The 72,089-nt window shown below is 42.7% G+C and overlaps 1 protein-coding gene and 1 long non-coding RNA gene across 2 annotated transcripts in view; both read left to right on the top strand.

Moving 5' to 3' along the window:
• The first annotated feature begins 13,420 nt into the window (after positions 1-13,420).
• On the top strand, positions 13,421-26,093 carry LOC112620805. Its single transcript, XR_003118596.1, has 4 exons — positions 13,421-13,643; positions 14,867-15,022; positions 21,880-21,952; positions 25,497-26,093. It is a non-coding gene; the product is annotated as an uncharacterized LOC112620805 (long non-coding RNA).
• A 37,474-nt stretch (positions 26,094-63,567) lies between these two features.
• Positions 63,568-72,089, top strand: part of CDHR3 (cadherin related family member 3) — a 68,692-nt gene continuing 60,170 nt past the window's right edge. The window contains 1 exon segment of the mRNA XM_025381076.1: positions 63,568-63,720. Coding sequence (XP_025236861.1) covers positions 63,675-63,720 — 46 coding nt within the window. The 5' untranslated portion in view covers positions 63,568-63,674.

Here is a 72,089-nt window from a genome sequence, read left to right on the forward strand (position 1 = left end):
TAGTTTTTTGTATTTTTTAGTAGAGACGGGGTTTCACCATGTTAGCCAGGATGGTCTCGATCTCCTGACCTCGTGATCCGCCCGTCTCGGCCTCCCAAAGTGCTGGGATTACAGGCTTGAGCCACCGCGCCCGGCCTTTTTTTCAAGTCTTTTAGCTGACAGTAGTTGTGTAGCATCTTTCTGACCAGCAAGGAAATGCCTTTCTAATCTCTAGAAGAGAAATTGTTTGCATAAGGTGTTCTCCCACATTTATGTCTTTAATTTCAGACGGGAGGCACTGATCTTTTCTTTTTTTTTTTTTTTGAGACAGAGTCTCGCTCTGTCGCCCAGGCTGGAGCGCAGTGGCCGGATCTCAGCTCACTGCAAGCTCCGCCTCCTGGGTTAACGCCATTCTCCTGCCTCAGCCTCCGGAGTAGCTGGGACTACAGGCGCCCTCCACCTCGCCCGGCTAGTTTTTTGTATTTTTAGTAGAGACGGGGTTTCACTGTGTTAGCCAGGATGGTCTCGATCTCCTGACCTCGTGATCCGCCCGTCTCGGCCTCCCAAAGTGCTGGGATTACAGGCTTGAGCCACCGCGCCCGGCCTGATCTTTTCATAAGGACTTTCCTGCCACACCTCCCACAAATGTTGTGTGTCTTGTGAACTCTATAGGTGTGGCATTGATAATGGTGTTTGATAGTGTTTGGGCTATTTAGAATCTGCCCTTTATACTGAAATGATATATCTAGCTTTGTTTCCAGGATTACAGAAACTTCCTTGGTCTATTTCCATGACTGCATTCAGTGGAGACACATTACTTTCTGCTTTTCAGAGCCTCTGAGACCACCTTCCAGGACAATGGAGGCATAAGGTGGCATTTCTAGTTGAAGTTGGCGCTAACTGAGCCTTTGCCATTACTTGGCAAAATTAATTTGGTTGTGGTTGATTATTTGACCCTGAGGTAGCACTTTTCCATGGGCAGAATATTAGAGCTGAGTTGCATATAGTTGTTTTTAAGGTCTTTGGATAATAATCATTTTAACCAAATGTGTAGAGGCTTTGAAATCGCCATATGTGTGACTTAAGTTATCATTTCACATACAAGTAGTTCATTAAATATATTAATTGAGTTTATTGAACATATGCTTTTAAAAATAGACTTTATATTTTAGAGCAGATTTAGGTTCACAGCAAAATTAAGCAGATAGTACAGAGATTTCTCATATACCCACCCACTTGCCTAGCCTCCCAGCTAACAATATCCCCCACCAGAGGTGGTACATTTGTTAGAGGTGATGAAGCAACACTGACACCTCATTATCCCCCAAAGTCCACCATTTATATTAGGGTTCACTCTTGGTGGTGTATATCCGGTGGGTTTGGACACATTTATAATGACATGTATCCACCATTATAGTATCATACAGAGTAGTTTACTGCCCTGCAAATAGTCTGTGTTCCACCTAGGCATTCCTCCCACCCTTCTAATCCCTGGCAACCTTTTGTTGTGTTTTGTTTTACCTTCTGGCGGTTTTTTCTTTTCCAAAATGTTGCAAAGTTGAAATTAACAGTATGTAGTCTTTTCCAATTGGCTTTTTCACTTAGCAATACACACTTAAGTTTCCTCCGTGTCTTTCTGTAGCTTGACAGCTCATTTCTTTTTAGAGCTGAATAATATTCCATTGTCTGGATGTACAGCAATTTACTTATCTGTTCACCTACTGAAGGACATCTTGGTTGCTTCCAAGTTTTGGCAGTTATGATTAAAGCTGCTATAAACATCCACGTGCAGGTTTTTGTATGGACAGAAGTTTCAACTCTTTTGGGTAAACCAAGGAGCATGCTTGCTGGATCATATGGTAAGAATCTATTTATTTTTGTGACAGATCGCCAATCTGTCTTCCAAAGTGACAGTGCCATTTTGCATCTGTACAGCAATCATTGAGAGTTCCTGTTGCTCCACATCCTTGCCAGCATTTGCCATTGTTGGTGTTTCGGATTTTGGCCATTCTAATAGGTGAGTAGGGGTATCTCATTGTTTTAATTTGCATTTCCCTAATGTCATGTGCTATGGAGCATTTTTATATGCTTTTTTGCTAGCTATATATCTTTATATTTTTTTTTATTTCAATAGTTTTTGGGGTTCAATTGGTTTTTGGTTAAATGGATGAATTGTATAGTGGTGAAATCTGAGATTTTAGTGTACCTGTCACCCAAGTAGTGTACCCAGTATGTAGTTTTTCATTGCTCTCCCGCCTCCCCCTTACCTCCTTCTGAGTCTCCAGAGTTCATTACACCACTGTGTATACATTTGCATAGCCATAGCTTAGCCCCTAATTATAAGTGAGAACATATGGTATTTGGCTTTCCATTTCTGAGTTACTTCACTTAGAATAAATGGCCTCCAGCTCTATCCAAGTTGCTGCAAAAGACATTATTTTATTCTTTTTTATGGCTGAGTAGTGCTCCATGGGGTGCACCTGTAGATAGCCTTTCCTGAACACTTCAGCGGGGCTGCCTCTCCACAGGCAGCATGCCCTCCAGGTTCAGGCTTGCACGAGGGGTAGAGTCACAATCCATCTCAACATGGAACATCAGCCTTCCTGCAGATGAAAAGAGGTGTCCGTCTGATCTGAATAGCTGGGACACTGGGTCAGGAGTGTGACTAGGAGGTGGATCACTTTCAGAGGAGCTGAGGTGTCCCTCCCTTCCTTCTGAGAAGACCTCAGTGCATTTCACTGAGAGCTCCCTCAGCTGCCTCTGTTAGGGCTGGGACCTCTACCCACAACTGGGTATTGCATTTACCCACTTGCTTTAGCCACAATTTGTTTTTTTGTTTGTTTGTTTTTTTGTTTTTTTGGTTTTTTTTTGAGACAGGGCCTCACTTTGTCACCCAGGCTGGAGTGCAGTGGTGCAGTCTCAGCTCACTGCAACCTCTGCCTCCCAAGTAGCTGGGATTACAGGTCTGCACCACCATGCCTGGCTAATTTTTGTACTTTTGGTAGAGACAGCGTTTCACCATGTTGCCTAGGCTGGTCTCGAACTTCTGAGCTCAAGCAATCTGCCTGCCTCAGCCTCCCAAAGTGCTGGGATTACAGGCGTGAGCCATTGTGCCCGGCCACCACAATCGGTTTTTACCTATGGACACCTCCCCTTCTGGCTGGAAGCTCAACCTGTTCAACCCAGTAAATAAAGTGCTAGGGAAAAAATTAAAAAGTGCATACCACTGGAGAACAAGATAAGCTTTGAGAGACCTCTGCCATTCTAACCCCACAGGAAACAGTGCACACATTGCTGCTGCAACCAGCAGCTGAGAAAGAAAGCCACCATACAAAGACTCTCTATCACCAAGGAACTCACACAGAGTCTTCACCCCTGAAAGCACCAGGAGCCAAATTAGGCAACAATAAGCTGTCTTTTTTTAATGAGGTGTCTATTCAGATCTTTTGCCAGTTTTTCACTTGGGTTGTTCATATTCTTACTGTTGAGTTTTTAAGAGTTCTCTGTGTATGTTAGGTCACGGTTCTTCATTAGATGCCTTTTGTAAATATTTTCTCCCAGTCTGTAGCTTGTCTTCTCATTCTCTCGAATATACACTGTTCTGACAGTGCTCTGTTAGATGTTGTATGGGCATAGAAATTATATTTAGCACAGAATTTGTCCCTTTCAAGTTGCTCTCATTCTTATTGGCAAATACCTATTTCCTGGGTGCAGAAAGATCCCCATTGCTGTTTCCTATTGGCTACTTGTGAAGCTCTTAAGTGGATCGTGGGAGTAGTAAACACTCCAGATAATTTGTTTATTTGGGAAACTTGCTTGGAGATAGTGTTTTATGTCAGAATTCTATGACAAACTGTGCTTTGGTGACTTATGTATTCAGACTCTGACTTATCTGGGAAGACAAAATGTCATTAGCATTCTAAGAAATATCAATGACCACTATTTATATACCCCATCCACACCACTTTCACTGGCATCTGGCATTGATGATTGTGAAGTATTGATGACTTATCCAAATAAGATGGAATATGGCAATTTGGTAAAGAGCAAACATTTTTATTTTATTTATCTGGGGTTAATTTTTTTGTACTTTGAAATATTCAAAAATACTTAGCAGAAGGGATCATTTCTTTTTTTTTTTTTTTTTTTTTTTTTTTTTGAGATGGAGTCTCACTCTGTTGCCCAGACTGGAGTGCAGCAGTGTGATCTCAGCTCACTGCAAGCTCCGACTCCCAGGTTCACGCCATTCTCCTGCCTCAGCCTCCCGAGTAGCTGAGACTACAGGTGCCCGCCACCACACCCAGCTGAATTTTTGTATTTTTTAGTAGAGATGGGATTTCACTGTGTTAGCCAGGATGGTCTTGATCTCCTGACCTTGTGATCCGCCCGCCTCAGCCTCCCCAAGTGCTGGGATTACAGGCGTGAGCCACCACTCCAGGCCACAGAAGGGATCATTTCTAAATAGCATAGAATCACAGGGATCACGCTTCATGTGACTTCACATTTAGAGTCAACATTTGCTTATAATGAATTACATATCAGTAAATGGACATGACATGCTTCAACTTCAATAATATTAAACAAAACTCTTTCAGTGTGCTTATTCATAGATGAAAAACAGGCCCTGAAAACCCAGTGTGACCTGTGTGTCAAATATCTTCAGTTTTGATGCACTATATCAGTGCTAATCAATAAAGGCCAGGAATGATTTTTGAGTATAACGTCTAGCCTTAAATCTTAAATGAAAGTGGAATTCAACCATTTAGCCCAGCAGTAGAAGAACAAACACTAGTGAGACAGCATAATTTGTTAAGACGAACGTGGGCCGGATTCAATATCTAATATGTGTGTCCTCGACAGTGTGTACCATCTCAAAGAGGAAGAAACAGTCAAGGTACCCAAATGAGCCATTCCTCAGAGAGAGCCAAAGAGCTCTGAGAGAGAGCAGGTGTGGGCAAGAAAGAGGGGACATTTGTGTCTTTGACCATGAACATATGCTGTGTCACCCAACTGCAGGTCCATTTGTTTGGTGAGACTGATACAAATGTTCTTCCAAACTGGCCATGCTGCAAGGTTTCCAAAAGCAAAACTTAAGGCTGGACGCAGTGGCTCCCACCTGTAATCCCAGCACTTTGAGAGGCTAAAGTGGGAGGGGTTTGACACCAGCCTGGGCATTGTAGCGACACCCTATCTCTACAAAAAATGCAAAAAACAAAACAAAAAAACCCAAAACAAGCTAGGCACAGTGGCTCACACCTGTAATGCCAGCACTTTGGGAGACTGAGGCAGGTGGATCACTTGAGGTCAGGAGTTTAAGACCAGCCTGACCAACATGGTGAAACCTGTCTCTACTGAAAATACAAAAATTAGCCAGGCATGGTGGTGTGCACCTGTAATCCCAGTTACTTGGGAGGCTGAGGCATGAGAGTCACTTGAACCTGGTGGTGGAAGTTGCAGTGAGCTGAGATCATACCACTACACTCCAGCCTGGACGATAGAGCAAGACTCTGTCTAAAAAACAACCCAAAAAACAAACAAAAACCAAAACAAAAGCAGAGCTTAAAAAGCAGGACTTGCAGAACATTAGGACTAGGAGATAGCTGTGGCCAGGGTTCTGTGTAATGCAAAGATTGTGTCTGTAGGACCTCTGCAGGCATGCGTTTTACTGCTAGCTGTGTCTTTACTAGTTGTATCACCTTGGGCAACTTATGTAACCCCCCACGCCTCAGTTTCTTCATTTGTAAAATGGGAATAACAATTTCAGCCATTCAGTACTGTTGCCTAGATGAGTGATAATTTGTGTCAAATACCTGGCACATACTAGGGACTTAATGAATCTTAAGTACAGTAATGTCACTTAACAATGGAGATATGTTCTGAGAAATGTGTCATTAGGTGATTCCATCATTGAGCAAACATCATAGAGTGTACCTACACGAACCTAGGTGCCTACTACCCACCTAGGATACAAATCTGTATAGCATATTACTGTACTGAATACTGTAGCAACTGTAACATAATGTGAAATATTTATGTATCTAAACATGTAAACATAGAAATGGTACGGTAAAAATATGGTATTATAATCTTATAGGACCACTGTTGTCTACGTGGCTTATCACTGATTGAAACGTTACGTGGTGCATAATTGTAATTTTAAAAAATCATTCAGATCTTATGTATGCATTTGATGACTCCACTCTAAGGAAAGCCTAGATGCACTTAAATATACTTCTGTTTATACTGCTTTCATTAGAAATGAAATGCCATGTCAACTATGATGCTTTCAGTTGCAAGTAGCAAAACTGCCAACACAAACTAGTTTAAAAAGTAAAGTGAATCTATTGGTTCATGTAACTGGAAAGTCTCATGAAAATGTCAGCTTCAGGAGAAGCTTGACCCAGCAGTTTCATGACATATGGAAATACCTGGGTTTTTTGTTTCTGCTCTGCTACTGTGGTATCAGCTTTATTCCAAGTCTAGCTTCCTTTGTTGTTGCAAGATGGTTGTCAGCAGAAGTCTGGGTCCATCTGTTAGGATTAAGTTTACTCTGTGTGCTGTAGTAGTGGCTATGACAAGATAGAAGTGTATTTCTCCTCCATATAAAAGAAATCCAGAGATAGGCAGTCCAGGGATGGTATGTGGCTCCAATATGTCATGGACCCAAACATTTAACTTGATGCTCCATGTCCTAAGGTACGGCTCCTTTTCTCAAGGTCACCTCAAGGTCCAAAATGACTGCTAGAGTTCCAGCCATTACATCTGCATTCTAGGCAGGAGGAAGGGGCAGAAGAAAGCTTTGCCTCTTCTCTTTTAAAGAGACTCATTGGAAGTACCACATAATCCTTTGCTTACAGCTTATTGGCTGGCACACAGGGTAGTCGCCAGGGAGACTAGGGAATAAAGTCTTTTGTTACCCCTCCCATCCTCAGTTCTTTTTGCACTGTGCTAAACAATTCTAGGACTTTTAACAGAACTCTTCATAAAAGTCTTGAATTGTATTGTATTGTATTTATTGATTTTTGAAATGGAGTCTTACTCTGTCACCCAGGCTGGAGTGCAATGGTGCTATCTTGGCCCATTGCAACCTCCGCCTCTCAGGTTCAAGTGACTGTCCTGCTTCAGCCTCCTGAGTAGCTGGGACTACACGTGCGCACTACCACGCCCAGCTAATTTTTCTGTTTTTTTCATAAAGACAGGTTTCATCATTTTGGCCATGGCTGGTCTTGAACTCCTGACCTCAGTGATCTGCCTGTCTCGGCCTCCCAAAGTGCTGGAATTACCAGTGTGAGCTACCATGCCTGCCCAAAAATCTTGGGTTTTAGATCCCTTCTTTATTTTTTTGGATCTTTTCTGAATCTTCTCCAATCTTTCCTGATTCACAAGGGGCACAGTCGTAAGCCAGCAAATCCCTAAACCTCTATATACTTTAGTTTCCTCATCTATAAAAAGATAAACATCATTGTAGCTACCCCTTTTCCTCCAGAGATTAAATGGGATGCATGTATGCTTGATGCAGTGAACATTTAATGAAGGTTAAGTTATAAATGTAATACTTCGTGATTCTCAGGTCCTGTCTCCTATTTGTGTTTTTAATCTATCATATGCTTGTTTCTTTACCTGAAACCTCCAGATCTCTTCTTGCTCAACCCCAGCTTCTGCTTCTGTAATTTGTTTTTCTCCCTTTAGAAATGCTTCTTAATAAACGCCTCTGAGTCTATTTCTGACTTCATCTCGAATTTGCCAAGGTAGTTTTTTTCAGTGTCTGAAAACATGACAGTAAGATAAAATGATTCAGGAGGGCAAAGAGCAGAAAAACAGCTATAAAGAGTGGGCAGAGGGGAAGGGGAGTGTTGGCCTCTCCCTGGGAGCTCCAGGCTCCATGTGCACACACAGGCTCATCCCTGCTTCTGTCAACTTCTTGTTCCCAGGCTGTTACTTAGAAAAGGAAGAAGAATGTTTCCTATTTGTTCATGTGAATTCACTTAAGAAACATATCATCAGTGATTAGGCCTCAGAGCTAATTTGTCTACATGCAGCTTAGAGTTAAGCTTGGGAATTTATTTTATTTGAAATTTAAAGGATGAGGTTCTCTTTGTCTTAAGGAGCTGAGAAACACAGCTCAGCTGCATCTAAGATGGTTTGTACTCACTCTCTTCCTCCCTTCTTGCTTCAGCAAGGATGGAAAGGCTGGGATGATTCAGTTTCTCATGCAAAGAGCTACTCACGGAATTCCTGCCCTTTGCATATACTGGACAAGACCAACATTTCCCAGGGCGCTACTTGCAGTTGTGTTCATAACTGGTGGGGGAGGGTTGGGGATGATGGGGGCGCAGATAATAGCTAACATCAATTGATGGTCACTAGAAGCATTTTGCATGTATAATAACAGTAACAGCCAACACATAAAACGGTGCCTACTATGTGCCAGGCATAGTTTAAATTATTTTGTATACCTCAACCAATTTTATTCTTTCATACTCTTCTGAAGTAGTAATTACCATTACCTACATTTTACAGAAAGGTTAGATGTGGGCTCAGAAAGGTTAAATCACTTGCTTCGGGTTATATTCAGCTAGTGTCAGAGCCTGGATTCAAACTGTGATCATGTAGCTCTGTGCTCTTAACTGGTACCTTCAACCATCTTCCTAGGAGGGGGTTTTAGTATTAATATTCTTATAAAAAGGAGACTGAGGCAGGGAGAGAGGAAGGCGTCCTGAATTCCAGTGTAAGCAGGAGACTCCAGAGCCTGGGTCTTCTTTGCTACCTCCTCCAGGGACATGTGGAGACATCGGCACATCCAGCACTTCACGCAGGAAGTACCCTGAGGACCACATGGGATGACATAACTCATCTGGAGTAACTAGTGGCATGGTTCAGGGTGCAGAGCTGTGCTTGAGGTGCTCCCTAAACCCCAGCAGTCCTGATATTGCTTCTGGGGCCTGGAGGGGAGAAAGGGAGGCTGGTGTTTGGGGGACAGAAGAAGGCAGCCCTGTGATCAACAAAATCATGTTTCTGACACCAGGAGCAGAATTAATGTGTGCTTTTACTGCTTCCTGAGCTGTTCCTCATTTTAGCCCAGGGCCGTTGGTCATGGTGTCCTGGGACCCTCTGGGGGCTTGGAGCATCGATACCACAACCATAGTCCTTCCTGTTAAATAAGAGAACTAGCAAGGGAAGACATCATTTAAAGTGTAATTTATTTATTTATATCTTGCCTTGTTCCCCAAAGCATTTATGACAGGATACAGAAATGCTTCACGTACAGGAAGAGTGCATCAGTTAGGTGTGTGTGTGACAGTGTGGCTGCAATCCCAGCTCGCCTTCTCTCCTTCCCAGGAACCATGGACAAGTGCCAGCACCTTTCTGGCACCAGATTTTGCTGCCTCTAATCTGGGAATGATGTCTTCCCAGTAGAATTAGGGTAGACATTAATACCAGTTCACGTAAAGTTCCCAGCACTAGCCTGGACCACAGAGGTGCTCAGTGGATAATTATTATTATTACAAGGCATAGAATGATTTAACAGAAATAAATCAAGGAGTGGGGTCATAAAATAGAGCCAAGAATGAGGTCCATACAAAAATACCTACCATGAAGTCATACGCACTTTGTTAGGGCCAGTGTGATGAGAGAAACCTGATTATTAAATCACTCACAACGTTCCCGGGCTCAGGAGAGGCAACCGCTCAGAAAGAGCTCTTTAGAGGCCTTCTGAGAAGGGCACTGTGCAACATTATAAACTGTTCTCAACAACTTCTTCAGAATAAACCCAGTGATAAGTACCAACGGCTTCCCTTTAATAGAGGCCAATGGCAACAAGCCACAGCATCAGACAATAGAAACCACTGCTGAGAGCCGATAGCATCATGGAGTCCAGCACAGTGCTCGCAGGGTCTGTGACTTAACCAGGGGCAACAACAGCAAATGCTTACTGAGCGTCAGGAGGGCCAGTGACAGCTCTAAGCCCTCTGCATGGATCTCCTTGCTGAAGTCTTACAACACCCATATGAGATTGTAATATGGTCATTCCCATTTACAGATGAGTATACTGAAGCCTAGAAAAGCTAAGAAAGCTTCCCAAGGTTACTGAGCTCATGATCTCCAGGCAGGCAGGAAAGCAGGCAGGCTGGCTCTGGAGCCTGTGCCACTGCCGTCTCTGGAAAACTGGTGAGGGCCGAATATCCCTGTGGCAGTCCTTCATAAAGGCTGTCCTTGACAGCTGAGTCTTTGACAAATCTTGGGCAGCAGTGAGTTTAAGGAAATGTGTGAATCCTGATGAGTTCCTGAGGGGCCACCATTCTGGAAGGCTAGTTACTGTGGAGCCGTGTGCTTTACCTGTGGGCTGAGATGGGATAGGACCGACACACTCCCGCTCAGGATCCCAGTATGGGCTCTCACTTGAACTGAAGGTGATCCATGACCTGGGTTCAGAAAAGGCGGTGGGCAAATAGGGAAGCAAGGCCAAAGTGCACCTAGAAAGTAAGCCCCAGTCCACTCCAGTGCACAGACAAATGGATGATTGAGAATCCACAGTTCATGTATCAGGGCTGCCATAATTTTAATCGGAAAAAGTCTTTAAGGCAGTAAGTTTCTGTTCTGGCTATTTTTTAAAAAATAATGAACAGGGCCAGGCGCAGTGGTTCACACCTGTAATCCCAGCACTTTGGAAGGCCGAGGTGGGCAGATCACTTGAGGCCAGGAGTTCAAGACCAGCCTAGTCAGCATGGCAAAACCACGTCTCTACTAAAAATACAAAAATTAGCTGTGTGTGGCAGTGGGTGCCTGTAGTCCCAGCTACTCGGGAGGCTGAGGCAGGAGAATCTCTTGAACCCGGGAGGCGGAGGTTGCAGTGAGCTAAGATTGTACCACCACACTCCAGCCTGGGCGACAGAGCAAGACTCTGTCTCAAAATACATATATATATATATATAAAAAAAATACATATTATATATATGACATGATATATATAAAATATATAATATATATAATATAGAGACTCCAGAGCCTGGGTCTTCTTTGCTATCTCCTCCAGGGACATGTGGAGACATCTGCACATCCAGCACTTCACGCAGGAAGTACCCTGAGGACCACATGGGATGACATAACTCATCTGGAGTAACTAGTGGCATGGTTCAGGGTGCAGAGCTGTGCTTGAGGTGCTCCCTAAACCCCAGCAGTCCTGATATTGCTTCTGGGGCCTGGAGGGGAGAAAGGGAGGCCGGTGTATATACATATAAATGTAATATATATTTTATATATGATACCCATAGGATACTTAATGCACATCACTTTTATTGTGATTTTGCCTAATACATTGGACCCTCAAACTATCAGACAAAAAACACTTCCAAAGTCTTCACCCCATAACCACCATCCCAGCAGAATTTTCCAGAAAGGCAAATACAGTATTGTGCTATTTCTGCGTGGTAGACATTGCATACTTATAATTCTGACACAGCAGGACTTTAAGCCATCCAGTCTTCTGGGCTCCTCTTCCTGTGTACCCAGATTAACGAGCAGAGTCCCACTCCTCTTCTGTGAGAGCCGAGTCCTCCTCAGTATGTCCTGAAACTGTCTCTGAGAACTCAGTCTCCTGCTCCAGGATTGCCAGCATCCTGGCAGTGACTGCCCTTTCCCTGCCATGTCACCCTGCTGTACAGGGCCCCAGTTTCTCTATCCTTTCTGCCTTAGGCTGCATTTGGCTGAATGCCGAGGAACTGGAGCACAGCATCATAGGGGCAATCGCAGAAGGCCTAATGTCCTGCCCTTTAGCCAAACCACTCACCACGTCCCCTTAAGGCCTTGCCTTGCCATTACCTTCTTGGGCTTTGCTCTTCTCCAGGGGCAGCTGTCTACTCAACTAACGGCTTCCTGCAATCCCCAAATTCGGGTTACTTCCCACCAGAGTACAATACAGCTTGTTCTTCATTTTTGTTACTTCCTAGGCTATACCCAGAGCTTGCGTTTCTCACCTACAAGTCCCATCAAGGCTCATGGTATTATTTATTCCCTATAAGAGAATGTATGTCCTATTATGTGAAAGTGGCCACAGTCATGGCTTTAAATAGCATTCCCCCACTGCTACAATATGTGTATTGAAGCTTACAGAATAGTTGATAGTCAGGAATTAAGTCTAAAAAAGTAAGGACCAAATAACAATATAACAAAAATGACCCCAAACAAGAGATGCCCAAATAGTATGATCAAGCAAAGAATGGTGGTACCAAAAATAAGGGCAAGGAAGAGGAGATGGCTGATGGCAGGGATGGCCCCATGGGGCTCTCACGAGAGGGGTGAAGGTGGATTGAGTATGAGGGATGGAGGATGTGATGAGCGGGGAGAGAGTAGGAGGGTATCACAGGGAGGAGAAACCACTTGAGCAAAGGCAGGGAGGTGGCCTGGCACATGACCCACTGGCTTGGAGGAGTGAGTAGGAGTAATCCAGGCTGGTGGGGAACAGCAGGATCTTCACCAGGCCAGAAGGAGAAGCAGAAACCAGACAATGGAGACCCTGCCAATTGTCTTCTGGTAGCAATTCTGAAGTGAACAAGTTGATTGTGGTTCTCTGAGTGTAAGACACTCAACAATGTAAACTGCTAGGATGCAGCTCTGTAATTAAGACTATTTTCTTACAACATGCGTTTGTTTATTACAGAGAGCTGTGATCACTTGAGGGTGTCGTGTCAACCTCGTCTCATGCACCAGCTGAATTCAGTGACACTAACATCCTGGATCCTGCAGATGAGAGTATTATGACTGCACTACCAGGGAGGCTGGCCGGGGCTGGACACTGCTCTGCTCTGGAGGTGCTTGGTTTGCAGTGTGGGCGGAGTCAACCTGAGAGAAAGCCACAGAAACGCCTTGAGCTGGAGCCCCAGGCTAGTGTTGCTACGCCAGTGGTTCTTTTTTTTCTTGAGATGGAGTTTCACTCTTGTTGCCCAGGCTGGAGTGCAATGGCGTGATCTCGGCTCACCACGACCTCTGCCTCCCAGGTTCAAGCGATTCTCCTGCCTCAGCCTCCCGAGTAGCTGGGATTACAGGCATGTGCCACCACGCCCGGCTAATTTTGTATTTTTAGTAGAGACAAGGTTTTACCATGTTGGCCAGGCTGGTCTCAAACTCCTGACCTCAGGTGATCCTCCCGCCTCCACCTCCTAAAGTGCTGGGATTACAGGTGTGAGCTACTGTGCCCGGCCAACACCAGTAGTTCTCAAACTTCAGCCTGTGTCTGAGTCACCTGGAGGGCTATGAAAACACAGAGTGCTAGGCCCCATCCCCAGAGTTTGTGCCTTCAGTAGGTCTGTGGTGGGGCCTAAGGATTTGCGTTTGTAACAAGTCCCCAAGTAATGTGGGTGCTGCTGGTTGGGAGATCACACTTTCAGAATCACAGATTCACTCTACAGTCCCATTGTTAGCTTATAAAACTCTTCCTCTCTAGTTCTTTCTGTAAAGGTGTGTCCTGAGGAACCTCAGATCTGAGAGAAGAGTGAATGGAAGTCAAATGTGGAAACCACTTAAATGTCCATCAACTGATGAATGAATAAACAAATTGTGTTATATCCATACAATGGAATATTATTCACCCATAAAAAGGAATGAAGTTTTAATACACTGACAACTAGATGAACATTGAAAACATTATGCTATCTATTCTGCTTCAGGTTGGAAAAAAAAAATATCCTCACTTAAAGAAGCCATCAACAAAAGGCCACATATTGTATGATTATATCATATGACCAGAATACGCAAATTCACAGAGACAGAAAGCAGATTAGGAACTGAGGGAAGGGGAAGAATGGGGAGTGACTAGTCATTGGGTTTTTCCCATTGTGATTAAAAAAAAGTTCTGGAACTAGTTGGTAGTGATAGTTGCACAACATTGTGAATGTACTTAGTACCACTGAATTGTACACTTTAAAATGGTCAGTTTTGGCTGGGCACGGTGACTCACGCCTGTAATCCCAGCACTTTGGGAGGCTGAGGCAGGTGAATCACCTGAGGTCAGGAGTTCAAGACCAGACTGACCAACATGGTAAAACCCCATCTCTACTAAAAATACAAAAATTAGCTGGGCGTGGTGGCACATGCCTGCAGTCCCAGCTACTCAGGAGCTGAGGCAGGAGAATCACTTGAATCTGGAAGGCGGAGATTGCAGTGAGCTGAGATTGTGCCACTGTACTCCAGCCTGGGCGACAGAGTGAGACTCTGTCTCAAAAAAAAGAAAAAAAAAAGAAAAGTTAGTTTTATGTAATGCCTATTTTATCACAATCAAACAATTTTTAGAAGAGTGAATGGAGTGTTGTTTTAACTCCCATTATGGGACCAATTGAAAGGTTTATAGGATAGAGGTTGGAAATGCAAAGGGCCTAAACCAGTGGTTTTCAGCCCTGATTGAGCCATCCTATCCTTGGAGAGTTTTATATCCTATCCTTGACCAATTAAATCAAAATCTCTGCAGGTAAGGCCCAGGCATCAAAAAAATTTTCAGTACATCCCCGGATGAGTCTAACATACCATCAGGATTTCAAACAGTGGCCTGAATCTTCAAGGGCCAAATGAGTTAATGACCTTGGTACAAACTGACTTGACCCATATCATGAACAATGTGTCTTCATCTTCTCCCATACTTGCTTGGGAGGGGATGTAGAGCAGAATGAGGAGGCTTTCAGAATCAGATCTGCCCAGGATTTGAAAACTGGCTCCGTTACCAACTAGCTGTGTGTCCTTGGGCAAACCACATAACCCTTCTGGGTATGTTTTCTCCTAAGTGAAGAACACCATTTCAGAGGGTTTTTGGAAGGCACACATGAGGCAACCAATTTCCCAGCTTTACCAGTGTCAGACCCTGTTTAGTCATCATTCCATTCTTTCCATCTCATTCTAGGCCGGAAAGGAGCAATAGTCTTATTTGCATGAAAGTCCTAGTACTGCTGTGTCTCGTACTGTAAGTTCAGTTTTCTCCCTTCACCTGAGGGTAAGTTGAAGAATAACTTCATAAGCCAGGGAGAGATACGTTTGGATCAGGAGTTAGTGATAACAGGTGAGCCTAATAATAACCCTTTTTGCACTCATGTTCAGATGTTTTTTATGCACCAAGCTTTATAATGATGTAGATGTACTCTAAGACAAAAACAGATAAAACTCACCTACAATTTTGAATCATAAATAAAATAGTTTGGATTTTTCTGTGTTTCTGGTGAGTCCTTATTCTTCGGTAATATAAGGAATATATTTTTATTCAACTACAATTAAAGCGTAGATATAATTTTATACTCTGCATTTTCTTTTCACTCACTATCTTCAGCATTTGTCATGTTTCTATAGTTCATTATCGACATTTTAATGACTACAGAGTATTTCATATCATTCATTGAATAGCCTTACTATAATTTATTTTGATATTCCTCTATTAAGCCTTTTGACTTCTTCTAAGTTTTCAATATTAGAAATTGTACATAATAAAAATATTTCTGCATGTAACTTTTAATTTCCTTTGACTTCTTTTCTTTTCTTTTCTTTTTTTTTTTTTTTTGAGACAGAGTCTTGCCCTGTTGCCCAGGCTGGAGTGCAACGCCACGATCTTGTCTCACTGTGACCTCCGCCTCCCGGGTTCAAATGATTCTCTTGCCTCAGCCTCCCAAGTAGCTGGGATTACAGGCACCTGCCACCACGCCCAGCTAATTTTTGTACTTTTAGTAAAGATGGGTTTCTTCATGTTGGTCAGGCTGGTCTCGAATTCCTGACCTCGTGATCCTCCCACCTCAGCCTCCCAAAGTACTGGGATTACAGACATGAGCCCCTGCTCCCGGCCTTGACTTATTTTCTTAAAATAAATTTCCTTTAAGTTACTGGATCAAGGGGTGTGAACATTTTAAGGTTCTTGAATGCAGTATCAAATTGCTTTGGTAAAGGATTGTACCAATTTACACTGCTACCAGCAGGATGTGGGTGTACGTTTTCAACAATTTGACAGTACCGAATTTCATCATTTAAAAAAAGTTTACAAATTGTACATAATTTAATTTAATATAAACTAATAAATTACTGTGTCCAACTTTTGAGCATGCATAAAATTTTTTCCCCATTTCTTTTTTGGTGGCATCCCTACTATTTTGTAAACTGCTTGAGGGCAATGAATAATTCAGGGAATCCCTCCTCCCAGTAATTCTTCAGTTTTGATAATAGCAGTGGGTTTGGGGTTGTTTTGTTTTCAAGATAAACTAAATTACCCTTTATTTCACTGATGTTGGCAGCCCCAGAGGACTCTGTTTGCAGGAAAAAAATGTATGAAGATTTCCATAGGTGGGAAGTCGACCTCTCCCACACAACGAGAAGAGCAGCTAAATCATTGCTCCTTTCTCCCAGTCTCTCCCTGCACTCCCGTCTCGTTTCCTGTCTGCTCCTGAAGAGCCAGCTCAGTATGAATTAAGGAAAAGCTATTTGTAGTGTGCATGGGAGCAAAAAGAACCCAAATAGGCTCTTCCTAAGCTATTGAGCTTAGCTTTCACTCTTTCCAGCAGGAAAAGGTTCGTGCATGCCCAGATGATACTACTTGTACTTTGGTACCCATTGATTGGGACAGTTTGTGCCGATGAAAAGCTGCTGTGAATTCAGTAATGCTTTTTTAAATATGTATTTTAATTTCAGTGTCTACATAAATTTCAAAAACAGCAATAAAAAATATGCTTGAGACCAATTTATCCGGCCACACCTATTTGGTGCATATTTGCATTCTTAGATTCCTTAAGTGTCCTCTGCACAAAGGTTAGGAAATTGTGCCCTGACAATAAACCAGTATCTTATTAGAACTAAGAGGTTAACCAGTTAAGAGGACTACAGAAGTCATTGTTAACTCATACTTTGTAGTTTTTAATACAGTAACCTGCCTCTGCTAGAAGTAAGGACTCCTCAACTTTTAAAGATAGCTAATTTTAGAAGTCTGCTTCCTACCTGTTCACCTTTTTCTCATTGGTGACAGCAACAAACAATTAATGGCATTTCTTAAATGTCTTGCTGTCTGAAATAAGATCTTTTTCCAATTAAAAAGTAACAAAGGCTGCACCTCTCCTCTGCTTCCTTCTTTGGCTGTAACATCTTGACATCCCTCTCTCTGTCTCCTGTTTTATCTAAGACTGAGCTTGCGTGAAAACAAAATAAGTCATATGCTTCTATTGGGGGGGGATTATTTGTGACTTTGGTTTTAAAGAAAATTTATGCTGGTGGTTTGCAGAAAGTTGACATATATCCAAGTGTTCCCTTATCAGAGGGCAGCAGGGTCCCCATGGGTTCATATCGTTGCCTGGACAAGGAGTCTTTGTACCCTGGTCATGCCTGGGTTGTCGCAGGGATAGGGTAACTCACTTATTCACACTCTTTCTCCTTTCCTGTTTCCTTCAAAGACACCCTGGTCCTAGTTGACTTTACCTTACTGTTCAAAATTCAGCACAACATATGTCAAATTGTACATTCTTAAACTCAAGGAAACAGAAAGGTTATAACCTGGTGGTTTCCAAGCCTGGTTTTTCATCAGTCTCTTGGTGAACTTTTAGAAAATCTATATTCTTTTTGCCCCCACAGCCATTCTGATTCATTAGGACTGCGTGTGGCCATGGAACTTGCATTTGGAAAAGCTCTCCTTATGTTTCTGATGATCAATCCAGTTTCAGAACACCAAGCTAACCAGACTCCCAGGGTAAGACCTCCTTGAATATCATCTCTGGCAGGTGGTTGTACAACCTCCACTGTAAAACCTCCAGCCATGGGGCACTCACCACTTTTTATGAGTGGCCTGAGTTGAGACATTCTTCCTTGTGATGAGTGGAAAGGCATTTCCACCACAAGAATTTCTACCTGTTGATTTCAATTATGCCTGTTGGAGCAATACCAAAAAAAAAGTTATTTTCCTTCCCCATAATAACCTTTCAAATACTTCAACCTCTCAAGCAGTTATTGTTTCCTTCTCAGGATCTCTCTTCCCTTTTCCAGACCCTTAGTCCAGGTCCTTCTCTGATTATGGTTGGAGTGAGAGTGTTGATTATGTGCCAGGTGCTTTAGACATGTCTTTTAGATAAACTCTTGAGGGAAATTTATGGTGCCACTATCTTCCCAGTGTTTGGGATGAGAAGACCAAGGGCCGAAGAAATGATATGACCTGCCCCAGCTCCCACAGCTAAGTAGCTAAATAGAAATTTGAACACTCCATCTGACTCCAAATTCTACATCCTCAACTAACATGTTATGCTTCAGATTTTTTCTTTCTTTGTTTTTAAATGCAAAATAATAAATGCTAAATATGCATTAAGTCAAGGTATATAAAAGTAAAACCCTCCCTTTTAAAATTCTACTCTAGAGGCTGCCACTGCCAAATTTGCGAAGGCCCTCTGAAGCCCACCACCACAAGCTGGAGGTTATAGTCACAGCAGAGGGGGGTCTTCGCCTCCTTTGTTCTGGACAGCATCTGCAGTGACTGCTGCCTCCAACAGCACTGTGGGCTTGCAGCAGTGAGTAGGTTTCTTTTGACCTTGAAGCACCTAGACCCTGAGTTTTTTGTTTGTTTTAAATAAACTTGTTCAGATATCACTCATTTTGTATCCTTGCACATGTGTTTCTTGGTCTTAAAAGGACTTTATATCTATCTCCATTATTTTTCTTGTTAGTTGTGACCCATTATTTCAACTTATGTATATCTTTCAGTTCTTTCAGTTTGATCACCAATTAAATTATCTAGCTCAATGTCATTCTCAGATCTTAATACATGTGATGCCTCTCTTTGTCCAAATACTTGATAAGAGCTTTGTTAAAGGTAGGACCAACGAGAGTCTTTGAGCACTTGTAGGGGAATTAATCAATTAATACTCCTGGGCTACAGTTATTCAACCAAATATGAACACACCTGATTGTACTATCATTCAGTCTTGTCTATAATGGCATGAAAATTGGTCAAATGCCTTTCTGTTCACAGCATTTTCCTGATTAATCCACTACGCTTATTCAAAAAGGGAAGTATTCAATTTTATTCTTGGCAAACCTATGTGAGTTCCTACATACCATCGCCTTTTCTTCTTAGGGTTCAGAAAATATCTCTTTTATAGTCTGTGCAAGAACTTTGCTGTGGATTGATATCAAACTTACATTTTGGCTGAGCTTTGAGTGACTCAGACAGGGGCTGGGTTCAGGCTGGGATGTGCGGAGCCTGGAGTAGTGGCAAGGCAAAGGCCAGCAGGGATAGTGAATAGAGGCCTCAGTGATGAGGTGGGTGGGTTGGTTAAGTGCACAGGTGATTGGGCTGGCTAATTAGGGTAGGGAATTGACTAGCTGTCAGTGAGGTGAACTGAAGAATCCACCCTATGAAGGTGTCAAGGGGCAGGGAAAGAACAAGAATGGAATCAGGGTAGATGTCTCTTCAGAGAGCAGCCAGCTGGGCAGAGAAAGGCTGGAGGCTGAAGCTTGATTAATATACACTATGGTAGAAACCATGAAAGCCCAAGGATCCAGGAGGTGAAGCTGATGTAAGTCAAGGGTGAGAAATGGTCTTGGGGAACTGAGGTCTCATCAGGTCTTCTGATGAGACAGCTGTATTCCCTGTCTCAGCAAATGATGCCAACTACCCAGTTGTCCAAACCAGAAACCTGGTGTCCTCCTGGAGTCCTGCTGCTCCCTCAGTCTCCCCATAGCCACTTGAATTATCAAGCCCTATCATTCCTACCTCTAATATTTATACCTCAAATAGTTCTCAATGCCCATTTCTCTATCACCCTTGCCACTGTCATCTCTCTCCCTGCCACCCCAATTTTTTTATTGTGGTAAAATATAAATAATATATAATTTACCATCTTAAGAATTTTGTTGTTGTTGTTGTTTGTTTTTTTGTTTTTTAGACAGGGTCTCACTCTGTCACCCAGGCTGGAGTGCATGGTACTATCTCGGCTCATTGCAACCTTTGCCTCCCGGATTTAAGCAATTCTCCTGCCTCAGCTTCCTGAGTAGCTGGGATTACAGGTACGTGCCACAATGCTCAACTAATTTTTGTATTTTTAGTAGCGATGGGGTTTCACCATGGTGGCCAGGCTGGTCTTGAACTCCTGACCTCAGGTGATCTGCCCGACTCACCCTCCCAAAGAATTTTTAAGTGTACAGTTCAGTGGAATTAAATACATTTACCATGTTGTGAAACCTCACCATCATCTGTCTCTGGAACACTTTCCATCTCATAAAACTGGAACTCTGTGCCCGTTAAACAATTATTGGCCAGTTTCCTCTTCCTCAGCCTCTGGCAACCAACACTCCACTATCTCTATGATTTTGGCTAATTCTAAGTACTTCATATAAGTGCATTCATACAGTACTTTTCTTTTTGTGACTGGCTTATTTCACTTAACATGTCACTTAACATATCTTGTAACGTGTTACTTAACATTTCACTTAACATGTTCATCCATGTTGTAGCATATGTCAGAATTTCCTTCCTTTAAAAGCTAAATAATATTCTATTTTATGTATATATCACGTTTTGTTTATCCAATTATTCATTGATGGATGCTTGGGTTACTTCCATTTTTTAGCTATTGTGAATAATGCTGCTATAAATGTGGACATACAAATATCTCTTTGAAAAGTGGGATTAATGGATCATATAGCAATTCTATTTTTAATTTTTTGAGGAACCATAATACTGTTTCCACAGTAGCTGCACCATGTGACATTCCCACCAGCAGTGCACAAGGGTTTCAATTCTCCATATCGTCCTAACACTTGTTATTTTCTAATTTTTTGATACTAGCCATCCTAGCAGGTGTGAAGTGGTATCTCATTGTAGTTTTGATTTACATTTCCCTAATGATAAGTGATGTTGAGCATCTTTTCATGTGATTATTGGTTATTTGCCTATATTTTAGGAGAAATGTCTATTCAAGTCCTTTGCCCATTTTTTAATTGGGTGGTTTTGTTGTTGAGTTTTAGGGCTTTATATATTCTGCATCTGAATCCCTCTTGAGATACAGGATTTGCAAATATTTTCTCACGTTCTGTGAGTTGCCATTTTACTCTTAATAGTGTCTTTCGATGCACAGAATTTTTAAATTTTCATGATGTCTAACATGTCTATTTAAAAATTTTTGTTGCCTATGTCTTTGGTGTCATATCCAAAAAAGTCATTGCCAAATCTATGTTGTAAAGCTTTGCTGCATGTTTTCTTTGAAGAGTTTTATCATTTTTAGCTCTTGTGTTTAAGTCTTTGATGCATTTTCAGTTAATTTTTGCTTATGTTCTTAGTTAAGGATCCAACTTCATTATTTTGCATGTGGATATTCAGATTTTCTAGCACTACTTGTTTAAAAGACTGTCTTTTCCCCTATTGAATGGTCTTGCATTCTTGTCAAAAATAATTTGACTCTTGTCATCTCACTCTTGAATCACAAATCCTCTAGCCTCCAGACATGGCTTCCCACTCAGTCTGTGTATTGTGGTTACAGCCCTTATTTTGAAATAAACTTGATCATATCTCTCTCGGGCTTAAAAAGTCTTCAGTGGTTTTCCTGGCACCTTCAGAATAAAATAAAGCCCTTCAGCATGGGATATCTGCCCCTTCCTAGGGATGCTCCCCTGCTTCATCTTGCATGCCTCAGACTCTGGTGGTCTGTCTACTGGTTGATCGTAATGCTCTTTTGTGCTATTGGACATGTTACTCCTGCTGCCAGAATATCTGACTCCCACCTAACTCCCATTCACCTAACTCCCATTCACCTACTTGCTGCTCTACTCAGTATGTCTCCTCTGTCTACCACAACCTGCTCCCCATTATGAGAAACGTGCCCTTTGAATACCCTTGTCTTACTTCTTTCATAGAACATAATTGCTCTGTGTTGGAATGATAGATTTATCTGCTTTTCTCCTCTCTAGATTGTGAGATCCATGAGAGCCCAGAAAATATTTTAGGATCCCTAGTGCTTAGCACAGAGCTTGGCATATGGAGGTGAGCAAAAAGATTTATTGAATCCAGTTGTCCAGCTACTCATCCATTCAATATGAATGAGAGAACAGCCCTTTTTTTTAAGAGGGATGGCCTTTTCTTAAAAGACCTGTATCTTGAAGCATTATTTTCCCCTATTCAAGGCCCGGTTTATTAGGTCCTGATACTTAATGGTGATAAAAGGGTATTATTATTGGAAGGTTGGGTATGTCAGAGGCACAATAGTAGTTCAGACAGTGAACTGAAGCTTTTTTGCCTGGAATTCACTGGCTTCTTTGATGAGGATAGGAAGTAGCCTAGGACTATTGCTGTGACATGACATCAATCTTGGTGGCTAAGAGGAAGGGGCTGTGAAGGAGGGGGTGGACTTGGGAGATGAAGAGTTCCTGTGGCTCCAGTCCACCAGAATGGATGACCTAGGCAACAAAAGTAAGACTGGGAAGTGTTTTTCATCTACTTAGAGTTTGGGATATATGGATGAATTGAGTGAAATGAGGATTTTGGTGAGTATCTCTACTAGGTTACTGACAGGGATGGGTTCTCCAGGGATTCAACTGAATCTTGTAGGTAGATCTGATCTGGTGAAAGATAAGGTATAAATTGGCCTGTCAACAGGACATTCGTACTGGTAGTTATTACTACCTTGATGGCTTTAAGAGATTTTGGGGGCTGGGAAGAAGTAGAGTAAATGTAGCCAAACAGATGGATGTATTAGGGAAAATATAGCTGTAAGGAGCAGTGAGAGCTTAGTGATGGTGGCAGTAGAGCATAAAGACAAATTGTCTTTAACTTTGGCTTTGCAAAAATTGGGGCATAAACTGGGGCTATATTACTGAAGCAATCCGATTAGGAGGATTCATAAAAATGAAATGCATTTCATATGCACATCTGGGCAGCTGTAGCCACTGTAGGTTTCTTGTAGGTCTGATAGAAAATGAGCTCTGTTGGTGAACACCTTAGCCAATATGATGAATAGTAGTGAAAGGCTGTACCTTGGGAGGCTCAGGATTATACCGGTGTACCTATCACTCAGAGTTATTAGGCATATGACAGACTGAATGAAGAGTTGACTTAGGGACACTCCTTGAATATGTCCCCTTTTTTTGATCAGCATATCCTTCTAATCTCCTAGGAGTTCCAGTTTACAAAATGTAATGGTGGGAATAAACTAAGAAGTAAGGCATGATTACCCTATCTGGGTGTTAGGGGTACTTGGCCTCTGTGGTTGACACAGAGGCCAAGCCATGCTATAGTCTGTGCCTTTTCCTGCTGCTTTCTGCTGAGAGATGCAAAGGACGGCAAGGCTGAGTTGTAAATTCTTGTACATTCTTGTCCATTGATCCTGCTGCCTTGAGCAGGGCCAGGTCAAGCCAGTCCTATGGTCTAGAACATAAACCCTGTGGTTTTGGACACTCAGGGTGCTGTGTGTGTTGATGCTGAATGAGTAGGCTTGGTGCTTAGTTGAGCTTTCAGAACCCTGGAAATGCTTGAGTTTGCAGTGACTCATGCACAGTAGAATGGAATGCCTGATTCTGCATCCCTCTAGACAGGGTCAACAGGATCAAAACATGACCTTGATGGCCAAGCCAAGTTCTCTTTTTCCCAAAGGGTTTTAATCTGCCCTATTTAATATGGTAGCCAGTAGCCATATGTGACTATTTATATTAAATTTAAATTAATCAAAATTTAAAAATTAGTTACTTAGTCACACTAGCTACATTTTACATGCTCAGTAGCCACATAAAGCCAGTGGCTGCTGTATTGAACAGTGCTGATTATGGAACATTTCCATCACTGCAAAAGGTTCTCTTGGACAGCACTAATCCAGATCTCTTTGTAGGAGAAGAATTGGCACCTGGGGCCGCCTAATCTTCAAGGGGCACATTGCAGAGCATGGTGTTGACCCATCTGGATACCATGTTTGAAGTTGACATGGCCCAGAATTTGACTTCCACCAGTTAAAAATATACTTCGACAGTTTTGTATTTAACCTGTAAATCCAGAAGCATGGCAGGGCCTTCTGGATGGAGCACTGTGAAATTAGCGTACACTTCAATCCCTCTTCCCTAAAAGATCATGCGCTACCGTGCTCTACATGGTAGACCTGTCTCGTAGTGTAGGCTTCAGCAGATACTCTTTGACAAATAATTGGTTCTGTGCTGCTGATAAGCCTAATAAGTGAAAGATGGTCTTTCTCTTAAAAAATTGAGATATATGATACCAGTCTCATAAACTCTAATTCACAAGCCCTGGCATTATGAGAGGCACTTAAAGCATGAATGGCATTAAGATTATCCTTTAATTTTGCAGTAGGCAAATGACCTCCCAAAGATATTCACTTCCTAATCCCCAGAATTTGGGAATACGTTACCTTACATGACAAAGGGGATTTTGCAGATATGAGGAAGTGAAGGATTTTGAGACGGGGAGACTATCCTGGATAATCCCAGTGGGACCCATGTAATCACACAAGTCCTTAAAAGTGGAGAACTTTTCCCTGCTGTGGTCACAGAAAAAAATGCAACCAATGTAAGAAGGGTCAGAGAGATTAAACATTGTTGCCTTTGAAGGTAGAGGAAGTGACCACAAGCCGAAGAATGCAGACAGGCTCTAGAAGCTGGGAAAGAGAAGGAAACGTATTCTCTGCAGAGCTACCAAAATGAATATATCCCTGTCTACACCTTGATTTTAACCTGGTGAGACCTGTATTGGGCTTCTAACCTACAGAACTCTAAGATAATAACTATATGTTGTTGAACCTGCTAAGTTTGTGGGAGTTGTAACAATAGCATTAGGAAATTAATACACCTTTTATACAGTGGAGGATGACTAAATAATTTATTTTGAAAAATACAACTGTCACAAGGATGAAATATTCATGATCACAAATTAGTGCATTCTTAACTGTGGATAATTATGTATGAAGCCAAATTGTAATAAAACTGTTATTTGCCAAACATAGAAACCTTGCTTTGTGACTAGGCTGAGTCCAGAAGGTTATTCTCTCTGCTTCTACCTGTTTTGTATCTGGGCAAGTGTAAGGCCTTTGCAGGTGAATCCAGTAGAGAACATGCTAAGAATGAGCAGCAGTCATGCACGACTCTATCACTGAAAGCCTTCTAGCCATTTCATAGCTTCACTTCCCTGGTTTTATTTTTTCAGAGAGGACTGAAGGAGATGAATGGATAATAAACTATTGCTAAAAACTTGGTCTTGATGAACTCTTTGATGCGGGGCTATGGGGGGATGGTGATGGGTGGGTACCATGGGATCAATAGCCCTGCACCAGCTCAGAGGTATAATTGTGAGGCTGGTGGAAATGGTCATCAGGGAGAAGGAAATCAGGACCACAGCTTCTGAGGACTGAACATGCTCTCAACTCTCAAATATAGAATCATTATTGGCCTTGGCATTCATGGTGTTAGCCTTGACTCAGATGAGAATGCCTCAACCCTTCCCAAGTTCTCCGAGGCCCCTGAGTAGACTGTCACTAGGACTTGGGGACATGGAGCTCAGTTAATAGCCTCTTATTTTTACTATGCCATAGCACCCACCTGACTTCCGGAAGGCATTGCTTCACTTTCATAGACAGAAAATGTAACAGCTGCCATGAAGATCCCTGGAGCTCTGCCCAGCGATTCTCACTCCCAGCTGGGTAGCTGACCAGTTTTCCCTGAGAAGACATGGTTTCCTCCAGCAGCAGCGGAAGGAGTCATGGGTTTTTCTGTTTCATGGCTCAAACTGTTGTGACTCAGAATTATACTAGGATAGGGCCCTGACATTCCTCTGGGCTGGGCTGAGTGAGGCCTGGCTGAGTGCACCTGGTTACACAGGTAGGGGTGGAATCAAACACTGGAGGTACCCATAACGCTGGTTAGGAGGATAACTAGCTAGAATAAGATTGGCAAGAACTGGGTGAGCAGGGATAGGAATTAAGACTGAGGACTGGGCTGAGGGTAGGTCAGGGGTTCTGGCAGCAACACAGCTGGAATGAATGGAGAAGCACACACACACCAAAAAAACCAGGCTAAGAAGAGCCTACATCAATCTTGGCCAACCCACGGCCCGCAGGCTCCATGTGGCCCAGGATGGCTTTGAATGTGGCCCGGCACAAATTTGTAAACTTTCTTAAAACACTATGAGATTTTTTGGTGATTTTTTAAGCTCATAACTATTGTTAGTGTTAGTATGGTTTTTTTGTTTGTTTGTTTTTTGTTTTTTTGAGATGGAGTCTCGCTCTGTCACCCAAGCTGGAGTGCAGTGGTACAATCTTGGCTCACCACGACCTCCACCTCCCAGGTTCAAGTGATTCTTCTGCCCCCGCCCCCAGAGTAGCTGGGATTACCGGTGCTCGCCACCATGTCCAGCTAATTTTTGTATTTTTAGTAGAGAGAGGATTTCACCATGTTGGCCAGGCTGGTCTCAAACTCCTGACCTTAAGTGATGTGCCCGCCTTGGCCTCCCAGAGCGCTGGGATTACAGGCATGAGCTGCTAGGCCCGGCAGTGTTAGTATATTGTATGTGTGGCCCAAGATAATTCTTCTTCCAGTGTGGACCAGGGAAGCCAAAAGATTGGACACCCATGGCCGAGATGGACATGAAGCCAGGTAAGTACATGGCAGGTAAGCTGAGCTCCAAATGGGAGGCAGTGGGATATCACAGTCAAGAGCATGGGTTTTTCATTCACTTACATAGATTTGAATTTAAATCCTGTCCTCCCAATTACTAGCAGTGTGATTTGGGGCAATTTACTTCAACCCGCCCCAGTTAATTCATCTCTAAAATTGGGATAATAATATGTATCCTGCAGGTGATTGTAAGAATTAGAAATAAGGCATACAACATGCCTCACACATTGCTTCTCTGACTGGATTCACAAATGTACTCTTGGGAGTCCAAAAGTTCTCCACAAAAATTTTATCTTAAGTTCTTAACCTTTTTCACATGTATTTTAAAGAGCAGTTTTAGGTTAATATCATATTTGAGAAGACAATACAGAGAACTCTCTCTCGTGGTAGTTTATAATCTATCCCCATTGCTTCATCTGTATTATCATTCCCCACCATTGACATCCTGCACCAAAGTGGTACATTTGTTACAATTGATGAGGCAGAATTGACACATCATTGTTACCCAAAGTTCATAGTTTACATTAGATTTACTCTTGATGTTGTAGTTATAATATCCCATGGGTTTTTAACAAATGTAGCATGACATGTATCTATCATTATTGAATCATACAGAATACAGGCATGTCTCAGAGATATCATGGCTTGATTCCAGACCACCACAATAAATCAAATATTGCAATAAGGTGAGTCATATGAATTTTTTATTCCCCAGTGCATATAAAAGTTACATTAAAACTATACTATGTTATATTAGGTGTGCAATGGCATTATGTCTAAAAAAACAGCATACACACCTTAATGAACAAATAGTTTATTGTTTAAAGTGCTAATGATCGCCTAAGCCCTCAGCCAGTTGTCATCTTTTTGCTGGTCGATGTTGATGGCTGCTGACTGATCAGGGTGGTTGTTGCTGAAGGTGGTAGGTGGCTGTGGAAATTTCTTAAAATACAACAACAATGAAGTCTACCACATTGATTGACTCTTCTTTCATGAAAGAGTTTTCTGAAGTAGGCAGTGCTATTTAACAGCATCTTACCCACAGTAGAACTTCTTTCAAAATTGGAGTCAAACCTCCCAAACCCTGCCACTGTTTCATCAACTAAGTTTACATAATGTTCTAAATCCTTTGTTGTCATTTCAACAATGTTCACAGTATCTTTACCAGGAGTAGATAACATCTCAAGAAACCGCCTTCTTTGTTCATTCATAAGGAGCAACTCCTCATCTGTCAATTTCTATCATGAGATGGCAGCAATTCAGTCCCATCTTCAGGCTCCACTTCTAATTCTAGTTCCCTACCTATTTCTACCACATTTGCAGTTACTTCCTCCACTGAAGTCTTGAATCCCTCAAAATCATCCATAAGGGTTAGAATCAACTTCTTCCAAACTCCTGTTTGTGTTGATATTTTGACCTCCTCCATGAATCACGAATGTTCTTAATTACGTCTAGAAGAATCATCTCCAGAAGGTGTTCAATTTACCTTGCCTAGATCCACCAGAGGAATCACTGTCTATGACAGCTATAGCTTTATGAAATGTATTATATTTCTTAAATAGTAAAACTTGAAAGTTGAAATTATATTTTGATCCATGGGCTGCAGAATGAATGTTGTGTTAGCAAGTATGAAAACATCATTAAACTCCTTATGCATCTCCATCAGAGGTCTTACATAACTAGTGCATTGTCAATGAACAGTAATATTTTGAAAGGAATCTTTTTTTTCTGAGCAGGTCTCAACAGTGGACTTAAAATATTCAGTAAAACCATGCTGTAAAAAGATGTGCTGCCATCTAGGCTTTGTTATTCCATTTATAGAGCACAAAGCAGATTTAGCCTAATTCTGAAGATCCCTAGGATTTCTTAAATAGTAAATAAACATTGGCATCAACTTAAAGTCACCAGCTGCCTTCACCCCTAACAAGAGAATCAGTTTGTCCTTTGAAGTCTGAAGCCAGGTATTGACTTCTCCTTTCTAGCTATAGAAGTTCTAGGTGGCATCTAGATGACATCTCCCAATAGAAAGCTGTTTTGTCTATGTTGAAAATCTGTTGTTTAATGTAACCACCTTCATCAATGATCTTAGCTAGATCTTCTGGATCTTGCACTTTTATGTGCACGAAGATGTCTTTTATGTTAAGGAGATAACTTCTTTCCTTAAACCTCATGAATCCACCTCTGGTGGCTTTAAACTTTTCTTCTGCAGCTTCCTCACCTCTCTCAGTCTTCATCGTACTGAAGAGACATGCTCTGAATTAGGCTTTGGGCTTAAGAGAATGTCATGGCTTGTTTGATCTTCTATTTAGACCACTAAAACTTTCTTCATGTCAACAACAAGGCTGTTTCACTTTCTTATGATTTGTGTGGTTACTGGAGTAGCACTTTTAATTTCCTTTAAGAACTTTTCTTTTGTATTTACAACTTGGTTAACAGGAGCAAGAGGCCCTGCATTTGGCCTGTTTCAGCTCTGAGCATGCCTTCCTCACTAAGCTTAGTCATTTCCAGCTTTTGATTGAAAGTGAGAGATGTGTGATTCTTCCTTCCACTTGAAAAGCTAGAGGCCATTATAGGGTGATTAATTGGCCTAATTTCAATGTTTTTGTGTCTCAGGGCATGGGGAGGCCTGAGGAGAAGGAAAGAGATGGGAAAATGGCTGGTTTCTGGAGCAGGAAGCACAGACATACATTTATTGATTAGGTTTACCATCTTATATGGGTGCAGTTTGTGTCACCCCCAAACAATTACAATAGTGACATCAAAGACCACTGATCACAGATCACCATAATAGATATAATATTGAAATATTGCAAGAATTACAAAAATGTGAGCCAGAGCCATGAAGTGAGCACCTGCTGTTGGAAAAATCGTACTGATAGATCTTGCTCAACACAAGCTTGCCACAAACCTTTAAAAAAAACAATGCAATGTCTGTAAAGGGAAATAAAGTGAAGTGCAATAAAACAAGGTGTATCTGTAGTTGTGCTGCTGCAAAAATTATCTGTGCTGTGTCTATTCATCCTTTCCCTCTCCCAATCCCTGGCAACCACTGATCTTTTTACTGTCTCCATAGTTTTGCCTTTTCCAGAATGCCATACAGTTGGGATAATAAAGACAGTATGTAGCCTTTCCGACTGGCTTCTTTCACTTAGCAGTATGCATTTAAGCTTCTTTCATGTCTTTTCATGGCTTGGCAACTCATTTCTTTCTAGTACTGAATGGTATTTTATTGTCTGGATGTATCGCAGTTTTTAAAATTCATTTACCAACTCTTAACTTTTAATCCAGTGATTTTGAAACTGGGGCCTTTGGAGATCTGGGCTGAATGTGTATTCTTGAGGACTCAAGAGTTTTAGAATTTGAGAGATAACTAGCCAAGCATATAGTATGTGCTCAATAAGTATAATAATTAGTGACAGAATTGCAACTATTGTAAAAGAAGCTAAAAGTGTTGTGAAGCAGGGCTGGGTGGGGCCTGTGTTCACAAGCTTTCTCCCAGAGAGGAGAGGCATGTCAACGGGACTTGTAGTCAACGCAGTTTATTTGCAGCTAGAGAGAGTTTGAACTTCCTGACAGCTGCCTGGGGCTGCCCAGGCTTCAAGGGCCACATTCCTGGGGCAGATGCTGGACACTACTGTGGCCTGACAGTTTCTGACAGCCCCGTTTTTAAAACTTGGAACATTTTCTTATCTTGAGTTTTCTGGCACTGTTCACTTGCTCAGTGATTTCCAGAGATTACGGTATGATTCCTCAATTACCTCTGAAAGGTCTTCCTGTTCCCTGGGCTGTAGTTCATGGGACCTGGAGACCTGAACTCATTTGGGCTGCTCAGGGCTGCCTAAATCTCTGTCCATCCATCTTTAGCTTCTGTTCTCTCTCAACCATCTGTGTTCTGCTCCACTAATATTGAAGATTTTGCTTCCAGATGGCAAGGCTAGAGTAAAATTGCAGCTGGGCAGTGCCATCATCTGTTCCACCATCTACCCCAGACCAGCGCCTTCCTTTGTTCATCTTCTTACCTGAAACACAATTTTACAAGGTCCATGTTTTGCCATCTGAGCATTGCACAGGCCTGAGGTCAGAGCTGTGACCATGACCCGGCCTTTCCTGTGCTGTCCTTTGTCTATGCTCCTCTCTACCTGCATAGTGAAATGCTCCCTGCACTGACACACAGCTCAGGAGTTTAAGTGCCCCCTCCCTTGTGTTCATCTGGATTATGCCTTATTATATTTTCAGAATTTCATTTTTTTAGAGCTCTCTGCTTCTTAAGTCATATTTTGTTTTAGGGATGGGGTTGTCAACCCTGGCTGCACATTAAAATGATTGGAGAAATCAAACCTCTAGGGTATGGTTTTCCAGTTAATCATAAAAAATCTCTCATGTTTAGGTTCTCCACATAATGATAAAAGAAAAAAAGTATTAAAATGAGCTGCATCAAAATTAAACATTCCTGTTCACCAAAAGCTACTGTTAAGAAAAAGAAACAAATCACAGACTGGCAGAAAATATTTGCTACACATATATCTGACAAAGTACTTATAACCAGTATAGATTAGCAATTGCTACAATTCAGTAATAAAAAGAAGAAATTGATCAAACAGCTTGAACAGGCACTTCACAAAGGAAAATTTGTAAATGATCAGTAAACACACAAAAAGGCACTTAACATCATTAGTCATAAGGGAAATGTGAATTAAAACCTACTAACATGGCTAAAATTTAAAAATGACAACATCAAATGTTGACAAGGATGCAGACCCACTGGAAGTCTCATTTGTTTCTAGTAGGAGTATAAAGTGGTACAACCACTTTGGATACCAGTCTGGCAGTTTCTTATAAAGTGAAACATACACCTACCCAATGACCAAAAACACTACTTCTGGGTGTCTACCCAAGATAAATGAAAATAGGCACAAACTAGTAGACTTAAAAGCTTTATTAATAATAGCCCAAACCGGAAACCATCCAAATGTTCCTCAACTAGAAAATTAATAAACAAATTGTGGTATATCACTACCATAAAATACAGCTCAGTAATAGAGAAGGAGCAAACGACTGCTTCCCATGACAACACAGATGAACCTGGAAAACATGATGCTGCGTGGAAGAGATCACACACAAAAGGGCACCTACTACATAATTCCACTTATATAAAGTTCTAGAACAAGTAAACTAAAATACAGAGAACCAGAGCGGAGGTTGCCTCTAAGACAGGGCATCTATAAGTGTCTGGAAACTGCCAGAGAGAACTTTCTGGAATGATGTGTCTGATGTCTTGATAATGGTGGGTGTTACAAGGCATAGGCATTTATCAAAACCCATTTTCAAATGGTGTCTTAAGTGTTGTATATTTAATATCTACATATGAAATTTACAAATTATATATCAATAAGGAGAATGAAATTTTTTAAATGTTCCCTAGATGATTTTGCTACACAGTAAGTGTTGATTCAATGTTTCACTGGCTCAGTTCATAAAATGTCTCTGTCTTTTCCCTTCAGTTTGAAACCTTCATTCCTAACATCCAGGCCCTTTGTCTGCCAGCACCATATTTCAGTCTCTCGTAATTAGGAACCCAATAACACCATGAACACTCACCAACGATGTCTTTTTTCAATACACCAACCGCACCTCCCTGTTGGACAAAATGAAATCTAAAACACCAGGTCTCCTTTCTGAGCAAGGGAGTTATCAGTTGGATAAAGGGAAAAATGACTGCCATTCCAGGTGGATAACTGGAAGAATGACTTCTTGTAGGAGAATGAAATGTGTAGTAGCTGCCAAGGAGGTGATGTCCTTTGGTCCTGCCCTCTTATCTGTATGCAGAAATGGATGTGTTCATATTATGTTTTGGGAACGCATTTTTGATCCACTTCATCAGACGAGCATCTTTTTGCTCCCAGGCTTACTGATTTTGATGTAGTTGAATACGTTCTTATTTAACGTGAAATTCTGTGTTTCTTTTTGTTAGATGTACTTCTTTTGAGTAAAACATACTTTTAAAAATTACTGTTTCCATTCTAACTTCTCTCTTGCCAAGACCCAAGGATATCTGGGAGAATTTTCTTTCTTTTCTTTTTTTCTTTATTTTATTTTTTTTTTTACCATGATGTGTTTATATGTTCAGACTACTTATTACCCATCTTTGCCATATTTTCTTATCTGTGGAGATGCTGAGACCTAATTTAGCTTATTTTCTGAAAAGCCAGTGTCAAATACCTGTGAGCAATACAGAAGAAATAGATCACCTACTCAGCAGCTTTAACTGTGTAGGACTCAGCTAATAACAAAAAGTAAGCCACAAAGAGACCCTGAAGACACAAAATGGATGTCATAAAATCCACACACTTTCCTCAGAGGCCAGCCCATTGGAGTCTCACTCACAGTCAATTTCCTCTCACCTGGGACACAGGTGTAACATCTTCACAGCTTGGTTAGAAGCACCAAGTTAGAAGACAGAACAAAGATGGCCCTTACGGTCAGGTGTATTGATAGCTATAAAAAGGGACAACTGACAGGAGAGAAGAGACAATCCTTTTCATCTTCACTTTATCCTATTAAAATCAAAACGAGCCTGGGCATGGTGGGTCATGCCTGTAATGCCAGTGATTTGGGAAGCCAAGGAAGGATGACTGCTTGAGCCTAGGAGTTTGAGACCAGCCTAGACAACATGGTGAAACCCCATCTTTACAAAAAATACAAAAATTTGCCTGGTGTGGTAGCCCATGTCTATAATCCCAGCTACGAGGGAGGCTGAGGAGGGAGGATCACTTGAGCCCAGGAGTTCAAGGCTACAGTGAGCTATCATGGTGCCACTGCACCCTCAGCCTGGGCAACAGAGTGACACCCTGTCTCTAAGAAGAAAAAAAGAAAGAAAAATAAATAGAAAGATCTAGCAGCTAGCTATTTGTTTCAGGAGCACCCATGTAAAATCATTCTCAAGAAGCTCTAGAGGCATGACACATTTGAGGTCAATGTGAAACAGTCATTGATGGTAGTGCCTTTAAGCCATCAAGAAAAGGCCGAATGTTCCATGCAATACTCTTTGAAAAAGGCAGAGAAGTGTGTAATGTGGTTTAGAAAGGTCTGTATCAAATTGGGCAGAAATAAAAGTTTTGACTGTTTAAGTGAGTAAGGTGCAGGATCTCAAACCTTCACTGTCCTGGCATAGTGACCTTGAGGACAGTTCTAGGGTAATGACAGTCATGGAGGCAGAACCAGACCCTCTCTGCTATCTTCCATAAGCAGCCCATTCCCCCTTTCTGGATGGGGGAGTGCCCTCCTGTAACTGCAGCCATTGCTGCATGGGTCTCAGCTCCAGTCCGCCACTCCTTGTTCACAAAGCACCTGCTACCTTTCTTCCTTGAAGCCTCTGCCACCTGCCACCCCATCTCCTCCTTGGACCTCCAAATCCGACAGACTCTGGTTATCTCTGGGTGGACTCTTCATTCTCCAAATCCATCAGAGGCTCATCTCTTAATCCCATGAATCCGAAATAAAAAGTAACAATTCATAAAGAAGTTCTACAGATGAAATGTTAATGACACTTGGAATTTTTTAAAAACAATCCAGCAGGAGTAGGGATAGGAAAGGCGTAGGCAAAACAAGATGGCTATTGACAATTGTTGGGGCTGGGTGATGGTTTCATGGGGCACGCCGCCTCTCTTTGTGTATATTTTTAAACATGTCCATTTAAAAAGGAGGTTGGCTACAGTGGCTTATACCTGTCATTCTATTACTCTGGGAAGCCAAGGGGGGAGGATGATTTGAGGCCAGGAGTTCTTGACCAAACTGAGCAACATAATGAGATCCCATCTCTACAAAAATTTTTTTAAAAATTAGCTGAGCGTGGTGGTGGACACCTGTAGTCCCAGCTACTTGGGAGGCTGAGAAAGAAGGATTGCTTGAGCCCAGGAGGTCGAGGCTGCAGGGAGCCATGCTGTGCTACTGCACTCCAGCCTGGGTGACAGAGTGAGACTCTATCTTTAAAACAATGAAAATTAAAAATTTAAAAAATTTTAAATTTTTAAAAAAGTTACAAAGAAGATATAAGATGTCATAACGCCTAATGAAGTTCTCATATCTTCATGGGTTTCTGGACAGAGAGTGTACCTTCACTTTACCGTTAGCCTAAGATTGCTCAAAACATCTGGAAGTTATCATTTGAAAAAGAATCTCACAAGTATGCCTGCCTGTCACTGTTCAATATACGTTACGGTGCAGATTACTCAGAGCAGCATTAAGGCATCAACATAAGTGCAACTCCATGGAGTCAGGGACAGAGGTCAAGGTGAAGTGTTTCTTTACCTTTGAAGACTTCTGGCACCCAGGCCGCACCTACACTTCAGCTCAGAAATCCAGGTATCAGGGAAGTGAGGGGTGAAGTCTGAACCCATGTGAACTATACATTTTGGGACTTGAATCTTTGGGAACTTGGCTCTCTTTGATGAGAAATTACTTCCCTCCTCCACTGGCTCAGCTCTTCTTCTCTCGCCTTCCCTTTCCTCCCTCCTCTCTTCCTCTTCTTTCCCCTTCCTCTCTTCTTCCTCTTTCCCTTCCTCTCTTCCTCCTTCCTTTCTTCCTTCCTCCTTTTAAGTCACCACCACCACCAACACTACAGAAATCTACAGCAAGTTCATGTCAGAACTTCTAAAGAGTTGTTGTAAAGATTAAGATACAAATGTGGAAGAAAGAAATTCAAATTCATTAGAATAATTTTGATCATCATAATTAAAACAATTTTCCTTTATCGTGGACACTTCCAAACATGTAAATGTCTGACTAATCCAATGAACCCCTTGTACTAATCACTCACCTTCAGTAGAGTTGGCCAGTCTCTATTTCATCCTTTCATCTTTTTCCCCAATCATGCTCACCCTCCTCCTCACCCCACCTGAGATTACTTCAAAACAAATCCAAGGCATCATATTGTTTCATCTGTAAATAATTCAGCAGTATTTATAAGAGATAATCTCTTATTTTAAACATAATCACAATACCATTGCATCTAAAAAATAACAGTAATTCATTAATATTATAAAATATTCAGTCAGTTCTCAAATTTCCCTGATTATCTCCTTTTTATTCTTGGTTTGTTCAAATGCGGACCCAGATAAGACCCATGCATTGCATTCTGCTGAAAGAGCTCTTGTCGCTCATAGTCTGTAGACTTCCCTGCCCTCTTGTTTTCTTGCCATTTATTGATTGAAGAAACTGAGCTATTTGTTTTGCAGAATTTTTACCATTCTGCATTTTGCTGATTGCATCCTCATGGTATCGTTTAACATGTTCTTGTAATTCCTGTAATTACCCAGAATTCCTGTAATTACCTGTAATTCCTATCAGCTGATGCTTATACCTAGACGCTTGTCATTATTAGTAGCAATATCAAAAACTTCACTTCTGAGACTGGCAATTTCTACGTCTGACATCTTACCACAGTGAATAAGGCAGCATCCCAAACTCTTCTGAGTCAATAAGAAAAGGATAACTCTTGCAGCAATGCCAAGTTCAGTTTCTGTTCACTTTGCAAAAAATGTGTGCCCACTACTAGACCCATGACTGTCAACTAGAATGTGCTGGGCCTCCTTTCCTGTCTGTGCAAGGGAATGGGCACGGCCAGGTGGAAAGAACATGAACTTGGGAGTCAGACAGCTCTAGATGTGAATTGACTTCACCTTTTATGAAGTACATAGCTTGTCTAGTGAATTCATATCTCCACTTCTCAGATTCCTTGTATATGAGGATAATGTCTATCTTACCAGGCTGCCAAGATGCACCTGACATGTAGTATGTGTTCAATAATTGTTTCTTTTCCAGCTCAGGTTAAAAATGGGAATTTTCAAGAAACCACAAACCCACAGAGTTTGTTTAGATCCAAACACAGATATGGCATTTACCAGCTTCGTAAACAATAGAGGAGGCTTTCAGGTAAGCCCCAAAAAGTACATTCAGAAAGGGGAAAGAACGTGGGGACAGGAACTATTGCTCCCCTTCTCTCCTTGTACTCAGAAAATCCAGGAAATTCTTCCTCAAGAAAGCATGACCCATTTCAGCCTAAAAGTGTGCTTTTCTCTGGACTGTGCTGGCTTGAGAACATATTTCTTTTACCAAAAAATGAGTTCACAGTAAGTGACTCAGAAGCATATGGATGAAATTTCCTTTAAGCCACTCAAGGGATTAGAAATTAAGGGAAAGAGTGCCTGGCAAAATGCATTTGGGGTTTTGCCAAGCCCAAACCAACTGAGAAATAGTTAAGACACAAGGCAGATCTTGAATGCTGCCAAGTTTACCCATCTTAGCAGGACAGGGATTTATAATTAGAGCTGCTCAGAAAAGCACTGCCTTACGGGTGGCAAAGGACAAAAAGGCTTTGTCCCCAACATCTCCACAGGCTGTAGTTTTCCAGATGGGCTCTTAAAGGTGTACACACCCTCTCCATCGCCAGAGTCCTCAAAGCCACCGCCTCTACCCAGCAAGGTTTGACTTCTACACCACGCCCCTGACATTCTCTCCAGGCCTCTTTTGTTTCTGGCCCAGGCTGGATGCATCACACTGTGAATTCCTGGATGAGGAAGAACAAATCTTGCGGAGTGTTCTGGAATTACAGTGGAGAGCCATAATGGGAAAATGTGACAAAGCAATTCCCTTCTCTGACATACACATTTTACCCCTGTCTCTCACCTTTGTCACGTTTCCCCATTTTTTCACCTTCTGTGGGTTTCTTTTTCTGTAAAATGAAGGTATTGGATCTGCTGTTTTCAAACTTTGCTACCTGGAGCCATTCGAGGGCCTGGCGGGGCCCAGTGGAAGTGGGTGGGGAGATGGTGAGAAGGGATCTCTTCAAAAAAAGCAGGAGGGGGCTCCAACATAGCATTTCAAGGAAATCAAGGTATCCAAAGTTAAACAATTCGAAAATCACAAGTCTGGACGAAGTCTCATTGTCCCTTCCGAATGAACACTGCCGGTGTGGTGTGCCTCAGTCTCCATTCACTAACCCAAATGTCCCCAAAGACGTGCACCAACTCTTCCGTCTAACATTCATCAGAGTGCTCCTGTGTGCCAGGCCGTCTGCTAAGCACTGGGCATACAGCAGTGAACAGAACCCCCAGGGGGCTCATAGACCAGTTGGGAAGATTGGCATTAAACAAATGAATATGTAAATCCAAATCAAGAGGTATCAACACCATGAAAGACAAAATCATGGTTGAAAGTTGAGTGGGTCTGGGGTTGGAGAGATACTGCCCTAAGCATCTACCCTCCCCACCTGGCTTGCCTCTTGCCCCTTTATAGAATAACTAATCATTGTTCAGTCTTTGAAAGTTTCCATTTGAAAACATCCCTCTTCTACCCGACAGGAGGGTCAACACACCCAGAACACAAAGGAGCTGATGGGTTTAGTTAGCTGTTGCTGCAGAAAGCCAAGAGGATGAACTTGAGAGAACAGACTGAGGGCTTTAGATGGGTGAGTGTGGGAAAGTCTACAGCACTTGCTGTGCTGAGGAATAAATCCAGGTGGATCACCTGGAGGTGACCCAAAGTGCCAATGAAGTCCATGTCAATGGCCCTCTTCACATACCTCACTACTATATCTGGAGCTCTCCTGAACATCTTTCTCCCATTCCTCACTGAGTTTTGCTAGACGTGGCAAATGTTAACTCATTACCAACTCTTAATTCTATTGCTGTTTCTTTGCCCCTGTCTAGCTCTTTCTCTTTGTACATTTTGTAAAGAGAAAAGGAATTTAAAAAAAAAACAACAAAAAAACACTGAAACAACCTCTGGAGACATTTCCATGGTTTCTACTATAGGTAAGGGGCATACTCACCATTTCTGGCCTGCAGCATGCCGAGCCTCTTACCTGGGAGGGAGGTGGGGGAGCTAAGCAGAGGGAGACTGGCTTGGCTGCTTGAAGAGTGAAGACTCCTGCGGGGCACTAGATGGCAACATTTCTCCAAATCTAAACTTGGCGAGGCCCTGTGGACAGAAGGTCAACAGTGCGCAGTTGCCAATCCCAACACATTTTATGAAACCCAGGCTTGTGTGGAGGAGAAGACTGAAGCTAAATCTGGTGAACGGGAGGTCCTAACAGTCTATCTCTCAGAGCTCGGCCCATAGTAAGAGGCTAGTGGTGTTAACTATTTCTACCACTACCACCACCACCACTGCTACAACCATTGCCATCGTCACCACCACCACTATCACCACCACTACCACAACTAATTGACTTACTCATGTTGGTATTGTTTTCCTTGGTGCTGAAAATTAAACCCTCATTCAGACTAATTCTGGGAGGAGAGATCTAGTTAGCGATATACATCCTTTCAATTTTTTTCCAAATACATGCTACAACTAGATTAACAAACTGCTGCCTGGTATAGAAACTTGCGAGAATTGCTTTAATGAATAGATAAGAACGGTTTGTATCCGCACATCACTGCTTTTGGTAGATAAGTAGTTGCTTCTTATCTACTTAAGCAATATTTGAAAACAGTATTGTTCTATGTGAACTAAAAATCTACTCCGGAGTTGTGTTTGCATTGTCAATTTATTTAGCATGTGCTTTCTGCTTAGTAACCAGCCCCACTCCCAGGCCCTGTCCTTTTAATTAGTCACCTGTCATCATATTGAAGTGTTCCTCTTGAGACACCAGGGACCCATGGAGAGTCAAAACATGGCACTTGACACAGAAACAAACATTTGCTGAACTTATGTAATCGGGCTGGTCAGATGAACTGTTTCTTGGTGACCATGAATTGAACTTACAGGAAAGAACAGGAATCAAGGTGGTCAAGAGGGTGGGAATGTCAAGGGGAAGAGGGTCACCAAGCAGAGTTACAGGACCCAAATTTGACTGCTGGCCACTTGTGTAGATGCCTTAAAGCCCCAGTGCTGCATAGTTGCCACTTGACAGAGGTAGATTTTTTTGCATAGTTCCATTCATGTACTCAATCAACAGATAACAATTAACTTCTGACATGTGTCCAGTACGCTTTCAGGCTCTAGGAATACAGCACTGCACAAGGTCCCTGCCCTGCTAAGGCTTACATGCTTGCGGAGGAGAGAAACAGAAACAAATAAACAAATTACTAAATATAATTCAGGTTTGATAATACAAAAAGTAATGCAGGATTCAGACACAGTGACAAGTAATGGTGGGTGGGGTGTGTGTGTGTGTGTGTGTGTTTGTGTGTGTCCTTTGATTTAGTTAGATTCATTAGGGAAGGCTGCTTGGAAGAGATGACATTTGAACAGACAGACTCGAATGAAATGAGGGGATGAGTCATGTAAGAGTCCCTCAGCTACAACTAAATCACGTATCACCATTATGGTGAACTGACATAAGTCAACTTGGTCATGATGCACCACTCTTAAGTTCTTTTTAGTTGAAAATCATTGTTGAAAGATAAAGATAAATTAGTGCTCTGGTTTGAATGTATGTGTCCCTCCAGAATTTGTAAGTTAAAACTTACACTCCGAGGTGATGGTATTAAGAGGTGGGGCTTCGGGGAAGTGATTAAGTCCTGATGGCTCCACCCTTGTGAGTTGAATTAATGCCCTTATAAAAGAGGCTTCAGAGAGCTGCCTGACCCGTTCATGCCTTCCACCATATGAGCACAGAGGAAGAGGCAGCATCTTGGAAACAGAGAACAGCCTTCTCCAGATACTGAATCTGCTGGTGCCTTAATCTTGGACTTCCCAGCCACTTAGGTTCTCTGGAAGCAGATACTAAGACAGACATTAAGATGGAGAAAGCTCGTCTCTACTAAAAATACAAAATTAGCCAGGAGTGGTGGCGCATGCCTGTAGTCCCAGTTACTCAGGAGGCTGAGGCAGGAGAATTGCTTGAACCCAGGAGGCAGAGGTTGCGGTGAGCCGAGATCATGCCACTGGACTCCAGCCTGGGCAACAAGAGCAAAATTCCATCTCAAAAGCGAAAACAATAACAAAACAAAAAAGCATACATGGCTAGCTAGTTCTGCTTTAAAAAAAAAAAAGCTCCATATAATTAAATATCACAAAGAGTATAGACCATCTTTAAACTTCATTTATACTCATTACACTTGTTTTCTCTGGCTAGTTTACCAAAAGCACATGATTAGGAGTTTATCTATTTCCATGTTGATGGAGCTTTATAATCTACAAAGTGAAGGGAATTATTCATGGTAAATAACTGCTCTGCATTTGTTTGTTTGTTTTTACTGGTCTATTTGAATTCTTTTCTGTTAGAAGAATTTAAGTTCAATAAAGTTTAAGCTAAGTTAAAAAAAGAAAAAGGGAAGGAATCTAGATTGGGCAGAGGGAAAAGCTGAACCATAATGCACGTCCAACAAAGCCTCAACCAACCCAGTGTTGAATTTTGGAGTGAATATTGTAATGAGAAAAACCTTCTCCCAAACTGGGGGGGGAGTGGAGAGACCAAAAAATGACTCAAACAAGTCCAGCCTAGCAAATAAATGAGTTTATTAGGACTTACATACAAGGAACTCCTGGACAGCAGCAGGGCAGCTTTAGAGATCCCAACTGCCCCCCAACCCTAAGCCGCTTTTAAGCTAATTTTCTGGCTCTTTGCTCTCTGTGTGTGTGTGTGTGTGTGTGTGTGTGTGTGTGTATGTGTGTTGGGATTGTTCTCCTTGGTAGGTTTGCAGATACTCTCTGGGACATTCGGTTTCTCAGGGATACCTGCTCCTCAGCTGGATACCACGGCCTTGGCTCATGGCCTGGCCTGCAGGGTTCAGGAAGCAGACACACGTCCCTCAGCAACCTGGCGGGGGATGCCTCACACTACAAATATTAGCCATCAGGATTATCTTGCACTGGGTCAAATGGCTGGGTCTTTATCCCCCACCTGGCTCAGGCAGCAGATAAGGGCTGTGGGTGAGGAGGCTCTCTGCATCTAAAGCAAACCCTGAAGGATCAGGCAGCTGAAGCTATCTCCTGATGGTACTCTCCACAGCAGGGTAGCAAGTCCTTCCTTGAAGGAGGGCTCTGGGCCACATATTTATGTATCTACCACACCGTCAGAGGTGTTTGAATCAGAGCAACTCCATCTTGAATAAGGACTGGGTAAAATAAGGCTAAGACCTACTGGGCTGCATTCCCAGATGGTTAAGGCATTCTAAGTCATGGGATAAGATAGGAGGTCAGCACAAGATATGGGTCTTAAAGACCTTGCTGATAAAACAGGTTGCAGTAAAGGAGCCGGCCAAAACCCACCAAAACCAAGATGGTGACGAGAGTGACTTCTGGTCATCCTCACTGCTACACCAGCACCGTGACAGTTTACAAATGCCATGGCAATGTCAGGAAGTTCCCCTATATGGTCTGAAGGTCCCCTATATGTCTCATGAATAGTGCACCCCTTGTTTTCATGTAATCAAGAAATAACCATAAAAATAGGCAACTGGCAGCCCTTGGGGCTGCTCTGCCTATGGAGTAGCCATTCTTTTATTCCTTTACCTTCTTAATAAACTTCCTTTCACTTTACTATATGGATTCACCTGAAATTCTTTCTTGTGTGAGATCCAAGAACTCTCTCTTGGGGTCTTGATTGGGACCCCTTTCCAGTGACATCTTTCCTCATGTAACAGTGCAGAATGTAACACATCTAAAATATGTTGGCCAATCCACACATCTTGAATACCTTTAGTTTCACAAAGGAGAGTCCACTTCTAATATTCATTGTACTTATTAATGATGAACTAATTTAAACAATAAAAATCCATTTCTGACATTCACTGTGCTAATTAACAAAGCCTCAGGTATTCAGGGAGACATCGATCAAAGAAGCACTTAAAGTGGCTGCCTCTGGAGTGTGTCCTTTCTGATAAAATACCAGCTCACTACCCTGGAGTAGAATTTTCCATTAGAGCAACTGCCCTTAGAGTAAAAGCAGAAATGAACCAGCACACACATAATATCCCTGTCTCTACCTCACTGGAGTATTTAAAGTAAATTGGAGACATCTAAATGGCTCTCATTTAGATATGCTTGTCTTTGGGATCTTAGATGCTTACTCTCTGATCTTGTCCACTCATGCTGTCTTATGGATTATTTGGTTGAAAGGGACAGAAACGTACCTGGACTAGTTGGAGTTTAATGGGGGTTACTGTAAGGATCCAAAGATTTGACAGGCAACATCCAGATACCAAGGCTGACAATGAAGGCTCAGAATGGAACGAGGATGTTGGGATCCCAAACATTCCCTGCCTCTCTCATGAGGCCACAGTCTTCCTCTTTTCTCTGCTTGTCTGTGTGTCTGCTTCTGTCTTCCTCTTCTCTCTGCCTTTTCCATTTCCTCATTGGCACACTTCCCCACTCCTGAGTCTATATAACCATTGAGTTGGAGCACTCATCATTACTGAAACATCACCATGTCCCTTAGGTCAATGTCTTAAAAGAGAAAAAAACCCAAAAAAACAAAAAAACAAAGAGAAAGTGTGACAGGCACAGCCCTGCCCATGGCCTGGGGTCTTTTGGGTTAGAGTGTTCAGTCATCTGTGGACAGGGTGTGATAAGAGCAGGGTAAATGAGGCTGGGCATGGTGGTACACGCCTATAATCCCAGCACTTTGGGAGGCCGAGGTAGATGGATCTCTTGAGGTCAGGAGTTTGAGACCAGCCTGGCTGACATGGTGAAACCCCCTCTCTACTAAAAATACAAAAATTAGCCAGGCATGGTGGCCCATGCCTGTAGTCCCAGCTACTCCTTGGGAGGCGGAGACAGGAGAATTGCTTGAACCTGGAGGAGGAGACTGCAGTGAGCTGAGATCACGCCACTGCACTCCAGCCTGGGTGACAGAGTGAGACTGTCTCAAAAAAGAAAAAAAAAAAAAAAAAAAAAAAAAGCAGGGTAAATGAGAGTCCTCCTTGGGACTGTAGAAGGACAAATTACCCCAGAAAAAGATGAAGATAGGGAGGCTCTAATCACCACCATGCCGCAGTCCTACTTACTGGGAGTACAGCATCTTTCCAGAAAATTCCTTGATTTGCACAGGTACACACATGTATACCATGCATAGTTGATTAAACCAATCCAAGAATTACTGCCAAAGGCTATATATTTAAATTATTATATTTTTAACTTATGATATTCAAATGTACACATAAGGTGGTTTCCTAGACTCAGCTCATAAAGAAATGTCTTCTTGTTATCTCTCTCTGAGACTCCATTTACTACAAATACCACCTTCTCAGTTGTAATTCAAGGAGGTCAGAATTGACTTTCCTGGTGATGGCCACTTCCACCAACCTGGGTACCACCCAGTAGCCATGGCTAGAATGGCACAGTCCGTCCCTCATAGATATTGCTGAAGGCTGTGAGTCAAGTAACTCGTCACCAAATCTAGTCTATGGTGAATTCTCCAAGGAAACTCTGGCCTCTATCCCAACTGTAGCAACTAGACCACAGCATAGGCTATCAGCCCAGGGATTTGATTCATGAAAGCAAAGCTGTCCTCCAGCCTGAGTGCACAGAAACCTCATATTGTTCTCAGTGTTTCCTGTCACGCTTGTTTGCATCACTTAAATTTCCCAGGGACACTGGTGTATCAACTAATCTTATCAGCCAGGCATCTGTAAGCAGGCATGGCAATAAAGCAAACAGAGTCCTGTGTCCAGTTTGTAGGAGCTGGTCCCTTCTGCCTAGGGCAGCGACAGGACTCTGTCCAGGCCTAGGGGAGGCTCTCTCCGGTCCCTGGAGTCCTTTCCCTCTGGCTTCCTATCCCTTTAACAGGGGCAGAGCCTTTATCCCCAGTCAGAGGAAACACAGAAAATGGAGATACCTCAGGCAGACTGGATTTTGCCTAATGAAAAACCTCAGAAATGCTTGAAGAGAAAAGTCTTGCCGATCCTACACAGACCACCCCCTCCCCACCTTGTTAGGGGTAGGAACAAGCAACACCTGAGTGCAAACCTACATTGACCTCTACTGCCCACTCCTGCTCCTCTCAAGTTCAGATGCCTGGAAAGCTCACTGACTTCAAAGAATAATGATGACATCTGTGCTAGAATATTCTCTCCTAAAAGCCTATTGGAGAAATGTCTAAAACTCAAGGACCAAATAAACACATTCCTCTTTTCAGTTTACCTCAATCTGACTGCCTTGGGCAAGTATCCTTAGGCCAGTAGGACTGCCCCTGCCCCATGGCTGGCCCCATTGACAAATGAGTCCCAGACATTTTTGCCCTGTTCACGGCCTCCACCCAAACCCAAACTCACCTCACTCTCCATTTTCTCTCCTATTTCCAGTTGGTGCTGAGCCCGTTGCCTGTTACTTAGAGCTTTACTCTTCTCCTTCAGCTCTGTAGGTCTCTCGAGCTCTCACTCTGTTGTTTCCCCTTAATTCAGATTTATGGTCTCCCTTCGAGTCCTGTGCTTCTCGTCTTCCCCAATCCTGACCTGCTCCTGGAACCCTAACGCTAAGATGGGACTTTGTGACTGGCAAACCCCTGTAGGTTTCCCATAGATCCTCCGATCAGGAGCCTCTGAAACACAAAAAAGTAAATTGGAATGGAATCCATGCTACACCATGGTGAAGAAGAGGGAACTCTAGCAAAATCTGTAAGCAGCATATTTTCTTGTCTCCATGGAGCACCCAAAGTACAGAACCAGAATGCTCTGAAATGAGAGTTTGACAGTGGTGCTTTCTAACCTCCTCTCACTCAGGGAGACCGGATAAATGAAATGTTTCTGTACTTGTTTTTCACAGGGGGAGACAATGGGCAGCCCTGGTTTGGGGCAATATGTGTTCATGGCCCCTTGGCCGGACAGGGCTCCCTGGGGACATCAGAGGCAGCCCCCAGCTGACGGGACAAACACGGTGGGCGTGGACTGTGGGTTCCTGGTTTGGCCCTTCTACTGAGGTTGGAGAGCTGGAAAGTCTGCCATTTGCACCACGTGGGTTCCAGGTTTGAGTATCTCCATAATACTCGGACATGATAATGTCACCTAGAACTGGCTTGAGCCCATTCCTCCAAGACTGATGAGACATTTACACTCTTGCTGCTCACCCCACTTCCCCAGTCATCAGCCATTTTCCTTAGCGGTCCTCTTGCCTCAGAGGCACTGGTCAGGGCTGATTTAGGATTCTGCCTTCACGATCCCTCTTCCCAGGCCTTTCCCTAGAAATCCCCTGGGGGTTGGGGCTTTTTTATTCTCCCCAAAGCCCCCAAAAGAGACCCCTGAGCTTAAAACACCAAAGATGGTGTCCCCCATCTCTGACAGCCAAGAGCACCCAGACCCCGTTCCTTCCTGATGACCAGCCCCTCCCACCCCACCTGCTCAATGATTGACAGTGGGATTTCTTGTTATAGCAGCAAACAAATGAACCAAAGGAGGAACAAAATGGAACCAGATTGAATTCTCAGTTCTGTAGGTTCTTCTCCTCCACCTCTGCCACACATAAACACCTTTGTCCAGTTACTTTTCTTTCCAGTGAATATGGGGGAAGGAATAAGAAGCAACACTAGGTGATGGAATCACCATTCTATTTAAGAGGACAAATGTGCTGTTTTATTTATCTATTTTATTTTATTTTTTATTTATGTATTTATTTTTGAGATGGAGTCTTGCTCTGTCACTAGGCTGGAGTACAGTGGCACGATCTCAGCTCACTGCAACCTCTGCCTCCTAGGTTCAAGTGATTCTCCTGCCTCAGCCTCCCGAGTAGCTGGGACTACAGGCGCCCACCACCACGCCCAGCTAATTTTTGTATTTTTAGTAGAGACAGGGTTTTACCATGTTGGCCAGGATGGTCTCCATCTCTTGACCTTGTGATTCGCCCGTCTTGGCCTCCGAAAGTACTGGGATTACAGACGTGAGCCACCACACCCGGCCTACTTATCTATTTTAAATTAATTTTCAATTGACAAAATTTGGTATATATTTATTGTGTACAATATGGACAAATGTGCTATTTATGTATGTAAGTGCTCTGAATAGTGCAATAATTGAGGACAGAGGGGCTGCCAGAACCCAGACTGGAGCCAAATCACCTGGGATTGAATCCTGTCTCTATCATTTCCTAGATTTATAAACTTAGGCAAGTTACTTAACTTGTCTTTGCCTCAGTTTCCCCACCTATAAAATGGGGGATGTAGATATTAGTACAACTGTCTCACAGTGTTGTTGTGAGGAGTAAAGAGTTATTCTATATTAAGTACGTAGAACAGTATCTGGCAATGGAAAGCACTGTATAAATGCTTGCTCTTATTATAGATAGCTGGGATATAATATTTCTGTTTCTGTCACTATGTACTTGGTTATCATAGTTTGTATTATAAGTGGAGAGCAAGTCTAATTTATAGTTTATTTATAATGAATGCTCAGCTACTTCCAAAAGATATTTAAAGTAGTTGAACAACAACAGTCACTGGAAAATTAATCAATTAGGGTCTGTCTTGTAGTTCTTTTACAGAGGATTATAATTTTTTATCTCAAGGGAAAAGCTGCCCTTTTTTGCTTGTATGTTTACACTTATGGGATAGTGGAAAGCGTCTTAAACCATAAACAAGGAGACCTTGATTGAAATAATGAGAATGCTGGAGGTGCCCTGTAACTTTTTGTGGAATGCGAGAATGCTGTTTTGAGCACCTACCATGTGCCAGGACTCACTACTTCACCCAGATGATCCTCTTTGATTGTCACAATCTGTTCTGCAATGGAGAGGCACTCTTGCCCCCACTTTTCAGATGGCGAAGCAGGATCAGGAAGCTTAAGTAACCTGCCCAGAGTCACAAAGCAAGTGCTTGGAGGAGCGGGGCTCAAGGCCAAGTCCAATGCCAAAGTCCACATGCTTCCTGCTCTGCAACTGCCTACCCTATGATTGGACGAGACTCCGGACCACCTCCTCCAGACCACCTAAGCCTCAGGTTCTGCAGAGTAAAAATGAGAGCAAGTGGTACCTTCTGACTCTTCACATCTGGATGAGGAAAGATAAGCCCCGTTGCCCAGATAGCAAGCAATTTAACCTGGATATCAAGCCTTTTAAGCACACGGAATTCATATCCATTTTTGAGAAGCAATAGAGGCTATAAACAATGAGTCTGACCTTAATTCAAATGCTAACTGATTATGTTTGACAAAAAAAATGTAAACAGGGCTTTAATTGATTCATGTGCTTACAACTGGTGTTTCGTTTATTATTGTCTTCTCTGTAATAGCCTCCATCTGGGATTTAGGAACTGGGTTGCTAGGCAGAATCTCTGCCACCAGTTTGAGTTCAGAGCCAACATGCCTTCGTTGATTCATTCATTTATTTAACAAGTTAATGGCACGGTGGCTTGCACTGGGCTCAGTCATGCACAAAGACACATGGTCCCTGCCCTCACAGAGCTCACAATCTGAGGGGCAGTAAACAAATAACTTCTTGAAGAAATACATAGTAAAAACATGTGGTAAAAATCATGAATAGGCCTAGCCCAGTGGCTCACACCTGTTATCCCAGTGCTTTGGGAAGCCAAGGCGGGAGAATCGCTTGAGCCCAGGAGTTAGGAACCAGCCTGAGCAACACAGTGAGACCCTGTCTCTACATAAAATTGCTAAACATTTAGCTGGGCATGGTGGCATGTGCCTGTAGTCCCAGCTACTTGAGAGGCTGAGGTGGAAGGATTGCTTGAGCCCAGGAATTCGAGGTTGCAGTGAGTGAGCTATGACTGCACCAAAGCACTCCAGGTCTGGGTGACAAAGAGAGATCCTGTCTCAATAAATAAATCAATAAAATCATGAATCAAGGGAAGGAGGTACTCGGAGGGAGGATGATCAGGAGTGGGGTCAGGGGATGTCCCTCTAAAGCAGGATCTGTGAGTTGAAAAGGAGCCAGCTGGGAGAAGTTGAGGGAACGATGTTCCAGACAGAGGAAACCGTGCGGCAAAATCCCTGGGCCTGCACGGCGTGGTGTCCTTGAGGAGACAGAGGCCGCTATGGCTAGAGAGTCGGGGGTGGGGTGAGTTGCTTGGGATGGGATAATTAACAGGAAAGACAGGGAAAATAGAAACATTTTAAACAATACATGGGAACATACTTATTAAAATACAGACTGTGGGAATAGTTTCACAACACATAATTTACAAAGGAAAAAGAGTAGAGGGGAAACCTACAGATTAAGAGACTTGAGAAGCCATATCAAAACTGTGGAGCAATGTACAGAGCCCTCATGCATTGTCAGAGGGATTGTACAATGGTGCTTGTTGGTAGTGCTGGCAATCCTCGACTTTGGGGTAACCGTATTGTATCAATGGACATGTCCCCCATCCTCATGCACCTCATTCATTTGGATGCTGAATAGTGTCTGCTATACAGTGAATTGTGTCCCCCCAAAAGTTATGTTGGAGTTCTAACCCTCAGAATGTGTCTGTTTTAGGGTCCTCCAGAAAAAGAGAACCAATGGGAAGATAGATGATAGATAGATAGATAGATAGATAGATAGATAGATACATAGATAGACAGACAGACAGACAGCAGACAGACAGAGAGATTTATTTTAAGGGTTTGTTTCATGTGATTATGGAGGCTCAGCAAGTTCACAATCTGCAGGGCAGGCCAACAGGCTGGAGACCCAAGAAAGAGGCCGATGTTGCCGTTTGGGTCCAAAGGCAGTCTGCTGGCAGAATTCCTTCTTGCTCAGGGAAGGTCAATCTTTGTTTTATTGAGGCCTTCAACTGATTGAATAAGACCCATGCACATTATAGAGGCAAATCTGTTTTAAAGACTACTGGCTTAAATATTAATTTCTTGTAAAAATCGACCTCACAGAAACATCCTGAACAATGTTTGACCACATATCTGAGTACTATGGCCTAGCCAAGTTGACACACAAAATTAACCATCACGGTGACCTTATTTGCACATGGAATTAGTTAAGTCTGAATGCAGTTGTTAAGGTGGGCACTAAGCCAATATGACTGGTGTCTTTACGAAAGGGGAGATTTGGACACAGAGACAGAAACACACACAGGGAGAAGCACGCCATGACTTCACTGAAGGTTGAGACCAGGGTGAGGACAGCAAACCACCAGGAGCTAGGAGAGAGGTGTGCTCAGATTGTCCACACAGCCTTGAAAAAGAATCAACACCATCAACACCTTGATCTCAGACCTCAATCCTCAAGAACTATGGGACAATAAATTTCTGTTGTTTAAGCCATCCAGTTTGCGGCACTTTGTTATAGTCGCTCTAGTGAACAAATACAGCTTTCCATAATCCAAACAGTACAGAAACAGAGAACAAGACACCAGACTCCTAGGCTGCAGAAGGCATTAGCCGGGCATAGACAAAAGAAAAATCTGAAAGAAGATGTGAGCAGGCAGCACCCATTTCTACCTGCCTGCTCTCCATCCACATCTTCCCTGGCTTCTGGGCTAACAGATAAAGCCTTCAGGCTGAGTGGAGACAGGAGAGTTGAAGAGGGAGTAAGAGAGTTAGATGCAACATGGAAGGCATACATCCTCTCACAGCAGCCAACTCACAGAGGTGGGCGTGTCTGGGGGAACACCTTTAAATGTGAGGATAAACTCCAGGGAGTCTACATCTGATCCATTGTTGTGTCAGCAGTGGGTAGAAATGATGGCACCACACATGGGGCCAGAGGCTATCCTGAGTTTTCCATATTCCTAAAAGGGTATGTCAGCCATCAGAAAACACTCAAGTCTCCTGAGTGAGGACACACAGAAGATACCTGGGAGACAGCAAGCCTGAGGCACAGCTCACAGTCAGGACTACAGGAAGCCTGGGAGGATGCCATGGAGACCTGCAGGTCTCAGGCAGGGTGATGGTGTGCCAGAAGCAGCAGGCCAGCAGAGCACCAAGAAGGGGGTGCCCTCTCCCCACGCCCTCACCCAGCCCTCAACACTGTGTGGGCAAGTGGGAATTCAGCCGGATATCAGTGTCAACCTCAGAGATACAAGGAAAGAGGGTGAAGAAAATCTGAACTGTAACTCAGTTCTAAAACCAGATGCCTGGGAAGTTGCTGGATCTGACTGGGTTTACTTGAAAATAGCTAATTTGAGTTTTCCACAATGGTTTGAGAAGGTTCAAGATGAAAAGTAAGGCCGGAAACAGGAAAAATAAAGTTATCTTTTGCCCACATTAAGTCTGTGTTTTATGAAATTAATGCTTGTTATAAAGGCTATTACTTATTGAATGCCAACCTTATAGCAAGAACTTTATAGATATCATGTCATTTAATTGATACGATTTTATGTGTATATATTACTATTCACAATATATAAAATTAGACAGATTAAGTTACCTGCCTAAAGTCACCCTCCTAATCATCAGTGCAGCCAAGATTTGTGTCTATACCTATACAATTCTAAAACATATTCTCAGGATTGGTGGGAGCCTTTGCCTAGTACAGTATTTACCCCATTGAATTTTAAGCTACATGTCAAGAGCCTAGCACTGGGCTTCCTTGCAGAAGCTGAACTCAGGACACCTTCCTGGGTCTTTCCTTCCCCAGGTAGATGGTGTTTGCATCATTACTTTCATTACTTTGCTTTCTCACTGTCATTTCTATAGTCTTGGCTTCACCTTCTCCTTCATCAGTCTGTTCAGCTCTCTCTGGCTGGAAGACTTTTCTTGGAAGAGAAGACTGAAGCACAGTTGGTCCTCACCTGAGATGCAGCAGTCTGGCTTTTCCTTTCTAGTTTCCCTATATTGTATTGCTACTATTTCTGGGTCAAAATATCTGCTTACCTCATCCATCCATTCCCGCTTTACTCCATCAGTTATTTTTTCAAGAAAAGCAATAGGTTTGGGAAAATACTAAGCTTCAAAACAAGTATAAACTGATTTCCCACAGTCAAGATTAGCTTTCTCTGATGCCCATAGGTCAATTTTTCCTTCTGTGTTGGACAAGATTTATCTTGGACATGGGTGAAATAGAAGTTGGCCCCATTTTCTTTCCTTTTACTAGGAAGAGGCTAAGTAACACTCATACAAGCACATAGCCAGTAGTTTGTGGAGTTAGGATTCAAACTTGTGTCCACTTAACTGCGAAGTCAGTACTGCTCCTTTTCTACCATCCCACTTTTCCAAAGGGTTTCCCTACTTCCAACTATACCCACAAGCAAAAAGGCAGGTATAGGGCATCTCCTCTGTGGAAGAACAGTATTCAAAGAGATGTACACATTTAAAAACCAGCCTCATTAAATCACAATACCTTCACACATGTGTAGATCCACACACAGATATATTTGAGGGCCACGTTAAGCACTGCTGGCAGAGCTTTCACTTTCTATCCATCATCTTCCAGATCAGAGTTCCCCAAAGCAGAGGACCTCACCTCCCTATGTGTTGTGCCCTTGGGAGTTCTGTGATGACAATGATGATCATGTCCAAATAGCTAGTGGCCATCCACTCCCACTCCTCAGGCCCTTCCTCAGGACTCTGTCCAGCCATGGTGATTTGCCTGTTCAGTAGCCACTGTCCTCCACAACCAGATTTTTGTCAGATAATATCTATATTCTCACATTATCTGTTGAGGGACAGAGGTGGCAGTTTGGAAGATTGATTGGCAAGTTCTAAGAGATGGTCAATGAAGCAATTATAGCGGAAGATGTTGTCTGCATGTGAAAGTGCTTTCTGTAAAGCAGTATATGCAGATCAGTCATTGGCTGCTGCTTCTATGTTCGTCCTATTATTATTAACCACACTTTTAAAGTAGGAGAAAGACAGCAGAGCTGAAGAGCCAGAGGACTGGCATCCGTTCTTGGACCTCTGCTAACTGGTTTGTGAGTTGGGCAAGTCATTTATACTGTCTTCTTATCTAGAAAATGCAAAGCTTGTGTAGCTATGAGTATAATCAACTAGCTGTCCAGAAAACTTTTAATGACTGGCAGCTCTATTAGGAGCTCAGTGGAAAAAAGTCTTCTTATTTTTAATATAGTAGAGACTTTAAATGCAGGGTATGGAGGGCCCACAGGAGCACCAAGAGCTGTTTAAAAGTCCAACTGCTTGAGTTGGAACTTATTTGAGAATGCAGGTTTAAATGTACAAACACTCATACACATACACAAACAGAAGAATCTCATATTAAGATATAATAAGCTTCTGAAAAGATAGATATTAAGTTAAATTTTTTTGAATTGAAATATTTTGATTGCATGAAGAGAGTATACCAGTTTTTTTAAAAAAGGGAAGAGACTCTTAAGTCATCAAAGCTAAGCAAAACCAAACCAAATAAATGCAACTCTAAATTTTTGTCTTACAAGAACTCATGTTATTATTTGCTTTGAAAATTAAGATTATTTTCCTTTGGAGATTGGTTTTAATTAAACATACCTGTAAAGGATTATGATGAAATAACAAAAATGATTTGTTACATGTGAAATGTTATCTGTGAAAATTTTGTTATTTTAATGTTATGTTTCATATACAGTAAGACTGTGGTTATCTGACATTACTCAGCAGAAGTCCTGATTTATAGGCACTTCTATCAAATCTATTTAGACTTACGGTTTTGAAAACATAACAAAGCAAAACTTTGATACTAATACCATCCACTCAATGAATTTGTTTTTCAATTGGTAACAAATCAGTTGAGCTTTAAAAAGTTATAAACTTGTTATCCTTTCAAAAAATAGAAAGTTACAATAGGACTTCAAGAACAGCTAACCTCATAGTTTCAAAGCAAAATTAGAATTTTAAAATTGTAAGACATTAGGGATAAATGAAAGGCTTAAAAACTACCAAAAAAGAAAAGACAGCTTTCTGAAATCAAATACCAAAAACAATGTTAGGCCAACAGCAAACTATTCATGGGTAAAAATAGATATTAGAAGACAGGGAGAACATATCTTCAAGAAATGAAGAGAAAATAACTGTTGACCTAGATTTCTATACCCAGCTAAACTATTATACACATGCCAGGATGAAATAAAGATTTCCAGACACACACAACTAAAAGTACTCACTGACTATACACTCTGGATGAAAGAACTACTACAGGATATAAGAAAGAAGAAAAACCTAGAAAAAACAATTGAAAGAAGAAAAGCTGCATAAAGAAAGCTATTAAATATTTTGATAAATATAAAAGTATTGACAATATTGATGGTTAAATAAATACCCCTCATTTGTGTGTAGAAACAAGGAGATATTTAATTCTAAATAACAGAAAACCTAGAAAATGGGAAGAAGGGTTTCAGAGAAAAGTTCAAAACTGGCTAAGTTCTTTCTTTTGGGAGGAGGAAAATACAAATAAATAAATATATCAAAATAGTCAGAATTGCTAACTAGAAGACTGTGAGGTCAAAAGGACCTGCTGCCTGTCATGAGGCTCTCTCTGGTCTTGTTGCATGAGCTGAGGTGAGTAAAGACATAATTTCCAGTTTAGGCAAAGGCAGGGAAGGAGGGAGAACACTGAGTACTTTAGCCTGAAGAATCAGACTTACTTTTGGCACCCACGCTGAGATGTGTTTCACCCACTGCTTTGTGCAGGATTGGATTACTATGTACAAAGCAGAGGGCTGATACACACAGAACACTGGGTCACCCACATCTACGCAAATGAGGGGACTGAGGCCAGGAAAAGCAAGTCTTGGATTGATTCTTTCACATAGGGGGAAAGTTCCAGCTTTCTCTTGAGTGGCATGGTGTGAGCTAAAAGAAACTTTGCTCCTCTTTTCTTCCAGGTGCTGTGTGAAACAGGCTAGAGGTACATTTCCTCTGATTGATAGTTCTATCCTAAGCTTAACTACTCTTTGAATGTGAAGGGAAAAGTATTCCCATATCCCCAACTCTTTGAGCAGACGATTAGCACTCTGGCTAAGTTGGCTAAAGAGCAGTTGTTGGAAAGAGAAGTTCCCATTGGATCCCACCTCACACCTTAAGGAACTGATATGGAAGGAAGTACTGGGAAGGGCATGGTCCCTTTAAATGATATGGAAGGAGGCAGGGAAGTGCTGAGTAGAGAAGGGCGTGGTCCCCGGCTAGGGCTCCACACTGGGGCCTGTGCCCATGGACCTAGGTGAAGAAGGGTATTTTTGTTTTCTGCCCAAATGTTGCATTTCCCAAGACCACCCTGGCCTGCCACACCCCTATCCTGTGCCCATAAAAACCCTGAGACCCTAGCAGGCAGACACACAAGCAGCTGGATGTCGAGACGAGCACAGCAGCGGAGGAACACATGGGCAGCTGGACGTCATGAGGCAAGCACTGACAGGCACTGGCATGCTGGCAGAACACGTGGAATTTGGCTGGGGCAGTCGGAGGAGAGGCGGGGCTTCCGAGCCACCAAACTCCGGGGGAAAACCATCTCCCTTCTGGCTCCCCCATCTGCAGAGAGCTACTTCCACTCCATAAAACCTTGCCCTCCTTCTCCAAGCCCACGTGTGATCTGATTCTTCTGGTACACCAAGGCAAGAAACCCCGGATACAGAAAGCCATCTGTCCTTGTGATCAGGCAGGGGTCTAATTGAGCTAACACAGGCCACCTACGGACGGCTAAACTAAAAGTGCACGCTATAACACACTTCCCCTGGGGCTTCAGCTGTAAACATTTACCCCTAGACACTGTGGTGGCGTTGGAGCCCCACAGCCTGCCCATCTGGTGTGTATGCTCCCCTAAGAGGTTTGAGCAGCAGGGCACTGAAGTGAGCCACACCCCCATTGCACGCCCTGCAATGGGGACAAGGAACTTTTCCCATTTCAGAACCATTCCAAGGAAATCAGAAGCTTATATTTGAAAACAAAACCATAAAAGTATTAGAAGAAAATAGGAAAGTATTTATTATTATCTCAGAGAGAATCCTTTCTAAGCAGCGAGCAAAAACAGCGCCATAGAACACAAGGTGATACATTTGACTATATAAAATTTTAAAAAATTTTTATGGCAGAAATCCCTAGAAACAAAGTCAAAAATCAAATGATAAAGAGGAAAAAATATTCGCAATGCATATTACAGATAGAGGACTAAATTCCTTAACATACCAAGATTTCCTACAAACCAGTAGAAAATATACCAACAACCCAGTAGAAAAATGGTAGAAATGCCCAATTTTACTCATGAGAAGGAAATGCAAATTGAAATGAGATACAATATTTTTAACCTAACAGATTGGCAAAAAGTAAAATGTTTGATAACACTATATTGGTGAGGATTTGGGGGATTCTCTCACACTCTCACATGTCAATCGTAGGAGTATAAATTGGAACAACTTGTTTGAGGAGTATTTTGGCAATGTCTATCAAAAAGTTAATGTTTTCTCCCATTCAAGTCCATTTTAAAAAATTTAGTCTACAAATATACTCTGGTATGATTTTATATAGATTCAAAGATGTTTATTGCAGCATTACTTGTAACAGAAAAAAATTGAGAGCAAAGAAAACACCCATCAATAGCAGACTTGATAAATATGTGGCACATCCATACAATGGATATTATGCAGTTATGCAGTTACTAAAAAGAATGCACTGACACTATGTATGCACCATTGATATGTTACAATGTCCCAGATATAGTAAGAGGAAAAACCAAGTAAAGCAGAGAGGATATAATATGCTTCCATTAGTAGCATGAAGCACAGACTATGTTTCCATAAAGCAGAGACTATGCTATTGAGTATATGTTTGTATATGCATAGACTGTTTCTAGAAGGATTACAAGGCTATGACAATAATGGCTCTCTTTGAGGAGGAAAACAGCTTCTGGGGAAAGGAGATAGACAGGAAGACATGTGTTTCATTGTTTACTCTTTTGAAGATTTAGAATTTTGTATTGTGTGCATGTATTACCTATTCAAAAATAATTTTTTTTCTTAAAAATTGAGCTTCCCGAAGGATAAATCAGCTGGCATAATGCCATAGGGTGAGCCATGCTATTTCATACCTCTATGTTGTTAATTCCTTTTGCCTTTACCCTTCTTTTCTTCAGCTCACTCCTGCCCTTGGAAACCTTCTCTGACAGCTTCACTCTTGACCTGAATTTGATTATTTCCCTCCACTCTCCCATGCCCCACAGCCTCAGGCATGCCTGGAGTTCAGTGGAGGCATGCCTGGATTACTTAGTTGTAATCCTGGGCTTACTGGTTTGTCTCTGGACTGGGGCTGAGTTCCTTGATGGGAGAACCATGTCATAGCAGACCTTCCACCCTGATGCAAGCACAGCACTGCCATGTGGTGGGCTTCAAGCAGAGCCACAGCTGGCTGACTGGATGGATGGAAGGAGGGGTGCTTCTACAGCATTTGTTGCTTGTGGCCAGGCATTTTCGTCTCTTTTGTTCTCTGCTATAACCTTAGCATGCACAACAGGACTTGACACACAGTAGGTAGTCAATATTTGTTGAGTGAATAATAAATGCCACCTAAAGGGAGAAGGGGAAGAAGGAATCAGCTAGCATGAAGATGTTTGAACAAAGTGGCAGAGAGGGTAGTTAGGAGAAGACCCATAGCTTGGGGTAGGGGCTCCAGGAAGCCAATGAAGGATGCTGGAGAAGGATCTGGCTTCAAAGCAGTTAGACATTTGCCCACAAGAATGACCTGGTAGAGTCTCCATATGACCTGGTAATTACACTTCTAGGTATTTCCCCTAGAGAAATAAAAACCTATGTCATGCAAAAACTTGTACACAAATGTTCGTAGCAGCATTATTTGTAATAACCAAAATGTTGAAATAACCCAAATGTCTATCAACTAATTAATAAGAAAATTAAATTGTGGTATATCCATAAAATGGAATAATATTGGGTTGGTGCAAAAGTAATTAAAAGTAATGGCAAAAACCGCAATTACTTTTGCACCAACCCAGTATTATTCAGCAATAAAAAGGAATGAAGTATTGAGCCATACTACAAAATACATGAACCCAAAGAACATTACGCAAGTAAAAGAAGCCAGTTACAAAAGGCCACATATTGCTGGGTGTGGTGGCTCATGCCTGTAATCCCAGCAGTTTGGGAGGCCAAGGCGGGCAGATCACCTGAGGTCAGGAGTTCGAGACCAGCCTGGCCAACATGGCGAAACCCCGTCTCTACTAAAAATACAAAAATTAGCCAGGCATGGTGGCATGCACCTGTAATCCCAGCTACTCAGGAGGCTGACAGGGGAGAATCACTTGAACCTGGGAGGCAGAGGTTTCTGTGAGCTGAGATCACACCACTACCCTCTAGCCTGGGTGATAGAGTGAGACTCCATCTCAAAAATTTTTAAAAAAAATTTTTAAAGGCCACATATTGTATGATTTTATTCATATGAAATGCCCAGAATAAGGAAATCTATAGAGATAGAAGGTAGATTAGTGGTTGCTAGGGTTGGGGGCGAGAGTTAGAGGAAAATTGAGAGTAACTGCTAAGGATTGAAGAGGTTTTTCTTTAGGGGGGATGAAAATGTTATAAAATTGATTATGATGATGGTTGCACAACTCTATGAATATACTAAAAATCACTGAATTGTACACTTTAACTGGGTGCATTGTATGGTATGTGAATTATATCACAAACTGTTTGGAAAAAAAATAAAAGAATTATCTGGGGATGTGAGCCCAGAGGGCAGGCAGCCCAGCCCACACTCACAGAATGTGCCCTGGAGTCAGGTGGGGCTGAGCCCCAAGGACGTCTTCTCAGTCACTCTTCTACCCGTGAAGCCAGGAGAAGGACCCTAGCAGTGGGTCCTGAGAGCCTTGGCTTCCGAGGAGCCCCTCCCATAGTCCTCAAGGCCAGTCGGGGAATGCAGCTCCAGGGTTCTAGAAGTGAGAAGGGCTGTGGGACTTCTTTATTTCTATCCCTGCAAGAGCTGGGGGGCTCTCACTGGGTCGATGTTTGGGGTGGGTGTGAGAGGAGAGCATGGCTCAAGGCAAGGAAGTAGAAAGCAAGTTCAGTAATTCCATGTTTTTTGAGCACTTGCTCTGCATCTGGCACAGTGTTAAATGTGAAGCAATTGGAGTGCAAAGAAGCATAAGAGCCGCTCTGTCCTGGAAAACTTGCCAAGGCTGCCTGGAGACAGATGTACAAAAGATCCATGAGATGTGGTGCTAAAGCAGTGTGTGTGCTAGGGCAGTGGCCCACAAAGAAGACACGGGGAGGGATGTGTTTCCATTCTTGCAAGCAGCTTTGTGCCATCTGCATGGCACCATTGCTGTGAGCAGGGGTCTTCCCTGAGTGCTTTTCCTGAGGGAGGCCTGAGATGGGGGAGGTGCTCGAATGGTGGAACCTGGGTGTTCTGTTCTAAGTTTTGGGTTCCTGGAAGCCCATAGTTTCAGTCCTGAAAGAACGGACCATGAACAGACCTGCCCCGCAGATACAAAGGAGAGGAGGCTTGTAGGCCAGCCCACCAATGCCCGTGGAGCTGCTAACAGAGCCCAGCCATTGCACAGTACTTCTGTGTCTCATCTTAAGGCTGCAATATTTAAAGTACAGACAAGTACAGTTAGTTAATGATGGGGATACATTCTGAGAAATGCAATACTAGGCAATTTCATCACTGTGTGAACATCATAGACTGCACTTACACAAACGTCGATGGTATAGCCTATTACACACCTGGGCTCTATGGTAAAGTCTATTGCTCGTAGGCTACAAACCTGTACAGCATGTTACTGTGCTGAATACTGTAGGCAATTGTAACTTGATGGCATGTATTTGTATATGTAAACATAGAAAAGGTACAGTAAAAACACTGCATAAGGCCGGGTGCGATGGCTCACACCTGTAATTCCAGCACTTTGGGAGGCCGAGGCGGGTGGATCACGAGGTTAGGAGTTTGAGACCAGCCTGGCCAACATAGTGAAATCCTCTCTCTACTGAAAATACAGAAAACTAGCTGGGCGTGGTGGCGGGTGCCTGTAATTCCAGCTACTTGGGAGGCTGAGGCAGGAGAATCCCTTGAACCCAGGAGGCAGAGGTTGCAGTGAGCCAAGATCACACCATTGCACTCCAGCCCAGGTGACAGTGCGAGACTCTGTCAAAAAAAAAAAAAAAAAAAACAAAAAAAAAACTGCATAAATGATTTTTTAAAATGGTACACCTCTATAGGACACTTACCATGAATGGAGTTTGCAGGACTGGAAGTTGCTGTAGGTGAGTGAGTGAGTGGTGAGTGAATGTAAAGGCCTAGGACATTACTGTACACTACTGTAGAGTTTGTAAACTTAGTCCACTCCATTTATTTTTCAAATTTTCTTTCTTCAATAATAAATTAACCTTATCTTACTGTAACATTTTTACAAACTTTTATATTTTTAAAACTTTTGGCTCTGTTGTAATAACAGCTTAAAAGACATCGCACAACTGTACAAGAAATATTTTCTTTATAGCCTTAATCTATAATATTTTTCTATTTTTTTTAACTCATAAAACTTTTTTGTTAAAAATGAAGACACAAACACACATTAGTCTAGACCTGCACAGGGTCAGGATCATCAATGCCATTGTCTTCCACCTCCACATCTTGTCCCACTGGAAGGTCTTCAGGAGCAATAACACACATGTCATCTTCTATGATAACAATGCCTCCTTCTAGATACCTCCTAAGGACCTGCCAGAGGCTGTTCTACAATTAGCACAATTAGCTTTTTTTTTTTTGAGATGGAGTCTCACTCTATCACCCAGGGTGGAGTGCAATGGTGTGATCTTGGCTCACTGCAACCTCCACCTCCCAAGATCAAGAGATTCTCCTGCCTCAGCCTCCCAAGTAGCTGGGACTACAGGTGCCCACCACCACGCCCAGCTAACTTTTGTATTTTTGGTAGAAATGGGGTTTTGCCACGTTGGCCAGGCTGGTCTCGAACTCCTGACCTTGTGATCCACCTGCTTCAGCCTCCCAAAGTGCTGGGATGACAGGCGTGAGCCATGGTGCCTGGCCAGCTTTATTTTTTTTAATAAGTAGGAGTATACTCTAAAATGCCAAGTATACATTTATTATCATCATAAGTATTACGTACTGTACATAACTGTACGCACTAGACTTTTGCATGACTAGCAGTGCAGTAGGTTTGTTTCCACCAGCATCTCTCCAAACACATGAGTAACGTGTTGCACTATGATGTTACAACAGCTACAACGTCACTAGTTGACAGTAATGTTTCAGCTCCATTATCATCTATGGGAGCACCATTGTGTACAAAGTCCATGGTCGATGGAAATGTCGTTATGCAGTGCATGACTATATGCAGTGCATGACTAGATTATGTGAGGGTAATTGCGTTCCAAGTTCCAAGTCAAAAAATGTTTGGACCTCAACTCCTTTGCTAGCAAATTAGACCCTTACAGTAGCTAGTTCCCAGGGAAGTCCCCTGAAATACTCTAAGGACCTGAATCACTGCTGAGCCAGACAGCATGTAGGAAAAGGCTCCTGGGTCTCATGTGAAGCTGGAGGGGTGCCTGCCCTGCCTAAGAGACCCATTCATCCCATCCAGTTGAGACCTTGGTGGACCCAGGACAGCTCAGCATGCTGGCAGTCAGGGACAGGAGAGCCAGAGACCGCAAGGTCCCATTCAGCCTTGGTGCGATTCAGGCCCAGTTGGGTCTCTGGTGCTAGGACTAGGTGATTTCAGAAGGAGATGGGAATTGACACATGGGCAGCAGCCCATGGCAATGGCAGAAGCAACCTCGGGGCTGGAAACAGAAGCTGTAATTACAGGAGAAAACACCCACAACCAATTCCAAAAGATGACCCTTTTGCTCCCTAGAACCAGGGAAGGGAAGTAAGGGGAGGCATGCTATCCTGGTAAAAACAGGGCAGCATGAAAAATGCTGTGCAGTCAGGCTGAAAATTAAACAGATGTGAGTTTCTTTAATGCAAAAGTTTAATTATTCTGACGTTTTCCATAACTTAATCTGAGCCATCGCTTCAGCTTTAATTATGCATAATGAAATGGATTATTTACAGTAACTCACATGTCAGGAAAAACTGAGAGGTGAGAATTAGTAGCTTGGCAACTGTTGTTTATTTCTCTTTTTATTTGGCCGATGCATATTGAGTATCTGCTATGTTTCGGCCCTTGCCAGGGTCCTATTAGGAAAAAGTAGTGCGGCACATTCCTGTAATGTCAACACTTGGGGAGGCCGAGGTGGGAGAATCGCTTGAGCCCGGAAGTTTGAGACCAGTTTGGGCAACATAGGGAGACCTCCTCTCTACAAAACAAATTTAAAAATTAGCCTGGTGTGGTGGTGCATGCCTGTGGTCCCAGCTACTCCAGAGGCTGAGGTGGGAGGATTGCTTGAGCCCAGGAGATTGGGACTGTAATGAGCTATGATCACACTGCTACACTCCAGCCTGGGAGACAGAGTGAGAGTGAGATTCTGTCTCCAAAAACAAAACAAAACAAAAAAAAACACTAAAAAACAAAAAAAAGTATTTTTAAAAACACATAGCATGGGCCAGTTTCTTTCACTTCTTTCTCTTGTGTATTGCTTGAGATGATACTGTGTAGCAGGTATTATTTTCCCTGATTTACATAAGTGAGTGGAACTGAGATTCTGAAAGGTTAGGTAAATTGCCTAAGGTCACACAGCAAAACTCCATTTTTTTTTTTTTTTTTTGTTACCATCTTTGTGCTTCAAACAGAGAACTATAGACTAACTTTCCTAATCTTACTACCTTTCCTTCATGCTTTATACAGGAAAAGTCAACTTTTCTTAAGGGAACCGTTATTTTGAGCAGGAAAGTAAATGACAAAAATTGTACTTTGGCGAAATTAACCTAAGTTTCTGTAGGATGTGCTGTGGGCCAGAGCCCAGGCCAGAGGCAAGGACCTTAAGCCAGGGCAGTAGCAGCAAGTCTGGGAAGGGGTCTGGCAGGAGGCACTTGGAGGCTGGAAAGGGCTTGTCAAATGTTTGGATGTGGTGGAAGGGAAGGGCAGCCTTGCCACCTTAGGTTTGGGATGCAGGGGACGCAGGGGACACAGGGGACACTGGCAGGCGGCGTGGCCTGGGTCAAACCCCTCACTCTCTGAGCCTTTCTTGCTTGGTACTCTTGCAAATAAACGCCTTCCTTTCTATTGCCACAAAAACCTTGGTGTGGATATCTGGTTTTACTGCACCGGGTGAGCAGACGCCAGTTTGGTTCCACAACACTGTCTCCCTCTATCCCTCGTTGGTGACTTCCGTGTAGCAGGTGCCAAAAGCTGGTTCACTTGTGGGGCGTGTGTGTAGTTTTCAGAGCGCCTGTAGGGTCTCGTCCAGACTGGGAGGTTCTGACTCAACTCCCCACCTTCTTCACTGCATTCCTGCCCCCAGCCTTGGGTTGCTGCGCTCTCCTCCCCTAGCTGGCAGAGGAACGGGAGAGATGGTCCAAGCCCAGCTGCCTTCCACTGTGCACACTACTTCTCTCACTGCACCATGTCAAGGGGACAGGCCAGTCCTCGGCCATCCTCTGTCTGCTCTGCTGTTGCTCCTTCTCAGTGGAGACTAGACGCCCGCCTGCATTTGTTCACATGCCACACCTTGGGCCCTGGCACAGGGCTGTGTGGAACAGAAAGACATCGTGAAGGGCAACACCTGCATCACTCCCCAGTGGGCAGAAGCCTCCCAACTCCAGTAATCTTCCTTCACAGGCTTCTTCGAGGGCTGGAGGGGCAGTGGTGAGGGGTGGAATCAGAGGACAGAGTCTTCCACCTCAGGTCAGCCTCGAGGAGGGTCTATCCCAGCTCTCAGATCTTGTCTTTAGAACAAGTGCCAGTTAATTCCCAAGTCTGAGTTCTACTCATTGATTCAGGACAGCAGAATAACTCCCACTTCCCAGCCCTGTTTCTGGGAATGATCACAAGCCTGGCTGCAGGGCGACTGACACCATTGTGGGCGGACTAAGCATGTCCAGCTCTTACTGTCGTCTCCGTGTCTCGGCTTTCTCTTTTGCCTTCTCTTTTGGAGCTCTTGGTTGAAGCACTTGGTGAGTGTGGACTTTTAAGGTGAACTCTGAGCTGACCAGGACTGGCTGGTTGGTCTCTTGGGTACCATGCAGTCACAGAAGCAGGTAATCAAAGAACAAACAGTCCTGTGGTGTTTGGAGTCCCTCTTGGCTACCATCAAAGCCTCTGTTTGATTTCTTACATGGCAACAAAACCGGGAGGAGAAGCTGAGCGGCGTCTGGAATAAACTTTGGGTGCAGATGGGATTCAGGCTATGGATAATGTGCTGGAAGCACACACAGTTATGACCATCAAGTATGCAAGAAGCAATCATTCTCCTGGCTCTCCTGGGTGCCATGTCAGGTGGGAACTCAATTTTGCTTTGGAACCTTGCTTGCCTACTTGGTCTGCATAATACCATTGTATGACAATGTCCCCCAAAAAGGAAATTGCCCCTGGGAGGCTTGTTCAACTGCAGGCTTAGCTGCAATAATGAATGAGGTGATGCAGTTCCAGGGAGCCCTGGGGGACCGGGTAGGAGCCCTGGAGAAGAGAGATGCTTAAAGAGCCTAATCTAATCTATGTTGGTGGTAACCCTCTTGGGTTAACTGGCCTGCATTTGGTAGTCCTCCTGAGATCTAAGGGTGGGAAAATAGTGTTGGTAGCAGAGCTTTGTGTGTATGTCAAGTGAGTCTTTATGAAGATTCTGGCCCTTCTCTGGAGCCTCGTAGGGCAACTTGAGGTTAACAAGCGATCCTGTGAGGAAAGTGAGCAACTGAGGGGGTGTCTTCCTCTTGAACAAAGAAAGCACCTTCTGATAGAAGGGCCAAAGACTCAATCTAGTGATCCTTTTACTCCCTCTTCCTCATTCAAGGGCATCAAGAATCTTAGATGATCTTTTTTATGTCAGCTTGGATTATTGAAATTGAGCTTTTAAAATTAAATGTTATTTCTGAATAGGTAGTATATGCATAATGTATGGAATTTAATTATGTTAAATTTGCAAATTAATTTAGGGATAATTTACATCTTTGATGAATTATGTAGTAAAATACTTAGAAGAGTGTCTGAGTACATAGTAAATGCTTAGTGTTAGTGAGTATTATTTATGATCTTCAGTTTTCCTAATCCAAGAACAGGGTTCTAGATACTTGTTTGAGTCTTCATTTGTTTTTCTTAGGAGTATTTTGAGGTTTCCTTCATAGAGATTTGGCACATTCTGATTATGGTTATTTCTAGTTATTTTACTTTTTCTTTTTTTACATTTGTAAATGGAATCTCTTCTTCCCTACATCTTTCAACTGATTATTGTATGATGTATGGAAATCTATTAACAGATGATCTTACTATTTGGCATGGTTTTTCAGGTGATTCTCATGAATTTTCCATGTTTGAAAAAATGAACATTTATATTCTTCTTCTCCTATTTCTATAGCTCCTATTTTTTTCCTTATCTAACTGCCAGGCCTGGACATTCTGATCATTATTAAATAATGACAAGAGTATAAATTCCTGTCTTGTTTCCCATTAAGCATTATGTTAACTTTTGGTGTGAGAGCGAAATGTTTTATATGTTAAGGAGGTGGCTTTTATTCTTGTTAACATAAGAATATTAGAGTGTTTATTTCTAAATAAAAATATAATAAATAAAACTAAATGTAAGAATATTTGAGTACTTATTTCTAAATAAAAATGGATTTTTAAATCAAACGCTTTTTCAAGATCTATGAAAATGACCATTTAATTTTCCTCTTCGATCTCCTAATAAGATAAGTAAATAACTGGGTTTCCTAATATTGAGCCCGCTTCTATCTTGGGCTTTTCAACTCAGCAGAAGGCAGGATAACCTGTGAATGTGAAGTGGGCCATAAGCAGTTCAGACTGTCACTTGAAGTAAACATTTCAGATTTCCCCCAGAAATATGGGCTTTTAGGGCCATAATCATTTGAGTCGAGGTGACTTTTATTGTCACTGGGAAAAGAGTGAGGTTAGGAAGAATCCAATTTCTTACACTGAACACTATCATTTGGAACTTTATCAGAAGTGTGAAAGGGATAGATCACAAAGGTTTGCAAGAAATACTTGAGATTTCTTATTTAAAACACACAATAGAATCCCTTAGGTCAAATCTTATATTTTGGAAGGGCTGCTGTGACGCAAACTGTTTCTCTCTCATCTTCTTTTGTGAGTCTGAGAACCTGGTCATTACCCTCACACTCCAACACCTGGGCTACAGAGGATTCTAGCGGGGCAGCCACATCAGCACCCCTTCAGGGTGTTGGAAGCAGGAATCACTATAATAATCTCAGATAAAGTAACACACAGTAAAAAATTAGCCGGGCATGAAGGTGGGTGCCTATAATCCTAGCTACCCAGGAGGCTGAGGCAGGAGAATCGCTTGAAGCCGGGAGGTAGAGGTTACAGTGAGCTGAGATTGCATCATTGCACCCCAGCCTGGGCAACGGAGCGAGACTCCATCTCAAATAAATAAATAAATAAATAAATAGAGTAACATAAAGTATCCTCTTTCCTTTCATGGGGTCTAACTCCTATGCTTCCTTCAAGGCCCAATTGACATCCCATCCCTGCCATGGAGCCTTCCTGGATTGACCTAGCTCTTGGGGAGTGCTCCTGCTGTTGCACCCTGGAGCTCCTCCTGCCTGCACATGGACTGCATGCCAAGAGTTCAGTCCAGCACCTGATACAGATTCAGTGCTCAGCCAAAAGTAACATGAGCTATCATACTGTAATTCATCTGTTATATGGCCATTTCTGCCTCTTCAACTAGAATGTCAGCCCTGCAATAACAGATTTCATATATCTTATTGCTCATTGTCCCTGTGTGCCACATATCTAGAGGGTATCCAATACATGTTTGCTGTTTTTATTTTCCTACTTTTTGAGTCTGGTATGGTTTTTTCCCCACATTTACTGATACACCCCAAATGTAGAGCTTTAGATCTTTTTCCTGCTTGATATTGACATTTAAATTAGCTTCTGTCTCTTCCAGCTCCTATGAAGATGAGTTTCCCTTTGTGAAGCTATAGTGCCCATTCCACCAACAGCTTACAAAGGGAGGCTCTACAAGAATACAAACTAGACAAAACTCTCAACTGCCCCAGTGTGAAGAGTTGAGACAAAGCAGTATTCTGGCTCCATCAGTCCCAAAGGATCACGTGTGAGTCCCAGAAGATGAAGGACCTAGAGAAGGACCCTTGGTATTTTAAAATCCACTGCATGCAGAAGCTGTCTATGTTTTGAAGAAGTATCCAAGGAACCAGCTTTTGTATTACCCTCCTGGAAATGAAAAATGTCAGGGTATTTAATGAAAGAAGGGATCCTTGGGAGCTAGATTTGCATGGACATGAAAAGGTATCAAACCCATCGAACTGAGTTTGTCCACAAGCTCTGGGCAAGAGGCGATCACAGCTTTCTTCAGCTCATCGTCTGTACCTGCTAGCCAGGGTTCTCTGCTAGCCAGTGTTGGGAAATCAAAGGCCTGAGACTGAGTTTCTTATTCTTGGAAATTAAAGTGTAAATGCTTCTCAATGCTCTCATATATGAAAAGGCTGGAAGATGCAATCCATTTCCAGAAAGTCTTTCTATCAGCCAATTAACCCTATATATAGGACCCAAAGAATGTTGCAAGAGGTTTCTACTTTTTCCATCATGTCACTTTCCTGTTCAGTCACCTCAGAAGAACAAAAGACAGTCCCTTCTCTCAGCTCTTCCTTGCCCATGGCAACCTCACCCCCAGCCCAAGCTGTCAGTCAGTCACTGGAATCCATCCACTTTCGCCTCTGTGTAGTTGGAAGAGATTTGAAAGAAACAAGCCTTTCTCAGGCCCACCCCATAGTGATGTTCTAAGATAAACACATCTGTTTCTTGCCAATTATGACCTAGCTGGTACAAAATTAATCGCAGTTTTGGTAAAAACCACAATTACTTTTACACCAACCTAATATAACATACAGAATCACTAATTGGATCACCTTTTCTTCTATGTCTTATAAAGGGCTCTTTTCTGTTAATCTTGCTTGACCTGGATTGTCCCTTGTTCCCCCCAAAAAAGGGGGTGGGTGAACATCCCATTCAGGAAGGGGTATATATTGTGGAAGTTAAAGAAATAGGAAAAAGTTGCATATGTTGAAACAACATTTGACAATGCTCTATAGTTTACTGAGCATATGCATTTTCTTCTCTTTCTTTCTCTCTTTTTTTTTTTTCTTCTTGAGATGGAATCTTGCTGTTTCCCAGGCTGGAGTGCAGTGGCACAATCTGGGCTCACTACAACCTCCACCTCCCGGTTCAAGTGATTCTTCTGCCTCAGCCTCCCAAGTAGTGGGGATTACAGGCAGCTGCCACCACACACTGCTAATTTTTGTATTTTTAGTAAGGTAGGGTTTCACCATGTTGGCCAGGCTAGTCTCAAACTCCTGACCTCAGGTGATCCGCCCGGTTCAGACTCCCAAAGTGCTGGGATTACAGGCTTGAGCCACCGTGCCCGGCTGAGCATATGCATTTTCTTATGTGGTATCTGTGCTATAGGAATAAGTTTCCATAGGCCTGATATTAGCCTGAACTTTTCTGCTGAAGTTCTTGCATCACACTAACCCCTGGTCAAGGCATGAAGCATGCTGATTAATAGTGTTGCTTTGTAACATGGTTCTAGGAGTTTCTGAATGGTTTGTAGCAGCTTGTAAGAATTGTTTATTGACAACAGTGAGATGGATTATTTGCACCTGGTGTGGATGAGGACCTTCCGTGGGTTCTGCTGTTGAGGCCAGTTATATAACAAGAATATACCTACAGCAAAACAGAAAGAAAATCCCAGCAAAGACTCCATAATTCCAAGACATTTGTGCATACATTGGCGGTTCGTGATCCAAGAAAATGCGATCTTCCGTCCCATAGAGAAAAGACAACAGTAAGAGCCTAGCCTGCACCTGGCCTCTGTGGATCTCTTGCCAAGGCAGCCTTCAGCTGTAGTGCGTATCCTTACTTTCATGTTGTTGCTATGCTGTATCCATTTTGTGTAATAAAACTGTAGATTTGTAAGCATTGTCATTTGGGTCCCATGAGTCTTCTTTAGCAATGGGACCTTGTTTAGTGGCTACTGTTAATGTAGCACCACAGCCCAGAGAAGTCAAGGGACCAGCCTAAGGTCACACAGTCAAGTAGTGGCAAAGCTAAGGCTTGAAGCCAGGGGTCTGATTCCAAATCTCTTGTTCTTTTCACAGAACTGATCTTGTTCACTGCCGTTTGATTAGGTACTAGAGAGAATGAAGAGGTAGCTATTGAGTGATGGTCTCAGTGAGTCCTGCTCTGTGTATTGAAAGCAGAGCTCTATGTTAGAGCAGCTACACCCCAAAAAGATGGCATCACCCCACATTCTTGACCCGCATCTCCACTTTCAGTGTCAGAGATCTAGGGTGGCCAACTTCCTCCTCTCTGAGACTGTGGAAGCCTTAATTATCCCAACATAAGCTCCCAGGGAGGCCCCATTGGTCCATTTCTGGAGAGGCAGTGATTCAAGGGAGACAAATGAGCACATCATGCATCCAGATCTCAGCCACAAGCAAGATGTTTCAGTGGGCCCCGTGGCTGACAATAAATCTTTTGCATGCTCTTTCTTTTCCAAAGTACATGCTTCAAGCAATTCTAGTTCGATTCTTAATTAAGATGCATGTGTAAGTCAAATTCCATTAGAGCCTGCTTCTTGCTCTCTAACACTCAGACCACCAAAGAAAGCCTGGAAGACCAGCAATGGAAGGAAAGTATGCAGTGTTTTAGGGAGAGCTGGCACCTGGCCTCTAATCTTCCCTCTGCCATTGACCAGATGGGTGCCTTTGGATACACTGCTTAAGCTTACCTGTATAACAGATGGCTTTAACATTTTGTGAATATTGTATCTTATTAATTACCCTATTTTTAGGGTATGGACCCTAGTCACTTATTATTCTTGTTATTGCTATTAGTACTACTACTACTTCTTTTACAAATAGCAATAGAGCTGGAGAAACTGGGTTTTGAATTAAGGTCAGGAGAACCCAGCTTTGCTATCTTTTTTAAAAAAATCAGTATCCCCAGCACTTTGGGAGGCCGAGGCAGGAGGATCACGAAGTCAGGAGATCAAGACCATCCCGGCTAACACGGTGAAACCCTGTCTCTACTAAAAATACAAAAAATTAGCCAGGTGTGGTGGCAGGTGCTTGTAGTCCCAGCTGCTCAGGAGGCTGAGGCAGGAGAATGACATGAACCCGGGAGGCAGAGGTTGCCATGAGCCGAGATTGCGTCACTGCACTCCAGCCTGGGCGACAGAGTGAGACTCCGTTTAAAAGGAAAAAAAAAAAAAAAAATTAGCGTCACTAGGACGTCTGCCTCAAAGTTTTAAGGATTCATTTGCATGACCCTGGCACACATGGCCTTGCCCTGGGAAGACAGGCTACCCTGAAAAAAAGACCGTTTCTAGCAAGAATATTGGCAGAAAGAGCATATCCAAGGACAGTCTGGCTTTCGCCATACATGGGACAGGCAGTTCCCAATAAAAATGGCTTGAGAGTCACTGGCTATATCAACTTCTCAAAAGTATCTCCCTCACTGCCATTCAAAATATGACCATTCAAGGAGGAAGATGAAAAACTCTCTGATTTAAGGAGACATCATGGAGCTGTCCTTGGATTCGGAAGCCTAGGATTGGAATGCTGGATCTTTCATAGAATTAGTCTCTCAGATCCAGGAATTATCAAAGTTATGATCAATTCAAGAAAATCAGTGGATATACTTCTAGCAAAGCAAACCAGGAACTATCACCAGGCAATATTTGGGGAGTATAGCTTCTCTACAGCCCAGCTCCCCAAAGGAGATGCACTAAGGTTGGGAGCCACCGTGAACTCCCCACTTGGGGTGAGGCTGTGGAGAGCCCTGAGTGGAGCTTAGCAAGTCCCTCCTACCCAAGCTCACACCACGCTCACACTGCAGCTCAATTCTTCATGTTGTTCCAAAAACAGCCTCTTACAAATCACATCATCCAGATCTAACATTTAGGTTGAAGGTCAATTTTTTACCAGCTCCCACAGCCATGTTGTTGCAGTGTCCCAGGGTCACTGAATAACTACGATGCATCCTATGTGCATGGTCATGTGACAGGCATGGAGTGACCGACTGTCTGTAGTAGGTATGTGTAGTCTGTCAGCTACAAGATCCAGATGCCATGAACCAGGGCCCTCCATGACCGCTTCCTGAGCGTATAATCTCAGATGTGCGCAATGGTGACAGCAATACCTGTGTTGGAGGATTGTGCTGGGATTAAGGGGATCAGGCAGTCAAGGATCTCCTAGCATGATGCTAGCTGAGCAGGTGCTTGGTAAATGAAGTGGTCTATTCATTTGGGCTAGGCACTACCTTACCCTAGGCTATTATTGAGAAAAACACAGCAAGTTCTAACTTTGCTTGTTGCCTGGAGGGGCACGAGTCACTGGGGAGGGTTGGAAGGGGCAAGGGAAGAATATGGGTGAGAAGGTGGGCATCCCATGAGACAGACTGCCAACCTTCCATTTCCTGTACTGCTGTGCTTGTCTTGCTGAACAGTGAGGGAACACTCTCATGAACAGCTCAGAGAGGTGCCCTGGTGACTTTCACTCGTGAGAAAAGAGAATGGGAGGGAATTATGCCCCAAATACCCAACCCATCAAAGCAATAGATTATTTTGCTCACTTTGAAAAACTATTTTTGGGAGTTTTGTCTCAAATACTTCAATTATACTCTTTCCTTCCTGGTTTTTATCATAAGAATGCTATAATATTAAAGCCAATTGTAAAAGATTTTTAAAAATCTATTCATATTCGCATCACCCTAAACTTCAGCTGTTTTGATATTTCTGAGTCCTTGCACAGTCCTTGTCCATAAAACTTGATAATTCTGCGAGTGACAATAACTTATGCATTATGCATTTTAGTCTCTAAACTAAATAAGATGACTTTAGATTTATAAAAGCTTGTATCAGTGAATGTGCTTATATTTCAATTTTTTCCTTTTCCATTTACTCCTCTGCATTCACCCCACCACACACCAATGGAAATAAAACATCCTGGTTTGTTTGTTCCTAGAACATTTATACCTTTCAGCAGAACAGAATCTTCTACTGTCCCTACCCACCCTGTGCCTCCTACTTGTTCAGGGTTTTCTTCTCAGGGTCTGATGGCAGCCAAGATTGGGAAGCTGGCTGGGAAGGGGGACCTGTGTAAATCTTGGCTCTGTTATTTATCATTTGCTGTGTGAATTTCAGCTCAGTTTCCCCATCTGTAAAATGATGACATTAATACCTGTCTGAGAGGAGTGTTTGAGGAGTAAATGAAATACAGGATTTTACATTTTGCACTTACTTGTAACATTGGATAAATGATCATTGTATTCATTTCCTAGGGCTGCTGTAACAAACTACCACAAATTGGGTGCCTTGAAAACAACAGAAATTTATTCTCTCACAGCTCAGGAGACCAAAAGTCTCCAATCAAGGTGTTGGCAGGGGTGGTTCCTGCTGGGGGCTCTGAGGGAATATCTGCTCCATGCCTACCTCCTAGCTTCTGCGTTTGCTTTCCATTCCCGGGCTTGCAGCTGCATCACTCCAGTCTCTGCCTCCATTATATCATGGCCTTTTCCCTTCTGTGCATGTCCTGTCTTCTTATGAGGACACTGGCCACTGGATTTAGGACCCACCCTCATCCAGTATG

This window comes from Theropithecus gelada, chromosome 3, assembly GCF_003255815.1.
Source record: "Theropithecus gelada isolate Dixy chromosome 3, Tgel_1.0, whole genome shotgun sequence".
Taxonomy (NCBI): domain Eukaryota; kingdom Metazoa; phylum Chordata; class Mammalia; order Primates; family Cercopithecidae; genus Theropithecus; species Theropithecus gelada.